The sequence below is a fragment of the Hippopotamus amphibius genome, chromosome 12, assembly GCF_030028045.1.
Source record: "Hippopotamus amphibius kiboko isolate mHipAmp2 chromosome 12, mHipAmp2.hap2, whole genome shotgun sequence".
Classification (NCBI taxonomy): domain Eukaryota; kingdom Metazoa; phylum Chordata; class Mammalia; order Artiodactyla; family Hippopotamidae; genus Hippopotamus; species Hippopotamus amphibius.
In genome coordinates, this window is record NC_080197.1 from 72,691,891 (window position 1) to 72,763,979 (window position 72,089).

The window sequence follows — 72,089 nt, forward strand, 5'->3', positions numbered from 1 at the left end:
GAAAAAATTCTTTTAATGAGAAGGAAGGTGTTTCCTGACTCCCCGCCCCCCCCCACATCCATCACTGTATCCATTACCTAATCCCATGTTTTTTCATAACATTTATCAGGTACTTAGATGCCCAGTTAATATTTTCCAAGTGACTAAAAGGCATCAGGAAATTCATTGTGTGTGTTTTTTTTTTTTTTTTAAATAGAATGTCCACCTGCTGCTTTAGTCTCTGGCCTTCACAAGTCACAGAAAGCTTGCTGGATGAAGCAGGAGCAGAGCTACTGAGGTTTCTGCAAAGCCATTTTGCTGTTAGAAGAAATTTCACAGCACAGACTTTGCAATCCAGGCTGCCAAAACAGGTGGAAGGAAATAGTACAAAACTGCATAAGAAGCATATGCACTTATTCACCAAATGTTTGGTCCAGTAGTGAACATCTCTACCTTTCCTTATTTCTCAAGACAACTGGAGATCTGGAGGGGAGCAAGCACCCCACAAGCTCAGTGCAGTAGGCTCTGGAGGTGAGATCAGTCAAGAGAATGTTGCCAGACAACAAACTCAACCCTAGACCATCTTCAGATCATTACACACTAGACACTGTTGAGTTGTTGCCTGGCAACCTTCTCTTGACCAATCTCACTCTAGCGACTGCTGTACCATGTTCTTGGTTACTGTGCTTCAAGGTAACTGGATTCCAAATTTCACAAAATATAACTATTAATATAGCTTTTTTTTACCTTTTCTGCTTTGTGTCTGAAACATTTAAATAGTCCTTCTGAAGTAATTCATCTCAAAACCCAATGCTAGAAAATGAGGAAATGGCAAAAATAGTATATGCATATTCAGTGATTTAAAGGCTTAAAGGTGCAGTAGGTACAAGGAATCACTGGAAATATCTCCTTATCAGTTAATGAAATCGTAGGAGAAAATTTCAACACAACCATGAGATTCAAAAAAACATTTTATTTATTTAAAAAATAATTGTATGACTGAAATATTTTTTAAGGTTCTGCCTCCCTTCCCTCCTACCTAGCAAGAACTGAGATCCCCAAGTTTATGGCCAAGGAAAAACCATTTACCCACAACCCTCAACCACATTCATAAAAATGGAGAGAATGCATAGACAGGGGTTAGAGGAATAGAGGTGAATCTGGTGTTTTGAAAGGACTGTAGTTTTGCATATGCACACAGAAATTAACCTTATTCTTTCATTACATTTAACTCACTCTGAGACTTTTACATCCCCATACCTGGATAGTTTGGGGTCAATCTCGTAGCTTTTATGGTTCCTTTCAGTAACAAGAACAGTCTCATTTCAGAAATTATTTTGCCCAGTATAATATCAAAACTTCAAATTCTTCTATCCAAACTTCAGCTTCAACTGAAAACCTCTTCCTTCCCCTGGTCTGTACTATTTCACACCTGGAGTCCTGTGAATGACGGGATGTGCTATTGGCCTACTCTTTTTTTTTTTTTTTACCCTAGCTTCCTCTGATAACTGCTGTTTCTGACCCCATGTTGAGTAGGGAAAACTGAAAGAAGAGAACAGATATATACTGTTGATGGCTGCCTTTTTGAGTAATTTGTGGGTTTTTCAGAAAGTACCTTATCTGACAGCTAGTTACTCCACATCAGAGATACTTCTCTTGAGCTGGTTCTTCCTCAGCTTTTGGAGTCCCATAGACTCTCACTGTTAGGGTTGAGTAATTTTGTGGGTTTTTCAGAAAGTACCTAATCTGACAGCTAGTTACTCCGCGTCAGAGATACTTCTCTTGAGCTGGTTCTCCTCAGCGTTTGGAGTCCCATAGACTCTCACTGTTAGGGTTTCATTGCTTAGAGTCCCCTTGGATACTTTTTTAAAAATGGTGGTAAAATATACATAATATAAAGTTTCCCATCTTAACCATTTTCAAGTGTATAGTTCAGTAATGTTAAGTACATTCACATTGTTAGGTAACCAATTCCCAGAAGTCTTTTTATGTTGTAAAAATGAAACTCTGTACCCATCAAACAAAAACTCCTCACTTACTTCTCCCCTCAACCACTTCCAACCACTATTCTACTTTCTGTCTCTATGAAGTTGACCATAAAGTGTTTCTTTTTATTGTTTGTTTGTTTTTTGGACTGGCTTATTTCACTTAGCATAATGTCCTCAAGGTCCCTCCATGTTGTAACATGTGTCAGAATTTTTTTTCCTTTGTAAGGCTGAATAATACTCCATTGCATGTGTATACACTCATCCATTAATGTCTACTTGGATTGCTTTCACTCCTTGGCTATTTTGAATAGCGCTATTTTAAATACATGTTTATAAATGTCTCTTTAAAACCATGCTTTCAATTATTTGAGGGTGTATCTCCACAAGTAGAATTGCTGGACCATATAATAATTCAATGTTCAATTTTTTGAGGAAACACTATAGTGTTTTCCATAGCAGTTGCACCATTTTACATTCTCACCAACTGTGCATAAGTGTTCCAATTTATCTCCATGTTCTTAGAACTTATTTTTTGTATTTTGAAAGTAGTCATCCCAATGGCTATCCTAATGGTATCTTACCTCATTGTGGTTTTGATTTGCATTTCACTAGTGATTACTGATGTTGAGTGAATCTTCGTGTACTTGTTGACCACTTGTATGTCTTCTTTGGAGAAATGTCTATTCAAGTCATTTGCTCATTTAAAGAAATTTTTTTACTGTTGAGATGTAGAGGTTTTTTTAAGATGTGCTGAATTTTAATTCCTTATAAGATATATGACTTGTAAATATTTTCTCCCATTCTGTTGGTTGCCTTTTCACTCTGTTGCCTATGTTCTTTGGTGCACAGAAAATTTTAGTTTTGATATAGTGCAACTTGACTATTTTTGCTTCCATTGCCTGTGATTTTGATGTCATATTAAAGAAATTATTGCCAAATCCAGTGTCATAAAGTATCTCTCTAAGTGTTTTAAATTTTAGCTCTTACATTGCAGTCTTTGATCTATTTTAAATTAATTTTTGTGTATGGTGTAAGATACAGGTTCAACTTCATTATTTGGCATGTAGACATCCAGCTTCCCCAGCCCCTTTAGTTGAAAAGATTCTCCTTTCCCTGGTGAATGGTCTTGGCACTCTTGTTGAAAAATCACTTGAGCACATAGGAGAGGATAAATATCTGGGCTCTCTATCCTATTCTATTGGCCTGTTTGTCTCTCTTGATGCCACTATCACACTGTTTTAATTACTGTAGCTTTGTAATAAATTTTGAAGCTGAGAAATGTGAGTGAGGCTGCCAACTTTGTTGTTCATTTTTCAAAATTGTTTTGGCATTAGTATTTCTTAAGTTTCCATAAGAATTTTAGGATGGATTTTTATATTTCTGCAGCAAATGCTGTTGGCATTTTGACAGAGATTACACTATATCTGTATTGGACACATTTTCTAATCACCCCGGGCCAGTTTCCCAATGTGAGATGCACAACTGCTTTCACTCTGTGATTGCTGGAAGTAGATTTCCTCCCTTGCTGTCCTTTATTTCCTTACTCTGCCAGCTTCAGGCCCTTCCATGATAATCTTTAGACTAATATGGTAGGGTCAGATAATGGTTTCTACTTCATTCAATCTCTGGGGGACACATTTGTGTCCATTGAGTTGTTTCCTTTGAAGCTATTCTCACCTGTTTGGAGATGAGTGAGAAACAGTTTCCCTCCCTCACTGTGGATCATTGAGGTGATGCACAGTATAAGGATAACTCTTTCCAAATGTATTTCTCCCTTGTATTTAAATACCTTTGTATTTATAAGGAAAATCATGGTTTAATGTAAGTCATCTTGACTTTACACACTCTCATAACTTCTGCATAAATGAGAGCACACCTGGCTTTAGGATACAGCGTACTTAGTACTTCTGAATTGTTTTTGACCTTTAATACCTCCACTGAAACTGAAGAGAATGAGTTTTCTCTCTATAAGACTTAGCAGTAGTGTGTGTGAGGAATTTTGGCACTACCTCTTTGTGTCTTTCAATCAGTAAATAATGCTCTCCCCTACACAGACTTTAAAAAAGGTTTTGGCAGTAACATTATATCAGACACTATTGGTTACATACCCTAATCCATTCCACATTTTAGGTAGACTCTGTTTGAGGGGTGAGGGATAAGTTTGGTATATATACCCCTGAGTTAGAGGCTGATTTTATCTATAATGATGTGATTGGATTTAATGTCAATTTAACTTCAATTACATACAAAAACTCTATACTTTTATTCCCCCCTCCCCCCACACACACTTTGTATTCTTATACAGAGTTTGCTTCTTTTTATATTGCGTATCCATTCACATAAAGACAGATACTGCATTATCTCATTTAATATGTGGAATCTAAAATTGTCAAACTCATAGAAACAGAAAGTAGAATTGTGCTTGCCAGGGGCTGGGAAAAGGAGGAAATGGGGAGATGTTGATCAAAGGAACCCTGGAGCAACTGGGTAGGACCTGGGGGAAGTCAGGGGGTCAGGGAAGGGGAAGCCAGACAGGACTCACGCCCCTGGGGTGTGGCAGGGTGAGGGGGGAGGTTCGCACCTGGAGGGACCGTTTGGGGCTGGGGAGATCAGGGAAACCGCAACTGTGTTTCTCCCACCCAGGAGGCCAGGAGGCCTGCTGAGCTCCCTGGCTTGGGGGCCTGCTGGGCTCCCCAGAGGGGACCTGCACCCTCCAAGGCCCCCTCCAGGCTGCCTGGGTCCTGGGGGTGTGGGAAGAAGGGAGGAGGGGTGAGGAGGTGGAGAGGCAGAGAGGAGGGGGTGGGGGCTTTGAGGTTGGGGTACAGGTAGACAAGAGGGTGTTTCACCTGCCCTGTTGGCCAGGGAGGCCGACTGGGCTCCCAGGCCTAGTCCTTCACTCTACGGGGCCCCTCCAGCTGCTTGGGACCTAGGAAAGTGGGGGACAGGGGAGAGGAAGAGAGGTAGATAAGAACCCTACAAGACTGGGAGATCTGGGGAAGTGCCACAGGCATTAACCTAGCCCAGTTGGCCCTGGGAAGCCTGTTGGGCATCAGAGTCTGATCTCCTGCCTTTCAGTGCCCCCTGCAGCTGTGAGGGTCCTAGGGGAATAGGAGAGAAGGGGTGAAAAAGAAGAGAACCCAAGGGGGAGGGACGCTCTGAGACTGGAGGACTAGGGGAGGTGCCTAGCATTTCTCCCAACAACTTGGGCCCAGGGAGCCCACTGGGTACCTTGACCCACTGGGTCCTTTGCTCCCAGGACCAGAGGAATTCCTGAGCACTTCTGCCTCATTGGGCCTAAACCCCATTCTCCACAACCCCCAGGGCCTTTTCTAAGTGTAGACCCTGCCCATTGCCTAGCTTCCCCCACCCAACCCCCTACTTCTGCCCTTGTCTAAGCCCCGTCCCCACAGCCAAGGCCTTTTCTGGCTTCTTTTTCTTTTTCTTTTTTTTTTTCTTCCTACCTCTTCACTTAGGCTATTGCAGTTGTTTTACCTTCTAGTTGTTGCTCCATCTTTTTTTTTTCTTTTTTAAAGTTTTTCTAACACATCTGTTAGTTTCCTATTATTGTATTTTTTATCTTGCTATTGTTCTGCTGTTTTCCTACTTTTTTAAAAAAATTTTATTTCATTTTCCTGGCTCCACATGGCTTGTGAGATCTTGATTCACAAGCCCAGTGTCAGGCCCAAGCTCCTGAGGTGGGACCCCTGAGTTTAAAACATTGGACTAACAGGGAAACCCAGTTCCCAGGGAATATTGTTCAGAGTGAGATCTCCCAGAGGTTCTCAGCTCAACACCAGGACCCGGCTATGCTCAACAACCTACAAACTCCAGTGCTTGAAACCTCAGGCCAAACACTCACTGGGACAGGAACACAATCCCACCCATCCAAAGTGGGGGGAAAATGAGATGACAAAAAAATATGACACAGATGAAGGAACAAGGTAAAAATACAGAAGACCAAATAAATGAAGAGAAAATAGGAAAACTGCCTGAAAAAGAATGCAGAGTAATGATAGTAAAGATGATCCAAAATCTCGATAACAAAATAGAGGAAATACAAGAAACAGTTAATAAGGACTCAGAAGCACTAAAGAGCAAACAAACAGTAACAGATAACAAAATAACCAAAATTAAAAATAATTTAGATGCTATAAGCAGCAGAATAACTGAGGCAGAAGAACGAATAAGTGAGATGGAAGATAGAATGGGGGAAATAAATGCCACAGAGCAGGAAAAAGAAAAAAGAATAAAAAGAATAGAAGACAGTCTCAGAGAGCTTGGTGACAACATTAAGCACACCAACATTCAAATCATAGGAATCCCAGAAGAAGAAGAAAAAAAGAAAGGGTCTGAGAAAATATTTCAAGAGGTTATAGTAGAAAAATTTCCCAACATAGAAAAGGAAATAATCAAGTTCAAGAAGCGCAGAGAGTCCCATACAGAATAAACCCAAGGAGAAATACACTGAGGCTCATATTAATCAAAATAACAACAATTAAACACAAAGAAAAAATTTAAAAGCAGCAAAAGAAAAGCAACAAATCACATATAAGGGAAAACCCATAAGGATAACAGCTGATCTTTCTACAGAAACTCTGCAGGCCAGAAGGGAGTGGCAGAATATACTAAAAGTCCTGAGAGAGAAAAACCTACAGCCAAGAGTACTCTACCCAGCAAGAATCTCATTCAGATTCGACAGACAAATCAAAAGCTTTACAGACAAGCAAAAGTTAAGAGAATTCAGCATCACCGAACCAGCCTTACAACAATTGATAAAGGAACTTTTCTAAGCAGGAAACACAAGAGAAAGAAAAGACTTACAAAAACAAACCCAAAACAATTAAGAAAATGCTGATAGGAACACAGATGTCAATAATCGGCTTAAATGTAAATGGATTAAATGCTCCAACCAAAAGACACAGACTGGCTGAATGGATACAAAAACAAGACCCTTCTGTATGCTGCCTACAAGAAACCCACTTCAGACCAAGGGATACATATAGACTGAAAGTAAAGGGATGGAAAAATATATTTCATGCAAATGGAAGTCAAAAGAAAGCTGGAGTAGCAATACTCATATCAGACAAATTAGACTTTAAAGTGAAGACTATTACAAGAGACAAGGAAGGTCACTACATAATGGTCAAGGGATCAATCCAAGAAGAACATATAACAATTGTAAATATCTATGCCCCCAACATAGGAGCACCTCAATACATAAGGCAAATGTGAACAGCCATAAAAGGGGAAATCGACAGTGACACCATAACAGTAGGAGACTTTAACACCCCACTTACACCAATGGACAGATCATCCAAACAGAAAATAAATAAGGACACACAAGCTTTAAATGACACATTAGACCATCTCGACCTAATTGATATTTATAGGACATTCCATCCAAAAACGACAGAATACAATTTCTTCTCAAGTACTCACGGAACATTCTCCAGGATAGATCACATCTTGGGTCACAAATCAAGTATCGCTAAATTCAAGATATTTGAAATCATATCAAACATTTTCTCTGATCACAATGCCATGAGACTAGATATCAATTATAAGAAAAAAACTGTAAAAAATACAACCACATGGAGACTAGACAATATGCTATTAAACAACCAAGAAATCACTGAAGGAATCAAAGAGGAAATCAAAAACTACCTAGAAACAAATGACAATGAAAACACAATGACCCAAAACTTACAGGATGCAGGAAAAGCAGTTCTAAGAGGGAAGTTTATAGCAATACAGTCCTACCTCAAGAAACAAGAAAAATCTTGAATAAACAACCAGACCTTACACTTAAAACAATTAGAGAAAGAAGAACAAAAAAACCCCAAAGTGAGCAGAAGGAAAGAAATCATAAAGATCAGGTCGGAAATAAAAAAGAAATAAAGGAAACAATAGCAAAGATAAATAAAACTAAAAGCTGGTTCTTTGAGAAGATAAACAAAATTGATAAACCATTCACCAAACTTATCAGGAAAAAAAGGGAGAAGATGCAAATCGACAGAATTAGAAATGAAAAGGAGAAGTAACAACTGACACCACAGAAATACAAAAGATCATGAGAGACTACTACAAGCAACTATGTGCCAATAAATTGGATAACCTGGAAGAAATGGATAAATTCTTAGAAAGGTACAATCTTCCAAGACTGAATCAGGAAGAACTAGAAAATATGAGCAGACCAATCACAAGCACTGAAATTGAGACTGTGATTAAAAATCTCCAAACACACAAAAGCCCAGGGCCAGATGGGTTCACAGGTGAATTCTATCAAACATTTAGAGAAGAGCTAACACCTATCTTTCTCAAACTCTTCCAAAATATAGCAGAAGGAGGAACACTCCCAAACTCATTCTATGAGGCCACAATCACCCTGATACCAAAACCAGGCAAAGATGTCACAAAAAAAGAAAATTACAGGCCAATGTCACTGATGAGTATAGATTCAAAAATCCTCAACAAAATACTAGCTAACAGAATCCAACAGCACATTAAAAAGATCATACACCATGATCAAGTAGGGTTTATCCCTGTAATGCAAGCATTCCTCAATATACGCAAATCAATCAGTGTGATACACCATATGAAAAAGTTGAAGGATAAAAACCATACGATCATCTCAATAGACACAGAAAAAGCTTTTGACAAAATTCAACATCCATTTATGATAAAAACTCTCCAGAAAATGGGCATAGAAGGAAATTACCTCAACATAATAAAAGCTGTATATGACAATGTAATACCCAACATCATTCTCAATGGTGAAAAACTGAAAACATTCCCTCTAAGGACAGGAACAAGACAAGAGTGCCCACTCTCACCCGTATTATTTGACTTAGTTTTGGAAGTTTTAGCCACAGCAATCAGAGAAGAAAATGAAATAAAAGGAATCCAAATTGGAAAAGAAGAAGTAAAATTGTCACTCTTTGCAGATGACATGATATTATACATAGAAAACCCTAAAGAAGCTACCAGAAAACTGCTAGCACTAATTGATGAATTTAGTAAAGTAGCAGGATACAAAATTAAGGCACAGAAATCTCTTGCATCTCTATACACTAACAACGAAAGAACAGAAAGAGAAATTAAGGAAACTCTCCCATTTACCGTTGCAACAAAAAGAATAAAATACCTAGGAATAAACCTGCTTAAGGAGGCAAAAGACCTGTATGCAGAAAAGTATAAGACACTGCTGAAAGAAATCAAAGACGATACAAACAGATGGAGGGACATACCATGTTCTCGGATCGGAAGAATCAATATTGTGAAAAAGACTATCTTACCCAAAGCAATTTACGGATTCAACGCAATCCCTACCAAATTACCAACAGCATTTTTCACATAACTGGAACAAGAAAGCTTACGATTTGTATGGAAACACAAAAGACCCCGAATAGCCAAAGCAATCTTGAGAAGGAAAGACGGAGTTGGTGGAATTAGGTTTCCTGACTTCAAACTATACTACAAGGACACAGTGATCAAGACAGTATGTTACTGGCACAAAAATAAAAAGAAAGATCAATTGAACAAAATAGTGAACTCAGAGGTAAACCCAAGCACATATGGGCACCTTATCTTTGACAAAGGAGGCAAGAATATACAATGGAAAGAAGACAGCCTCTTCAATAAGTTGTTCTGGGAAAATTGGACAGCAACATGTCAAAGAATGACATTAGAACACTTCCTAACACCATACACAAAAATAAACTCAAAATGGATTAAAGATCTAGATGTAAGGCCAGACACTATAAAACTCCTAGAGGAAAACATAGGCAGAACACTCTATGACATACATCAAAACAGGATCCTTATTGACCCACCTCCCAGAATAATGGAAATAAAATCAAGAATAAACAAATGGGACCTAATGAAACTTAAAAGCTTTTGCACAGTGAAAAAAACCATAAACAAGACAAGAAGACAACCCACAGAATGGGAGAAAATACTTGCCAACAAAGCAATGGACAAAGGATTAATCTCCAAAATATACAAGCAGCTCATGCAGCTTAATACCAAAAAAGCAAATAACCCAATCCAGAAATGGATGGAAGACCTAAATAGACATTTCTCCAAAGAAGACATGCAGATGGCTAACAAACACATGAAAAGATGCTCAACATCACTAATCATTAGAGAAATGCAAGTCAAAGCCACAAAGAGGTATCACCTCACACTGGTCAGAATGGCCATCTTCAAAACATCTAGAAACAATAAATGTTGGATAGGGTGTGGAGAAAAGGGAACCCTTCTGCACTGTTGGTGGGAATGTAAGCTGGTACAGCCACTATGGAAAACAGTTTGGGGATTCCTCAAAAAACTAAAAATAGAACTACCATATGACCCAGTAATCCCACTACTGGGCATACACCCAGAGAAAACCATAATCCAGAAAGAAACATGTACCATAAAGTTCATTGCAGCACTATTTACAATAGCCAGGACATGGAAGCAACCTAAATGCCCATCAATAGATGAATGGATAAAGATATGGCATATATATACAATGGAATATTAGCCATAAAAAGGAATGAAATGGAGCTATATGTAATGAGGTGGATAGGCCTAGAGACTGTCATACAGAGTGAAGTAAGCCAGAAAGAGAAAAACAAATACAGTATGCTAACTCATATATATGGAATCTGAAGAAATGGTACTGATGAACCCAGTGACAGGGCAAGAGTGGAGATACAGATGTAGAGAATGGACTTGAGGACACGGGACTGGGGTGGGGGGCGAAGGGGAAGTTGGGATGAAGTGAGAGAGTAGCATAGACATATTTACACTACCAACTGTAAAATAGATAGCCAGTGGGAAGTTGCTGTATAACAAAGGGAGATCAACTTGATGATGGGTGATGCCTTAGAGGGCCAGGACAGGGAGGTGGGGAAGGAGTTGCGGGAGGGAGGGGATATGGGGAAATATGTATAAATACAGCTGATTCACTTTGGTGTACCTCAAAAACTGGTATGAGAGTGTAAAGCAAATATATTCCAATAAAGAGCTTAAAAAAAACAGGACAGCAAAGAGAATCAAAATGATAATGCTAAAAGTGAAAATCAAATAGAAGGTAAATGGACTTAATAAAAGAGTGAGCTGTTAGTGGGGAATGTCGATACTTTCACTTTTGGGGAGATTCTAGATATGCAGCCAGAGGAATTTAGTGAAGGCAAACATCAACAAAAATAAGGCTGGAGGTGTCCCAGAAGCATTACATCCCCCCAAAATATTTACATTAAAGAAATTGTCAGAGATATTTCATAACATTCCAAATACCAATCAAATGTTGAAAGCTTATTCAAAGTTAGAAGTCTGAGAGTTTGAGATAGCATAGAAAAGATGTTTGCTCCATATTGTAAATTATACAACAAGAAGGCAAGTACTTTGTCCAAGTATTCTTGGACAAAGTACTTCTGATAGACTGTTTTTAATTTTAATTTTTAAAAGAAAATAAAATGAAGCACTTTAATTCTTGTGTTTTTAATGTTTTAAATTACAGTGTTCTAAAAAATGTATTTTATTCATTTATTTTTAATTCCCTGTACGTTTTTGAGGGAGAGCAAGAGAGATTTCAACGTTTCAACAACGATGTTTAAAGTAAGGAACAATCATAATGTTCCCCTTCGATTTTTAAAAGAACATGGCATGGTTTCAGCTTGGGGGAGAGGGTCATTTTTTTCATCCTGTTCTACTGTGCAAAGGAAGGACTGCCTGTATATGAAACAAACTTTCATTCCAATACTATGGAAACATGTAAAAACAAAGGCTTTATTTCCCCAAATTTCCAGAACTGTCCACAGGTAAAACTTAAAACTCAGAAGTTTAAAAAACAGAAAGAAAAAACAAAAAACAAACAAACGAACAAAAACAAAAAACAAACACTTAAAAAAAAAAAAAGAAAAGAAAAAAGTTGGGCAACACGGGGCTGGGCAGAACCACTTTGTGACGCTGGAGAGTATACCTTGTTTACAGGCCAACATCCCATTTATTGTAAAATTGTCACAGATTTGAGATTTTAGGGATTCCATATAAAGACGCCAAAATTGGAGGGTATGGGCCTCTACCAGTTCTGCTTTGAGTAGTTAGCTGGCTAGAGGTAAGGAGCCAATCAGATATCGAATTCTCAGAGTCGTCACTGTTTTTCAGCCAATCCCAGGCTGCTGAGCCGCTGCCTCTGTGGCGAGGGTATCGGTTGGTAATTGCTACAGCCGTTACTACCCAGGTTCATAACAACGTAAGAGAAAAGGACAAATGATGTGCACTGCCCAGTGGAGGTGTCTGGCCAAAATACTCGTGGGACTCAGAGGAGGATGCTAGATTGCTGCAGTATTTCCAGTTCAGTCTTGCTTTTGTCCGGCCCCTTGAGAAAACTTGTATCTTGCTCTCTTGCAGTGTGCATCAAATATAATTAGCAGTTCATCCGCAGGATTATTGCAGCAGCTGTGATGGTGAAAGAGCATTCTCCATGCGCTTCGGAGATGGAGGGTGAAAGGATTGGGAATAGAGCGGCTGTGAAGCAAAGGGCCAAAAGACCAGGTAAGGGGGAAGACAGAGGTTGCCCTTGGATACAGGAACCGGGCATCCTTTTCTGATTCCACCTTGCATCTTCTGCATTTTGGTTCACATTATACATAATCTGGCCCTTAAGTAAAAACAATCTTCATTATAAAACAAAGGCTGAAGAGAAATGTTGGATCCACCTGTCTCCACCAGATATCCCCACATCTCATGTTTTCTGTTTTTTTTTTTGTTTTTTTTAGAGTATATTTGCTTTACAATGTTGTGTTAGTTTCTGCAGTACAGCAAAGTGAATCACTTATATGTAAACATATATACACTCTTTTCTAGATTTCCTTCCCATTTAGGTCACCACAGGGCCTAGAGTAAACTTCCCTGTGCTATACAGTAGGTTCTCAGTTATCTATTTTATACATAGTAGTGTATATATGTCAGTCCCAATCTCTCAATTTGTCCTACCCCACCCCCCTTCTCCCCTTGGTAACGGTAAGTTTGTTCTCTACATCTGTGACTCTGTTTCTGCTTTGTGAATAAGTTCATCTGTAAGGCAGCTTTCCATTAAAAATCCTAGGAGGAAACTTGGTTTTCTATCTGGAAACAGGACAGAAGATTGAGTAACATAATTCTCAGAAATAGCACCAAAAAGTGGAGCCAAAGCACTTTTGAGACTGCTCCTGCTGAAAATGAGATCTTTGTGCCCTTCCTCATTTTCCTAACATGTTAATTACTGGGTTGTGAACAGTAGCACATAGAGAAGATAGAGGGGGAAAAAAAAACAAACAAAAAAAACATTCCTTGGGCCTTTTGTTTATTTGCTTGTTGTTTCTTTTTCTCTAGAGGATAAAAAATGACATATTTTCCACAGGTATAGTAACAAAGAAAATGCTAATCATATCAAGTATGATATGTGGAGGCATCGCCTTTCTTCTTTGGGCAGTGTTAGGATTTCCTCGAAAATGTGAGTGAACAACTTCTGCTAAAAATATGTTGACTGTATCAGTATTATTATTGATTCAGTCAAAGAAGTGACTAGCTTTTCCTTCCCCTTCACTGAACTCAGAAAGTATTCTCCCAACTGGAGCATCTAGTTGTTCTTCAAAATTAGTCACCCTGCTTTGCCTTCTAGAATGATCATCATTTTAATAAATATCTGTTGCACTTTAGGCATAGGATGATATCAAAATGAAAGAAAGTGGTGGATTGTCTAGCCTGGAAGGAAGTCATCTTTAGCTGAAGGAAAAAGCATGTAAACAAATAGTAACATGATAAAATAACTGCTAAAGTACGTTCAGTTTCGCAGCAGAAGAGAAGGAGATTATAAGTCTGCCTCTAGTAGTCAAGTGAGGCTTTATGAAGGGAGAAGTATTTGTAGTGAATCCTAAGGCATTTATCAGAGAGTGCCTTAGAGGAGAAAAAGAACATGAGTGTCAGAGAATCATACCAGGTGTAATTAGGACAGTTAAAAAGAAATGGGGAGCCTAGCAGTTATACTTCATCTCCCTAGCACATTAACTCTCTCACTTCCATATACGATTATTTTGTATTTTCTCTTCTCTCTTCAAACTTTTAATGAGTCTTTCCATATCTTCACTCTCAAGTCTGTATCTTTGCTTCCAATTTTACTTTGGAAATTATAATAATTAGTAGAAAACTCCAAATAACTCGTTATCACCACACTTATTACTCTATCTCTACCCATATACTCTATCCAGATTCTTGGTACTATATAGATGGAGTATTCATGTTCTACACTAGATCCTATAGCCTCTTACCTGATCAATATTACTCTAGTAATTTTCCTCTCTCCTCTACATCATCAGCCTTTTCATATTCAACTGAAACATCCTCATCAGCAATATAATATAGTGGTATCTCTCCTACGCTAAAAAAACCTCACTAAACTTTACTGCTCCTTGAGCTACCAATTTATTTGTTTTCTCTTCTGTATAGTAACTTCCTTGAAAAATTTTATTTGCTAGTTTTTTCTAGTGTCTGTCTTCTCATTTTCTGTTAAGTCTACACTGGTCAGGCTTCCACTTCCTCTTTTCCCACCAAATTTATCTTCCAAGTTCATTAATAACTTCCATTTCCATTTTTAATCTTCATCTTGATCTGTGCAGCATTTAGCACTCTCTCTTCTTGGAAATGATTTGTTCATTTGGCTTCCAAAGCACTATTCTCTCACTCTTCGCTTCCTACCTAATTTGTTGTTTCTTGCAGTTTTCTTTTGTTTGTTTCCTTTTTTCTCCCTGACCTCTAACCTTCACCCCAGGGGTCAATCCTTGAGCACGTCCCCTCTTCATCTACTTTTGTACCCTTGGTGACCTGAACCAGACTTAAAACTTTTACATCAATACTGATGATTTCCAGGTGCACATCTCCAGTCTGGGTCTTCTCTCTGAATTCCAAATTTTTAAATCCACCTACTAGACTCCAACAAATATCTCAAACCTGACATTGTCCAAGCTGAAATTTTAATCTCTCCTATAACCTCTTCTATCCGTGGTCTTCTTTATCTCAGGAAGTAGTAACTTTATCTTTCCAGCTTTCAAGCCAAAAACCATATAGTCATGTTTTGACTCTTTTCCCATTCTCAAACCCCAAATATAATTAGCAAATGCTGCCTGGTCTTTCAAAATATTACCAGAATCTGAGTACTTTTCAGATTTCTACTCCCCTGTTCCCAGCCAACATCTTCTCTCTCCTAAACGTTCTTCCCTCTTCCACCCTTGACCTCCTAGAGCAACACTGTCCAGTAAAAATATAATGGAGTCACCAATGTCATTTAAATTTTAAAAGCCACATTGAAAGTAAAAAGAAAAAAATGACAACAGTTTTAATTGTATTTTTATTTAACCCAATATAGTCAATATATTATCATTTCACCATGTAACAATGTAAATATTACTGAGATTTTTACATTAATTTTTTGTAGTAAGTTTTTGATGTTCAATGTTTATGTTGTACTTACAAGACATCTGGATTTGGACTGGCAATATTTTAAGTACACAATAGCCACGTGTAGCTAGTGGCTACCATACTGCGCCGGACAGTTCTAGAGTATATTTTTAACAATTTTTTAAAGACAAATCAGATCTGTACAAAATACTACAATGGTATTTTATTCAGCTGGAGTAATGCCAAAATCCTTCCAATGATCTATAAGGCTCTGTTGGACCCAGTCACTGAATTACCTGTGTGATCTCATCTCTTACTACTTGCCCCTTCACTCATTCTTCTCTAGTCCTCCAAGCATCCTCACTATTTTGTGAATAAGGCAGGCACATTCACCTTTGTCCTTTTTCTTAGCTCTTCTTTTTGTTTGGGAAGATCTTCCCCTATATGTGCATATGCCTTACTAGCTACCTCTTTCAAGTCTTTTTAAATATCAGCTTCTCATTGAACAGGACCCTGACTAGTGCATTAAAATTGCAACTCTTTCCACCAACAATCCCAATCACCTTCACTCTGATCTATTTTATGACAAACTAGTATAGATTACTAGACATGTAAATCCCATTAAGGAGAAGGAATTTTTTGTATGTTATATACACTGTTGTATGTCTAGAGCTACAAAAGTGTCTAGCACATGATGGAAGCTCAGATGGTAATTGTTAAATGAATGGATGAACAAATTAGTGAGTGAATGAGAAAACGACTTTCTGGTGACTCAAGTTCTGAACCACAGGCTTGATTTTTGAACAAGCTGTTTATTTGAACTTGACATTTTAAAATCATTTCGAAATTAATATTGGTGACCTGATTTTTCCACTTGGCTTTGTTACCAGGGCTCATATGTATAGTCCCACACTGATGGTTTATTGTCCAGTTTGAGGGTCTTGCCATTCGTAGTCTTGAATGTGAACCAGTCATTTCTTTCAGCTGTGGGTAAGAGGTGTCCTTTTTGTTAAACCTTGTTTCTCGCAAGGTTATTCACCTCAACAAGTAATTTCATCTATCTAGTGGCAGTTAGTTGGAGAGTAAAAAGTGAATGCTATAAAGCTAGTAATATTTCAAAATTTTTTCCCTCCATTGTTTTGTGTTTAAGGATAAAGGAACAATTTTAGCAAGAGATGCTATTCTTGAAAGACAATCTAGTCTCAGTTAAGTCAGTGCTAGGGAGCCAGCTCTCTGAGGTTAGCAATAGGGAGAAATACTTTATTTACAGTGAGATGTGTCCCAGTCACTATAGTAAATTATAGGGAAGAAAATGGATAAATAGAGAAAATATCAGTAGTATGAAAAAAAGGGTAGGAAAAATGGCTAGAGGAGATTGAGTTTCTGCAAGTTTGTTTATTATTACTATCTTAAATTATGCATAGATCTGCATTCTTCAGTGGTGATTCGTTTCGTGCTCTCTTCTTGATCTTTAATTTTTCTGAATTGATGTTTAAAGTTAAATTATTTGAATTGAATATGGAAGTAACATACATTTTCTCAGTCTGAAATATATGAGAATCTTTTACACTGAAGGTGAAACTTTTCCATTTTCTTACACTCTCTTCATTCTTTTTCTCTGTTACTATGTTAATTTTAGCTAGAAATCCAAATATCTTTGACAACAAAACATGCTCTGAGGATGCAACTGTATGTCCACAAGGCTGGAACCGAATCCATAATAATTGCTTCTTTCCATCTGAACATGAAAAAACTTGGCTAAATGGCCAGGCAAAGTGTACAGCCCACCACGGATCTCTGGCCATATTCAACTCCAAGAATGAAGTGGTTAGATATCTCCTTTGCAATGTCCATTTCCTTTAATTTATTGAGTAGCTACTGTATAACAGGTATACTTCGAGGGTGTGATAGATGAGTCAACAAAACAGTCAAAGATCTTTGCCTTTATGGAGGTTACATCCCAAGGGAAGGAACAGGAGTAAAAAATAATCATAATAAATATATAAATTATGTAGTATATTACAAGTTAGTAAATTTTATGCAAAAAAATTTTAATTTAAGGAGTATTATGTGTGTTTTGAGTGGGTAGACTGCAAGTAAGATAGTCATCTCAGTGATATGATAACACTTGTGCAAAAATGTAATGTAGATAAGGGAGTTAGTTGGTCAAGGGAATATCTGGGGGATAAACTTCCCAGAAAAGGAAACAGCTAGAGCATGGATATTAAGGTAGGTATTTGCCTGGAATATTTAAAGAACAGAAGAGAGGCAGCCAGTCAATGTACCTAAAATGAGGAAGTGGGTGAGGGGTGTGGATCATCTGGGTCTTGTAGGCTTTTGTAAAGACTTTGGTTTTTTTCTCCAAGTAAAACTAAGGAGATAGTACAGAAAATGAAAAAAAAACAAAAAAGTGTGACATGACCTGACCTAAGTTTTAAAACAATCATTTTCTTTTAAATGTGATGTGCCAGTGAATGACAAATATAAAAGCAAAGTGTATGTTATCAGGCTGTTGCAATGACTCTAGCAAGATAGTAATGGGCTCAAAGAAGGACCATAGCTTAGAGATAGTGAGAATGAGAAAACTAGGAGAGATCCACTCTACCACTCTGTATTTCATAAAAGGAATCTTTGATGCCCTATCTGGGACCCTCTTTATATTGGATTGGACTGAGGAAACACAATGCAAGCAAACTCTGGATATGGACAAATGGAGAAGCATTCAGTAATTGGTAAGCCTTAATAATATGTATGTTATTAAATGTGTTAAGGATGGTAAGGATTCTGAATCTATAATTGGCTACCTCCATAATTTCCTCCACATGGTCTCCCGAAAGGGCCCTCAACAATTAAATGCCAAAGAGAACCTTCAGATAAATATATGGTCTTTAGTGAGGGTCAGATACCAATATTTATTTCTGTATGTTGAGACTATACCACATGTGAACCACATTTCTTTTATTCTAGACTAAATGAAAGTCCAACTAGTTTGAGCCTTGCCTCATTCTACTTGGGGCTTTGTCTTTGGTTTGTTTGTTTGTTATTGCTTTGAATTCTTATTTGCACAGGAGTCTTAGAAAGTATGCTCAAGCCTACATTTACCACACCCACTGGTGGCCTGAAATGAAAGGAAATAAGAGAGAAAGGCAAAATGTTTGCTTTAGTTGACGTTTATTTAAGTCTAGAACTTCTCTGTGTTTCTAAGCTTGAAGAACTGATTGTACCTGTAGACTCCATTTTTGTTCTTAAAACACTTAAGATCTTCCCCAGCTTCAGGGAGGAGAAAAGAATTGGAAAGATACTGAGTTCCCCATAGAGGGGGCCACTAGCTACAATTTATTGATCACCTACTATAGATAGATACTGTCCTAGTTCTGTGGCATTCTGTGCTTGATATGATATAGGGTATATGACATGATAAAGAGAGTAATAGGAGTTTCTAGATTTAGAGAAACTTCTGTCGTCATTGTGTTTATATCCAATTTGGGGTGAAAATACACACACAATGATTTGAGCGCAATAATATAGCCAATAATTACATTTTCAACTCTGAAAAATGTATGAAAAAGTATGACATAAACTTTCTGACTACCAAACTTAACACTTATGGAATTTTCTTGAGAGAAAACATTGACAACTTTACATGAGATTACATATTACGAGAGTGAGTCAAAAATTATCCGCACTCCAGTTATTTTAAAACTTCTGTAAATTCTACAGCCAGAGTGCAGATAATTTTTGATTCACCCTCGTATATATAGTCCCACCTCAAAGAAAAATGAGGGAGAAGTAAAAGTAAGTTGGTTAAGGTTGCTGTCATAGCTTGCTAAGGCTACTGTAACAAGTACCGTAGAACTAGGTGGCTTAAACAATAATCTGGAGACTAGAAGTCCAGGTCAAGGCTTGGCAGGGTTGATTTCTTCTGAGGCCTCTCTCCTTGGCTTGTAGATGGCCGTCTTATCCTTCTGTGTCTTCACATGGTCTTCCCTCTGTGGACATACCTGTATGTGCCCAAATTTCTTCTTCTTGTAAGGAGACCAGTCATATTGGATTAGGACCCACTGTAAAGACCTCATTTTAACTTAACCAGCTCTTTAAACACTTCATCTCCTAATATGGTTACATTCTGAGCTACAAGGGCTTAGATCTTCAACATATGAATTTGGGGGGGGGGGTGTACATAATTCAGCCCATAACAATTATTGAGTCCCCAGTTGGCACTAGGGGATGCATAGGCACAGAAACACACATACATTTTGGAAACAGGAAGGATAAAAATTTGAAGGTACCCTAGAAGTTAGGAAGTGTACAGCAGTGCTACAAAGTCCCCTCCACAAAAAAATGCTGAAAGCATTTTAATTACCAGAAAGTATATACTGGCAATTCATCCTGATTCATTGTTCTGTTTTTCTTTTCCTATTTAGAACTTTCAAATTCTTCTCTTTGCATATGACCTAAAATAGGAATTTGGAAATTTTTTTCTAGATATTTTATATATGATTATTTATGTGTCTCATAATCTATCAAGTAAAGAATACCTACTTCACCATGACAATGGTTGTGAAGAGTGGCTAAATGAACATATATGTCAGCCTTAAGAGAGTCCAATTTTTTTAACATGTGAAGGGCGGTCAATGAAATGTCAGTTATACTCTCCCTCTATATAATCTTTAAATGGCTAAAGAAATTTATTAATTTTTATGCTAAAGTACAAAGGGAAGAATCCCATCATTCACAAAATGATTTACAGTGTTTACTACCCTCATATCCCTTTCTTCCCACCATCGCAGGTAAAAGTTGGAGGTAAATTTTGATAAGAGGAGAGAAGAAGCTCATTTCACTTCCTCTAGTCCTTCTACATTCCACATTTTGAAACATAGTCACCAGAGTTTACGCTACATATTTTAGTCTGTGCTTCGTTATTTTTCATGAAGTTCAGTCAATAAAGAAAAAATCTCTTTGTTTTGTTCCAGGTTCAATATTGAAGGAAGTGGAGAGTGTGCCTGCATGTTTAAGAAGGGCATAAGTAGTTGCAATTGTGATGATGCAAAAAGATATATATGCAGTCATAAAGGGCTTTGTCCTTAGATAAAGAGTTCTTCCCATTTGGGAAATAAAGTAATTAAAGAAAAACATCTTTTATGCATTATAAATTCATATAGATACATTTTCCTTTTCATCAAGCATGTGTTTTAAATTCACTGATGAAACTTTAAATGACTTTTATCTCATTTAAATACTTATTTGAGAAGCCAAGAAACTAAACCGAGCTTTTACATAGTGTTGCTGCACCACATAAGTTGGTGCACTAAGCCTATGCGTGTTGTGGTGGTCTTGGTCATAACTGATGGATCAGCATGTCTCGGTGGACCAGATTGGAGAGTAAAGGGAAGGGAGGGAAAGATACCTCTACTTATCTGAGACAAAACAGATGAAGCCTGAGGTGAGCATTGAGTGTCCACTCAAATTTGAGTGGTGTGTCACTCATTTCGAACCTGGAAAGAAGGCCCATGGGATAAATATTCAGAGATTAATGAGGGTTTTCTTACTTTGCATCACCATTAAAAATCAAATGCCCTGGAAATAAATTCATACTAAGCCAAGTACAGTTTACCATGATTCCCTAGATCTTCATTCAAGTTATTGAACTGAAGTGTTACCTACATTCAATGGGTTTGTTGTTGCTGTGGTTCCTGAAACCAGTGAAGGAGTCAGGCTTTGCAACACGAGTCATGGTGAGCAGAGCAGGAGCAGAGATGGAGCAGGACATGTGGAAAGAAGCCCCGGTGACTTGAAGAAAGCATGGAATTGCTCTGGGATTTAGATTCCAGATAATATTTAAACAGGTATCTGAGGGACAGAGAGTGAGGATCAACATCAAAGTTTTCATTAAAAATTTGTGCTCTGTTAAATAGTTAATATTTTATTTTAGCTGCCTTTATTTTCTTCATATTTACATTTACAGACACAGTCAGTAATCCTCCTTTGAGTATTGGTTTATATCATTAACTATGGAAGCGTTTCCAACTCCTCAATGGTGAACACTTTATAGCAATTTTTTCTTAAATGGACAAGTGAAAGCTTAAGATTATTTACCTAAAATTAAATTAAATGATGGAACTACATTTTCAACTCAGTTCTGTCTCATGCCCATTGTAAAGATTCAAATAATATGGAAAATAATATAGAAAAAAGTAGAAGTCATGTATAGCATCACGAGAAGCAAATTTCATCAACATCTTTCCTTTCTTCTGCACAAGGGCTAGGATTTAAACGTGTGTAAAACATGTTAGCAGGTTGAATACATGCTTTGTTAAATTATGATTTACATGCTGTGCAAGAACAAAAAAATTCCTAAATTTTTCAGGTTACTATGATACAAAAGATAACCAAATTGTCAGCAAAAGAAGGATGTGAAATGGGACTTCTGCATTTTCACTAAGGATCTCTGGAGTGGTGACTCACATTTCAATAGGGCCACCTTGCATCTTTTAATTATAGAATTGCCATCAGTTCATCCTGAGATCAAAATTATCCTGAAAAGGACCAGAATGTTCAATGATGGGAATTTGACAGATAAGGAAGGAGAGAGAAGGGCAAAGAAGGAGTAGGTAGTGAGCTTCAGGATCATAATGGACAGGGGTTTGAACAATTTTTAAAAGAATACTTTTTGAGGCTGGGAGAGCATGTCCCATTCCCTTCCAATTGACAGCACCCGTTTAAAATATGTGTCAGATAAAAACACCATTCTGGTTAAAGTAATTCACCAGCTTCCCGCTTTACTTAGGATGTTAGCCCAAGACCTTAGAATGGAAAAATCGAAATTAGCTTATTGTTATTTATCTGACCTCACTTTCCACTCTTCTCTCTCCTCAGGACACAAATTGCTTCCTTTTTCTGAAATGAGCCAGGCACACTTCTGCTTTAGGCTCTTCAACGGTTCTGCCAAGATGATGTTCCCTATATACCTACATGGCTATCTCGCTCTCCTCCAAGTTTCTGCAAATCTCCCCTTCTTGGTGATGCCTACTCTGATACCCTATTAAAATTGCAACTAACACTCTTAGTCCTCAACTTTTCTAATCAATTCCAACCTGGCCTATCTTTTTTTCCCTCCACATTACTTTTACTGAGTTACCATAGAATTTTTTCTTTTTAGTCTTTTAAATCTGTTTAATCTTCCTAGAAGAAGCCTGGGAAACAACACTTTCAAAACATACATAGGATGAGGGATTCATACCCGAAATATATAAAGACTTCTTACAACTCAGTAATAGATCAAATAAGTCGATTAAAAGTGGACAAAATAGGGCTTCCCCGGTAGCACAGTGGTTAAGAATCCACCTGCCAATGCAGGGGACACGGGTTCGAGCCCTGGTCCGGGAAGATCCCACATGCCGCAGGGCAACTAAGCCCATGCGCCACAACTACTGAGCCTGTGCTCTAGAGCCCACGAGCCACAACTAGTGAAGCCTGCACACCACAGCTACTGAAGCCCGTGCTCAGCAACAAGAGAAGGCATCGCAGTGAGAAGCCTGAGCACCACAACAAAGAGTAGCCCCCTCTCTCCACAACTACAGAAAGTCTGCGTGCAGCAAAAAAGACCCAACACAGCCAATAAATAAAAATTAATTAATTAATTAAAAGAAAAAAGTGAACAAAATGAACAAACTTGTCTTCCTTGGCAAATAAGTACATAAAAAGATTCTCAACAGGATTATTCATTAGAGGACTGTGAACTAAAGCTATATGAGAGATCAATATACCCGTATTGAAATAGTTAAAACTGAAAAAAGACTAACAATAACAAATGTTATTGAGTATATGTAACATCTAAAACTGTCAAACATTGCTATTGGAAATGGAAAATCATACACTTGTTTTAGAAAACAGGCAGTTTTTTAACAAGTAAACATATTACCATATGATAAGGCAATCTGAGAGAAATAAAGCATGCTCGTAAAAATACTTGTTATGAAATATTATGAAATGTACATAGCAACTTCATTCATAATAGTCAAACACTGGAAGCAAAACTCCCTCATCTGATGATCGGGAGATAATTTGTAAAATAAACACAAAATGGAAACACTACTCAGAAATAAAAAGGAATGAACTACTTCCACACACAATTTGGGTAACTCTCAAAAGCATTTTTATAAGTGAAATAAGCTAGATACAAATACTACATACTGTATGATTCCATTTATGTAAAATCCTAAGAAAGGCAAAATTATATTGAGATAAAGCAAATTAATGGTTAGCAAAGGCCAGGGTCAACAAGGATAGTGACTATAAAAGGAAACACGGAGACTTTGAAAGGAAACGGAAATATTCTAAATCATTGTGGTGGTGTTTGCAGGGTTGCATACATTTATCAAAACATCAAATTATACACTAAAAGTTGGTAAACGTTATATATAATTACATTTGATAAACATAATTTTTTAAGTATTTAAACATTAATTATTGGGAAAGTGTGACTTATGATGCTTTTTATGTTTAGAATTTCTTTCATGTGAATGCTACATATAGAGGAGGTGTGAGTTTGGGTCCATATCAGTTCTTAGTCCTTTGCATGTTGTAACCTGCATCTCTCCGTATGCATGCTGGTATTGCTCAAGAGTAAGAAAAAAGTAATGGAGATGGACTTTTCATCCGGGGGTCTGTGGTAACATTTAAATGGAGAATAGGAGAGAATATTAAACTAGCATTATAATCGCATCACTCAAATAGCATTTGTTCAATGTAAAATTTACATGTTGAAAGAAAAGGCCCATCTCAAACAGCATTCCTGGGGTTAAAATAGTGAAGAAAAGGTGAATTATACCAGAAGGCAAGCAGAGAGAGAGAGAGAGAATGAGAAAGAGGTACCAGAAGATATGGATTTCAGCCCCCAAATGTCTATATTTAGTTTGTCTAATGATCTTAGGCCAATCACTTGATTTTCCTGAATCTTAATTTTCTTATCAGTACATTTCAAATATTTGTTGCATAAATGTAATTTTGTGATGTAAATATATTAATACAAATAAAAGTGCTTTGTAAATAGTAGACCACCTGGTTAAATGTTTCTGGTTATTAGTCACCATTACCTTTGAAATCAGTAAGAACTGTCCTGGGAAAAGAAAACCCCCCACCCCAAAACACCCTTATAATAAAAGTTGTCCACCTACGGGGTTTTTTTATAAGCCACTGAACTCAAAGCAAAGTGGGATCAGCTTGTAACATACACTTGTGCCGCCTCCATACCATCCAGTCCAACATGCTAACGTGGATTCCCATGAAAAGTAATCAAAAATTAAAGTAGAAAAAACACGATTTTATTAAATGTTATCAGATGATGTCACATTTTTAGTGGGATATAGATAGGTATAATCTCTTTGGAAAGCAATTTAGCCAGACTCATCAAAATTTGCATGCATATAGTCTTTGACTCCACTTATGATTTAGTCCTCAGATATACTTGAATATGTGTGCAAAGATAAATGTGAATGGATTTGTGCTTAAAAGATTGAGAAACAACCATAATATCTACCAAAGGAGCAAGTTAGACTTGTTTTATCCGTAAAGAATAGCTTGCAGCTCTTAAAAATGAGTTATATGAAAATCTTTTTAGATACATTGTTAAAAAAAGGTGCAGAATAATGTGCATTATATGTTCACTTTCGTATAATAAAAAATATAGATACCCATATGTGAACATGCATATGATGTACCCAAATGCATCTGATTATGTGTATCTTCCTCTGACATGTATTGAGCTTGAGGCCAGAGAACAAATTGAGGCTCACATATCCTGTGTTTAAATATTCACATTTATAATTCAAGCTAACAGAATTTTCTATGTTCTCTCCTCCTACTTGGACAAATATAACTGCAGAACCACAAATTTGAAAAATATGTTGCCGAGACCAGCTCGGCGACTCGAGGCGAGTGACGGGTGCCGCAAGCTTGAAGAAGACACAGACACAGACTGAAGAGAAAAGTGGGACCGGGGGGCTCAAGACCTCTCGGATCAAGAGCCCTGCTGACTCATCCCAGGCTGCTTTTATTGAGTTCGTGGGCTAACATTCTCAGGTTACACTCATAAACAATCAAAGGCCTCACATGACTGAGGCAATTATCTTTGTTTACTTCCTGGGTCCGAGTTGAGCAGGTGTGGATTTGAGCTGGGCCTGGAGAGCAAAACAGCCCTGGGGGCAGGAGACCTCTCTCAAAAGGATTAAGGGTCTGTGCCCCACCCGTGTTGGCCCCTCTGCGACTGTGCCTGTCTTAGGTTGTTCCTCCCTTGAGGAATCTTACCCGTCTCTGGCTAACCAGTCATCCTCCAGGGCCAAACACGGTGATATAAGGAAGGTTCTATGCACCACCCCTGTTGGCCCCTCTGCGGCTGTGCCTGTCTTAGGTTGTTCCTCCTCTGAGGAATCTTACCCGTCTTTGGCTAACCAGCCATCCCTCAGGACCAAACAGGGTGATATTAGTCTCCATGCCCCGCACCCTCAGCTCCTCCACTGCTCAAGCAGGACATTCTGAATCCCATTGCTCGGCCCCCATACTTCAACATTTTCAAGGTTTCAGAAAGGTTCCCGAATGTCTTCCCACAATATGTAAAAAGAGCAAAGGAGTGATGGAGGTGTGTGATTTCTAACGTTTTCTTTGATTTAGCAGATCATTTTGTATATAAAGCTATATGATGTTTATAAAGTTCTACATCCTTACGTCCATCAATTAGATCACTGATGCACTTTCATTGTTAGAATTAGCATTTTTCTCTGGATTTGAATATATTTAAATAAATGCAATTGTGACAACCCAAAATCTTTGCATACCTCTTGCTCACTGGGTAGAGCCAGCACTCTGTTCATTTCTGTAGAATTGAGAAGCTTATATACAGGGGAAAGAAATCATCCTCTAAGTTTTGCTCAATCAGGCTAGAGACCTGGTCACTTTCAGTGTGGTTGGTCCATGTCCTGTGGATTTTGAAACGAGCCACTTTGGAATCAGACATGCTAACCTTGGATTTATAATTTGCTAATTTTTTGGACTTCTGGAAAGTTACATGAACTCTCTTCATTGGATATTCTTTCATTGCTTTTGTAGAAACACATGCCTTCCCCATTCTGTTTGGAAGGCTATTAAATGAGATGAGGTAAAAAAGTATACTGGGCTCAGAAAGGGCATATAGGCCTGCAGTGACCTTTAGGGACTTTCCTGCCCTCACATGCTCTCTCCCAATCTTGCTTACACATCTGTTAAAGCACCTCACATTTTTCATTGCAATTCCTGTCAGTTTTTTTCCTCAAACCTGACAGAGGTAGTAAAATAATCCTATGTATTGCTAGGATCTGGTAGCTTGTCAGAATACTTTTAATTACTTGGTCACATTTCAAAACTATGAGTATTCGATCCACTTTAATTTCTGGGGTAACATCAACTCCCTATTCGGCCTCCTGGGGAGTAGGGTGCCGGATGGTCCAGAAACAAAGATGTTCAGGCTATTTTCTACATCCCAGATTCTCAGTGAGCATTGATTTCATACGTATATCCAAACTAATTTTTTTTAAGGTTTATTTATTTATTTATTTATTTATTTATTTATTTATTTATTGCTACACTGGGTCTTTTTTGCTGCTCAGGGGCTTTCTCTCATTGTGGCGAGTGGGGGCTACTCTTCGTTGCAGTGCTCAGGCTTCTCATTGCATTGGCTTCTCTTGTTGTGGAGCACAGGCTCTAGGTGAGCAGGCTTCAGTAGTTGTGGCACTCAGGCTCAGTAGTTGTGGCTCACGGACTGAGTTGCTCCATGGCCTGTGGGATCTTCCCAGACCAGGGATTGAACCTGTGTCCTCTGCCTTGGTAGGCCGATTCTTAACCACTGTGCCACCAGGGAAGTCCCCCAACTTCTTTACAGCTACATTATTCTTCTTCAATAATTGGCATACTCCTTGCTCATGGATGAGTCTATTTCCTATTTTCTTTCCTAAACTAACAAATCTGTCTACCTTTGTATCTGATTTAAACCAGCAATGACAGTTTATTTGGACTGCAAGACCCTGTTTTGATTGTCAGTTGTTTCAATTCCACTCCTGTTAGTCATGCTCATTGTTTTCTATGAGTGGTGTATCTAAGGATCTTGGTTTCCTCCTACTGATCTGGATGAAGTACCACCTTTGCCATGATCATTCTGGAGTGATGTGATGGCAGGCATGACAGCTGGATACACAGGACAAGGACGTTGCATGGAGCAAGTGACAATAAAGGGAAGAGACATCCAAATCAAAATTCAAGACAGCCTAAAAATGCTGACTTCTTTACTAGAGGAGGAACACTACTAAAGTAAATGAGGGGGTGGGGGTCGGGGTGGGGGTGGAAGCACTGCTGCAAAGTAATGGAAGAGTTGGGAGAACGGGTAGAGTTTTATATCTGCAAGAGAGGGCATAAGCTTGTGTGTATGCAGATACTTGGGGTTGAATTTTTTGGCATGTATATTAGACTCCAATAAAAATGTCTTTTAAATGTACTTTTACAGAAAAGAAAGAAATGGCTTGCTACAGTTTTGCCCCATCCTGTAATCAAAATCGCTTTCCCTAATTTACCTCATACAGCCCAAGAATGGGTAGGAAAACAGCTATTGTCTGGCTACAGTGAATGAAGCTATTTCTGAATGACTGATCTGGAGTCTGGTTGACTTGGAGAATCATTAGGCATTTAGCATCTTCTGCTGTTTCCCCAACACCACCTTGGTATTATGGAAAATGGAAATAGAAGTAGAGAAAGTCTGGAGGATGGCTTAAGGATATGCAATGAGACTGAAAAGAGCTTTTAAAGTATAAGGACTGACTGAGCCTGACAATGCTGTTGAGGTTTAGTGCATGAAATACAAGCAAACTAACAAGTGACAATGAGATGCGTGCACACACACACACACACACAACCACCATTCACAATAATTCATGGGGTTTATATTAGACATAATGAATGAATTGTGTGCCAAATGACTGGAATGGGTAACCTATGAAACTTCAAGATAAAGATAGTAAAGGGAAGAAAGTAAAAGTTTGAAAAGTGTTACCGATACCAACTGAAACCACTGGTATGAATTCCAAAGGCAGCTACTCAATAATTCTCTTAGTAAATAAATCCATTCATCTTAAAAGTTAAAGAGACTTCAGTAGTCACTTGGTAAAAGTTCTCACCTAATGGCATTCCTAACTACAACATTTCTAGCAGCCTATACCAGAATATCTTCAATAATGATAATACTTCTGCCTTATAGGTCCATCCAACTCAATTTTGAGAAATTTTAGCTAGAAGTATCTTTCTTTAGTGAATATGTGTAATGCCACTTATGATTCATTTAAAAGTGGTTAAAATGCTGAATTTTATTTTGTATTTCGCCACAATAAAATAAGTCTTTCTCCCTAGCATGGCCTTTGAGTACCTGTAACAATCACACAAGAGGCCTGGCTGGTTTCTTCAGCACTAGAACATGGAATAATCGCCCAAAGGCCAGATGGAAGAAAGCAAGAGCAGAAATCAAAAACTGTCTTTTAATGTGTCTTCTTTTCTGTATCTTTACTCTGCTGTGTCTCTAAACCACAGGCCCTGAGCCTTACCGGTCACTTAACATTCATGCACACACACACACAGACACACACACACAGACACACACACACACAAGCCTTAGATCTCCAAAAGGGTTTCTAGCAGTTCCTCATGTTATATTCTCTAATCTATGTGCCTTTTTCCTCCTTCTGTTTTCTCCCCAGATTTTTTAAAAAGCAGAGGCAAAAATCTGTGCTGGACTGCTATTTTCTCATGACACGAAGGAACTTCTTCAAGGATGAATCATTAATAGAATGGATAATTTTTCATCTCGGCTAGAATTTGTATCCTTGTGCCACTGTGGAAATCTCCTTGATATTACTGAAAAATAACAAAGGGATAAACTGTTGTATTAAAACAGTGAAGAGATGTGAATTATAAAGGAGTCCCAAAAACAGTGAAGAGTAGGGGGTGGAGGGACCCTTAAAACTGACAGAAGAAAAATTATCATAACTGAAGAAAAATAAGCCCAACATTTGAAAAAGCATACACAATGCTGAGCAAGAAAAATTTAAAAGATTTCAAGATTTGATAACTTATACTACATGTCAGAATGTCAAGGATAAAGAGAAAATTCTGGAAGACTTCAAAGAGGAGGAACTGAAGAAAGTGAACTTGAAGAGAATGAAAATCATTCTCTGGAAGGTGTTTTACCAGCTACAGTAGCTGCATGAAGAGAACAGCATAACTTCAGAACTATACAGAAGAATTTAAGTTTTTTAATTTGTTTTTTTATTCAGTCTGTCATTCTGATGTTAGATAATTTTTAGGTGTAATAATTTAATATAATGACTACTCACAGACTCTCTCTAAACAAATTAATAGAAAATAAATTCAAACAAGAAGAGTAAAGCGTAAGTATGCACACCTATGCATTTTTGGTATGCATGTGGATAGACAGATGTATAGATAGATGGGTAGATAGATAGATAGATAGATGATAGATAGATGATAGATACAAACAGATTACAATAATAGGTACAAAGAAATTGAGGATCAAAAGCTTTATTGATATGTCTACATTCACATCATTAGTTAGAGGCTCCCTCTTCCCGCTGGTAACCACTAGTTTGTTCTCTATCTGTGAGTCTGCTTCTTTTTTGTGTGTCAGGGTCCAGAAGACTCTGAGATTGTTGCCTGCCCGCTAGTGGGTGAAGCCAGGTCCTGGGGTTAGTGCTGGACTACTGGCAGGCAGAGCCAGGCCCTAGAGTGTGGTTGCAGGGCCCAGGTATCCCAGAGCTGTGTCAGATTGCTGGTGGGGTGCTGGTTCCTGTTACAGTGGGGTACACGGTCTGGGGTGTCCCAAAGCTTGTGTTGGCCTGCTAATGGGCAGGGTCGGGGCCCAGCTGGTCCCAGGGAAGGATCTGGCCTGCTGTGGGCAGGCAGGGTCTACGGGCTGTGGGATTCTGGTTTTCTCACCTCTGATGTCTGCCTCCCTCCCTCCCCCCACTGGGTGAGGCTGGTTTAGGGTCTAGAGCAGGGTCCTAGGCAAGCAGGGTCAGGGCCCAGAAATTCTGGGACTGGTGCCTGCCCCCTGGTGAGTATAACAGGGTCCTGGGCCCTCCGGTGGGCAAGGCCAGTCATGGTCAGAGGCTGCTGTGGGCTCAGAAGGTCTTTTATGGCTTCTCTTCTGACGGATGGGGCTGTGTCCGCACCCAGTTAGGTGTTTGGCCTGAGGCATCCCAGCACTGTCCTCTACAGGCTGTTGGGTGGGGCCAGGTCTTGGTGCTAATGAGCTAGAGGGAGGATTCCATAATGACTCCCTCCATCACCAGTGTTCCCCGGTAGAGGAAGCTCCCAAGAATGGCTGCCACCAGTGTCCATGTCCCCCAGGTGAGCTGCAGCCTCTCCAGGAGACTCTCCAAGTCCAGCAGGTAGGTCTGGCCCAGGATCCTATCAAATTACTGCTTTTGCCCTGGGTCCTGAAGAATGTGAGATTTTGTGTGTGCTCTTTAAGAGTGAAGTCTCTATTTCCCCCAGACTTGTGGGACTCCTGAAATTAAACCCTCCTGGCCTTCAAAGCCAAATGGTCAGTGTGCCTGTCTTCCTGGTGAAGAAGCCCAATATGGGGCTGAGAACTCTCACTCCTGTGGGAGAACCACTGCGGTATAATTATTCTCCAGTTCGTGGGCTGCTCACCTGGGGGTATGGGATTTGACTATATTAAGAGTTTAACCTTCCTACCCGTCTCTCTATGGTTCTTTCTTTATGTCTTTAGTTGTAGAAGACATTTTCTGGTAGGTTCTGGTCTTTCTCACTGATGGTTGTTCAGCAAATAGCTGTGATTTTGGGAGAGGAGGTATACCCAGGATGTTTCTGCTCCATCATCTTGACAGATCTCTCTGTTATATGTTAAATTTACACAGCATTTTTATGGTGCTCAGTAATGAAATTTTAGAGATTTCTTTTAAGATCAAGAATAAAAAAAAAAAAGGTTCTCACTCCTTGGTGCTCTTCAACATAATGGAGCACTAGCTTTTGTAATCAGTGATACAAAAAATAAGGGAAATAAAAGTTGATTCTGTTAGTATTTCTTTCTATATAATCATAGTCTGAAAATACTGCAGATATATCTCTTCCATTAGAACGCTTTTCCTTTTTTATTGTGATCATGAAACTGAAGGAAACCAGATTGTTACCTTAAAATATGCCTTTTTGACATAAAAGATATTTTGAGTTGAAGACACGTAGAAAGTGGTAAATGGCAGGAAAGACTCATTCTACTTTCCCCTGATTCTGCCCGAAGACAGAATACAAAGTCTCCTCTCACTTACTCTATTAGTTTCCTCCCCAAAATTTGCCTTCCCACAGTTGGCCACGCTTGGAAGACTAAAACTGTTTTTTTTGTTTGTTTGTTTGTTTGCCCTCTCATTTCTCTACAAATGTGTTGTTCTTTGTAGAAGATGCTATATTAGATGGAGTTCTAAGCTATTGCTTTGAATTCCTCTTCGTGTAAGTTTCTTCCAAGTGGTATGCACTACAGGCATTAGGAAACTGCTTTTCTCTTATTAATCTATCTTTCTGTTAAAAAGCCCCAGCTGAAAACCCAAGGTGGGTAGAGTTAAAGTTTTGCCTCCCCTACAAAACCTAAAAACTTCTTAGTTTTCATTCACGAGGTCTGCTGTACAACTCTAAACAGAGACAGAAAGTGTATTTTCGTCCTTTTTTCCTTTTTCTTTTTTAAATTATTTTTTATTTTTTTTATTTATTAATTTTTTGGGGGTACACCAAGTTCAAACAACTGTTTTTATACACATATCCCCGTATTCCCTCCCTTCCTTGACTCACTCCCCCTCAAGTCCCCCCCACCCTCCCCGCCCCAGTCCTCTAAGGCATCTTCCATCCTCGAGTTGGACTCCCTTTGTTATACAACAATTTCCCACTGACTATCTATTTTACAGTTGGTAGTATATATATGTCTGTGCTACTCTCTCGCTTTGTCTCAGCTTCCCCTTCACCCCCCGCCCCCTCCCAAACCTCGAGTTCTCCAGTCCATTCTCTGTATCTGCTTCCTTGTTCTTGTCACTGAGTTCATCAGTACCATTTTTAGATTCCGTATATGTGAGTTAGCATACAATATTTGTCTTTCTCTTTCTGACTTACTTCACTCTGTATGACAGCCTGTAGTTCTATCCACCTCATTACATATAGCTCCATCTCATCCCTTTTTAGAGCTGAGTAATATTCCATTGTATATATATGCCACATCTTCTTTATCCATTCATCTGTTGATGGGCATTTAGGTTGCTTCCATGTCCTGGCTATTGTAAATAGTGCTGCAATAAACATTATGGTACAAGTTTCTTTCGGGATTATGGTTTTCTCTGGGTATATGCCCAGTAGTGGGATTACTGGATCATATGGTAGTTCTATTTGTAGTTTTTTAAGGAACCTCCAAATTGTTTTCCATAGTGGCTGTACCAACTTACATTCCCACCAACAGTGCAGGAGAGTTCCCTTTTCTCCACACCCTCTCCAGCATTTGTTGTTTCCAGATTTTGTGATGATGGCCATTCTGACTGGTGTGAGGTGATACCTCATTGTGGCTTTGACTTGCATTTCTCTGATGATCTTTTTTCCTTTTTGATTTTTTCCTTTTTCTTTAAATCTTTTTTTCCAATATTAAACATGTATGTATGTATGTGTGTACACAATCTTCCCAGATTGTTTCTACATCTGCTAATAATGTGTCAGACATGGGTATCTCATTCATTAATAGAATTATTACTGTTTGTTCCTAATATCCTAACATTTCAAGAGTGCTAAATCCCCTCTCCTTTTTAATTCATTCTGCTCCACAAATTACTGCTTTTATCTTGACATTCTCTTGCTCAAACATATTAAACTTCTTCCCTTTATTGCTTACTGAATAAAGAAAACAATGTATCTTACATTTCAATTCCTCTGTCATACAACCTTATGACTTTCTTTTCTTCCCTGTCTTTGATTTTATTAATTCATATATCTGTTACAGCCTTTTGTCTGACCATAGCCCTTTTGACGACACTGATGCTTTTTTTTTAAATTAATTAGTTTACTTGTTGGCTGCATTGGGTCTTCATTGCTGTGCGCAGGCTTTCTCTAGTTTCAGTGAGCGGGGGCTACTCTTCGTTGCCGGTGCATGGGCTTCTCAATGAGATGGCTTCCTTTGTTGCACAGTACAGACTCTAGGCTTCGGTAGTTGCAGTGTGTGGGCTTAATAGTTGTGGCTTGCAGGCTCTAGAGTGCAGGCTCAGTAGTTGTGGAGCACGAGTTTAGTTGCTCTGTGGCATGTGAGATCTTCCCAGCCTAGGGATCGAACCCATGTCCCCTTCACTGGCAGGCGGATTCTTAACCACTGCGACACCAGGGAATTCCCCATGCTTTCTTGACTACAATCCCCCATTCACACTATTTCCACCTTTGGGATAACTTTGCCTTTCTTTCCTTTCAAGTCTAAGTAATCTCCTCATCCCCCACTGCCCGTCTGAATAGCTATAGCAATCTTTGGCACTTAGCTTCCTTGTATACTTCATAAGGCCAATATATCCTTTTTTACCTTGGGATGTAGATGCTTTTAATGAGAATTTCTTGATTGATTATTATGGGAGAGGAATAAATGAATAATCAGTTCCTGGTCAGGGTTTCTCTGGAAATTTCAAAATAAATATATATTTTTTTAAAATTTTGCAGCTTGCAAGTTGAAAAAAAAACCTGGTATATGAAACTGCGCATGTGTCCTGAGTATTACAGTGGTCATTCTTATGACAGGTGAGTGGCCTTTCTATGGTTCTTTATGCAGCAGGCCCAAATATTTATGTCTCAGGCTTAATCCTAAATCTCTCAGCTCTGCAGTAATAAAAGGGCTTATAGAGGCTTGTCCTCAGATTCCTACCAGTTTTGTAGCTTTTACCATATTCCTTGCCTCTCTTAAAAATTCTCTCAGAATACAGTCATCTTCTTGACTTTATAGGAATGCTTGACCTTTGAATAAAATAATCATAAATTCTCAGATGACCCAAATAGCTCGTTGTTGCACAGGGGCTTTCTCTAGTTGCAGTGAGCAGGGGCTACCCTTCATTGCAGTGTGTGGGCTTCTCATTGTGGTGGCTTCTCTTGCTGTGGAGCATGGGATCTAGGTGGTTGGGCTTCAGCAGTTGTGGCATGTGGGCTCAGTAGTTGTGGCTCACAGACTTAGTTGCTCCAAGGTATGTGGGATCTTCCCAGACCAGGGATCAAACCATGCCCCCTGCACTGGCAGGCAGATTTTTAACCATTGTGCCACCAGGGAAGTCCCTATTTTTTTTTAATTGAGAGTATTTTCTATGAGTTAAAGAGCTAATGTTAAATACGCTATACTTTATTATTTATGTTTAATTCATATGACACAGGTATAGTTATGAAATCCATTTACAGTCAAAGAAATAGAGACCAGAGTGAATTGGTTGCTTCTTACAAAAAAATACATTCCAGAGCCAGAACTGAGACTCTTATCTGTCTGCTAAATTCCTAATTCTTTAATTTCTGATATTTTAATTACATGCCTCTATAATTGCAGTATTTCTTCACTCTAATTTCTTTTGGATCAAGAGTGAGTTATATTACTAATAGATGCTCTATGAGATATTTGTTTATTTCTATCATATTATGTTGAAAGAAAAAAAGAATGTCAGAAGTGATCTGTTGCAAGATTTTCTCTGTTGGGATAGATTTGTAAAAATGATGTTTTAATTTTCTTCTGGGTATTATGGGTTTATTTTGTGAAAAGTATCCAAAGGCGGATTTCAATTTCTGAGCCATGGCTTAATAGTCTTCAGAACTTGATTTTCCATTTGCCTGTTTTGCTTAATTTAGCTCTGAAGTTAAAGTAACACTTTACACTCTTGATTCTTGATTCTATTTTTTTTTTGTCATTCGCAGGAGTGCTGATATTCTTCCTGCTGACAGCCTCTTCTGCTGCTATAGTTCTGAGAGCTCAATACTACTGATATTTAAACACTAATTATTTAAACAAAATTAAGTATTTAGAGAGAAGGCTTTCTCTAAGAAGTATTTAAGTTCATTCATTAGCTGATTTACTAAAAAATAAAGCTGAAACACAATGTATTTTATTACCTGTTTGTGTCAGCCTGGGTCCGGTTCTGAGTATTACAGAAAAGATAAAGTGAGGAGAGGAGGCTTTGGAGTTGGCCCTACATTTAAACATTTACTTGACTTTTTACTCATTATGTTAACTTCAAACATTTGGAAGCCAGGGGCTTTATCTTATTCTGATTACTCAGCACCTAACTAAAACCCTGAAACAGTAAATTCTCAAAACAATGTACATAGAAATAAAGTCGTCATTATTTCAGTTTCTTTGGCACTAAATATTGGTGAAGTAGAACCAATGTTTCATTAACTCATATTTCAGTGATTTGTTGTCCTTATATAGTGAGTTTCACTTCCCTAGCTTGGATGTCCTCTTCTGTCTTTAACGTTTTCATTTCTTTGAGGTAAAAGTGAGCCTTTATTTCTTACCATGGTCCTTGAGCACTAATTTATATTTATGTCTCTAGGTCTCTTCCTTGATAGCTAAATCTTCTGCATTGTTTTTGGTAGGACGTCAATATAGACCATGAGAGGTTAGCAGTTCCATTTCTCAAAATAGAAGCCAGAAAAATAGAACAAAGGATAGACTTCTTGACCACTAAATGGTCTTCCTCATGGACAGAGGAATTGGATTCATCCATCATTCCATGACTGCAGCTAATTTTCAGGCCTCAAAACACTGGAGTAAAAAATAAAATTGATTCACCAGAATGAGTAGAAACACTTTTTTTTTTTCAGTATTATTTGCAAAACTTTCAAAATGTCCCAAAGCTATGGAATGTTCAGAGGAAGGGATTGGAGTAAGAAGGAAGTGTTTCTATTTTTCTGATGATACCGGAATTTGGGCAGCCAGTAAAAGTTTTTGCAGTTCACAGGGATCAGAACTCACGCAGACTGATACACCAGAGGATACGGTAAGAAAAGGGAAAAGCTTTCAATTACCTCAAAACTTAATTTTGTACAAAGAATAAAAATGGTAAAAGCTAATTCTCCATGATAATATCAGAGAGGAAAAAAAAAATCCTCTACCCTTCTAGGTTCTTCTGACTGATCTAAGAATTAAACTGACATGAAGCAGATTAACAGGAGAAAACCAAATTTAATTACGTACATATGAGGACTCCACAAGAAAATGACACCCGAGGACAAATTAGGCACTTGAAGCTTATATGTCATCTGAGAGAAAAAGAAGGGGGTAAGAGATTGGAACTTCAAAGAGAAAGAAGGCAATGCACATGGAGCCAGAAAGACAAACGTTTGCTAAGCAAATATTTGCTATGCCACACAGAGACAATGGGACACATAGAGGACTTCGGGCTCCTGCCCAGCAGAGTTCCCACCCTGCCACAAATAGCCTATATTCTTTGTAGATATCTCTGGTGAAAGTACCCTTCCTGGACCAGGCCCTTTATCTAAATTCTTTCAAACAGTTAAGGAGGAAGTAAAAAGAAAGACTTCCTGAGTCTTCTGTTTCCTAAAAATAGTCAGCTTAAAGTAATCCTCACAGGAAAGAGACACATTTTGGGGTCATGAATTTTGCTCCCCTACAATAATGCATATCACAGAGTGTTTTAAGCACAGTAACTGTAAAACCTCATATGCTCTTCAACCAATGTCTATGAAGCAGGTATTTAAATATCCTTACTTTAAAGGTGAGGAAAGTGAGGCACAGAGATGGATGCAATCCAGGCATTGCCACACAGCCAAAAATTGTTGAACTGAGATTTGAACTTTGGCGGGTTCGCTAGTGATGTTATGTCCATAATCACAACGCACATTGTTTATATAGCTACCTGTCATTGGTCAATGTTCTTAAATTATTAAATACTTTTTAATAAATGTACATGTGTATTCTGCCAAGAAGAGCCTGAAAAAAATGCAACACAAAAAAGATATGGCTCTGGGAATTTAGAGAGGAGGATATAAAGGAACTGTGTGCAGTTTGAAGAAAGTGAGACAATGAATGGAAAAAGTAAAAGAGGGCCAGGGAGAGGGACGTGGAATTCAGGGGTACAGGGTAAGTGGAGAGATTTGTTTACAAAGAAAAGCTGATTAATAGGTTTGTGGTCTAATAGCAGGAGTCAGCTGGGGAGAGACTACTGAGTGATAGCATTCAACATAGTTTATTAGAATAAATCATATTCACCCAAAAGTCAGATTTCTGATTATAGGAGAAAGTATACAATGGCAGTGCCATTCTTTTTCTTCTAGTTTTATTGAGATATAATTGTGTAGGTTTAAGATGTGCAGCATAATGACTTGACTTACACACATCATTAAATGATTATCACAGTAAGTTCAGTGAACATCCATCATCTCTTATAGATTAAAAAAACTAAAGAAATAGAAAACTTTTTTTTCTTGTGATGAGAACTCAGAATTTACTCTCTTAACTTCCATATATAACATACAGCAGTGTTAATTATATTTATCTTGTTGTGCAATACATCCCTAGCATTTACTTATCTTGTAACTGGAAGTTTGTACCTTTTGACCACCTTCACTCAATTCCCCCTCCTCCTACCCCCCACCTCTGGTAACCTTACAAATCTCATCTCTCTTTCTATGAGTTTACTTGTTTGTTTGTTTTTGAAGTATTGACCTGCAACATATGCTACTTCCTGTTACACAAAATAGTGATTTGGTATTTCTATACTTTCCAAAATGAGCACCAGAATAAGTCTAGTTATGATGTCACCTTACAATGATATTAAGTAGTTATTGATAATATCTCCCACTCTGTACATTTCATACCCATGACTCATTTATTTTGCAACCGGAAGTTCATACTTCCGTCAACTATTTCTTTTCTCTCCCCACCCCCCTCTCCTCTGGCAACCACTTGTTTTTTTTTCTCTAAGACTCTGTTTCTGTTTTGTTGTGTTTGATCACTTGTTTTGATTTTTAGATTCCACATGTAAGTGAAATCATACAGCAATGACATTCTTATTCTAGTGTCTACTCAAAGTAGTTTCTGAGTTTTCCTATTTTAACAGTAATTATACTTTCCATTAAACACCTTTACCCCTCTATGATTTGGGGGAGAGGATTTCTGCACAGAACAAGATGTAAGCGTCAGTTCTCTGCCACCCTTAAAGAATATGCTGTGTCAGTTCCCATAGAAACTGCTTAGCTGCTGATTTTGTCATCCAGAAACAACATTCTATCAGTTTAGAGTCTCTGTCCTTCACTCTGTGACTAAAACATACTGATGGTTTATGCAGTAGAATTGAAGGGAAGGAAGTCAAAGATGTTTTTCTCATCAGTTTGTCATTTGAGAGAGAGAAATTACCTTTAGTGATAATTCAAGATATAATAGCTCGGAGAGTTTTGATGACTTGATAGAAGTCACTCTACTACTTAGAGATGTTTAAGAAGTAAAAGAGCAAAGTGAAAGTTGTCCCGATAAAACTAACATAAACATCACTGTCTGTGTTGTTCGTTGCTATGGAAGCATTAGGGCATGCAAATTAGGATGTAAATCATAAAAGATGGGATGTTGGAGTGCGAAGCATGCTAGCAGTGGGCTCTAAAATATTAAGTAATGGAGAATTCCTGATTTGTGTGAAAGAAATTTTTGAAGAAGCACACAGGAACTTCTATGTACTGGATTGGATTGAGCAGAAAACTAGGAGAATCTTAGAAGTGGACAAATGACACTACATTCAATATTTGGTGAGTTTCAAATTTAGTACGAAAGGTTTTATTCTGGTGTTGTATAAAATAATTTAAATCATTGTGATTTGCATTATTGTAAATAAATCTCCCTACTTTCTATTTGTAATTACCTTTCTCAGTTTCCGCCCTGTGACATGTGTCTTGAAACATATCCTAGAACAACCCACCTTCCTTCTATGTTGTTATACGACACACACTGAAATTTTCCATTTTTATTTTTGTTTCCTATTTCATTTTATTTTTATTGTCAAGCTCTTGTTAATAAACCCTGTTTTTGCTAATTCAAATTCAACTAGTCTGCAAATTCAAAGCCAATGCTCATTGTACCTTGTAAATTTATGCAAGATCTCTTTTTTCTTTAAAGAGTTAGAGACCATAAGCAATATTACTTATTTATGTATCCATTTCTTGAGTGAATGTTGTTTCCTGACTTAAATACTATTTTACCTGAAAACAAGGGCTGTATGACTTTTCTTTTGTATCCATGTCTTCCTGCCTTAATAGTTCATTAAGTGCTGGATAAAAAAATGGGAACCAATTTAGAAATATGGAAGACAGGACAAATTATACTTATTACAAAAAATAAAAATAATTGGTCATCGATTGAGCAAATTAATAAAAAAACTATTTTAATTAGTCTCTTTGGTTTCCATCTCAGTATATTTCAAAAGTACCAAATGAATATAAACCTTGTTTTTTACCTTCAAAAAGGAACACTGGCTAAAAATATACCAGGTAATATGCCAGGGAGCTGCTTTAAAAAAGATTCCATAGATCTTTGGATTTAGAAGTACTCTCTCTCTCTAGATAGAAATAGAGATAGATAAATGTAGATAGATACAGACATATTTATATCTATGATTTCTCTATGTCTATTTTTATCTCTGTCTTTCTACCTATTGTTCAAAACAACATTACAGATTATGCTGATAATTATAATATTAAATACCTACATTCTGTCTTTAAATACTAAATGTCTACATTCCTTTAAATACCAGATATTTTGGGGGTAGAGTATGGTGATTGGTGAGTATGAGGCTCAGTGTTTTGTATAAAATGTTTTAAATTACTCTAAATTTTATTTCTGATTACAGCTGTAAGGGATTCCCAAATTGATTTCAATTGTTTCTTTTCAGGTCTGAAACTAGTGGGAATGGATCGTTTGCTTTTTTTGAATTCTGATGGAATCCAGAGTTCCAGGGGATTTATTGATATCAAGTGGATTGGCAGCAACCCAATATCTAACAGAGTAAACAAATTGGAAAACAAGTAAGAGCTGGAATAAAGAATTTTGCAAGTATTTTTTAATTTAAGTATAGTGGATTTATAATGTGTTAATTTCTGGCATACAGCAGAGTTTTGTAAGTATTAAATAAAGGAATTAAAAGTTGTTGAATGAATGAATGATTACAGGTAGAACGTCATGAATTCAAAACACATTAACTGCCCATTATGAGCACAAGTCAGGAAACTTCTGTTAAATAGGACCAAACAATTAGATGACCTTTACTGCATTGATGGTAATGATAAACAAATTAAAGGAATCTGTATTGATAGGTCAGCGAAGACCTACAGCTTAAAAGTTAGAGAAGTATATGTGCTTAATATGTGTAAATATTACAAAATACTAACCGTAGCAACCTTGGCTTAAAGAAATGTTATAAGAGAATCACCTACGAACAGACGTGTACTTCAGCAACATCCTAAAAAATAAGGGAAAACCACCAGGAAGGACCCTGACTCTACAAGTAATAATCACAGATAAGTTATCAGAATTCTACATTAAAGTTACAAAGCTTAGGTAATAGAATATAAACCAGAATAATAACATTAAAAGTGATCAAAAATAGATTATTAAAAAATATTTGTTTCCCAAGTAAGGGCAAGGAAATAGGATGGGCTTGTGATGTATCCCTGGATGTGTCATAAAATTCAAATTCTGCAGGGTATGGAAAATATTATATCAAGCCTGCCTTTGTTACATTAGCTTGAGTTTAATTTCCTGCCTAGATAACTGTAACCTCTCAGTGCAAGAAGGAATGAGTGTAGGGGAATACATAGACACTTAGTAGGGTAGAGAAGTGGGAGAAAAAGAGAGAAACTAAGTTACAAAGTAAACACACAGAAGCATACAAACCAGTCCTTCTCCCATATCTAATGGATGCTTACTTCCTAAATTAGTTGTAGATGAAACTTTCTGATCAATGGAAAAGGAGATTCTTGTGAGCCCTACTGGTAAATGTTACTAGTACTATATAGGAATGCAAATACTTGGCAAATATCAGGATGTAATCAAGCTTAGGCATATTATATCTGTTCATCATTTGTCACCAAGAAAACTTGAAAATATGAAATTTCAATGTCATTGTGTATTACAGATGGATGTATTAAATTTTGGCTCAGATTAAGTTGAAATGTTACTTGATTCATAAAGTAAGTTTTATTTTTATTGTTGGTTCATGGTTACAAATTAATTTTAATTGCTTAGCAATTTAGAGTAACTCACTCCTTGTTTTCCTCTGATTCACATCTACCAAGTCATACAATACATTTCCGATGGCTTAGAATGAACTACAGACATTTTTTTAAATTAATGAATTAATTAATTATTTATTGGCTGCATTGTGTCTTTGTTGCTGCACATGGACTTTCTCTAGTTGTGGAGAGCGGGGGCTACTCTTCATTGTGGTACACAGGCTCTTCGTTGTGGTGGCTTCTCTTGTTGTGGAACACAGGCTCTAGGCACGTGGGTTTCAGTAGTTGCAGCACATAGGCTCAATAGTTGTGGCTCATGGGCTCTAGAAAACAGGCTCAATAGTTGTGGCACACGGGCTTAGTTGCTCCACAGCATGTGGGATCTTCCTGGAACAGGGATCAAACCCGTGTCCCCTGCATTGGCAGGCAAATTCTTAACCACTGTGCCACCTAGGAAGTCAGACAACTTTTTGATGGAGTTAAATTACTACCTCACGGGACTTCTCTCAGTGTCCACAATTACTAAGCCCACATGCCACAACTACTGAAGACCATGTGCCTAGAGCCCACGCTCCAGAACAAGAGAAGCCACCACAATGAGAGGCCTACACACCGCAACAAAGAGTGGCCCCTGCTCACCACAACTAGAGAAAGATCCTGTGCAGCAACAAAGACCCAAAGCAGCCAAAACTAAAACAAATAAAAATAAATAAATGTATAGTTTTTAAAAAATTAAAAAAACTAAATAAATAAAAATGTCCTTACAAAAATATCCAGAACAATGTTTGACCAAATATATTTGGCTGAGCCAAGCTGACACAAAATTAACCATCACACTCCCAACACTTCTGGACCTTCTCACTTCAGCAGATACTAGAAAACATAAGCCAAATTCCCCACCATGAATCATAGCACTTTCTCTGGATCGAGAAGCAATGGAAGAAGAAAGAAGCTCCAGGCTGAGGCCTCAAGTGACAGACCTGTACAAGCATACACAGGACAGCTCAAGGAGAAGGCAGCTGGGTAAAGCCCACCATACACCGTCTTTTTTACCTTGTGTGGCAATATTTGAGGACCAAGTTGTTAATTAGTAAACAATAACTACAACAAACTTTCATCTGACAGGATTATAATCCTAGAAATCCGAATAAAATAAAAACACTGAACTGCAAGCAAAGTAATTACACTAGAGAAAGATTGAAAACAGTGTCTTTGCTTAAAAACATTATCAGAAACATGATTATCTTTACTTCATTTGTCTGTGTATATGAGAAGGGAAATAAATTGGAGGTAGCAATTTACCATGTATCCACAAATGTGCATCTGAAAATCAGTTGAGGTTTTGCCTCCATATTTGGGTATATGTGTCTGGTTTTGAACAAATCCACTTCCGCTCTGAGTAATGCCTAGCACTACTGGCCCCTTTGTCATTCAAATAGGCACATTCTCCTCCTCCTTTAATAGGAAAACTGCAATGGAAAAAGCAGAATCAATCTGTTGGTCACTGGACATTTCTTCAAGAGCATAGAGAATAAAGACGGGAAAATAAGCAAACATTAATTCAGCCTATGAATATAAGACACATTATACATATCATCTCTTTCATATCAAAAACTACCTTGTAAGATAAGTATTAGTATCTCTTTTTATAAACAGAAAAACCCCCTAAATTCCTATAATATCATAACTGGTAAAACTAGAATTCACACCAAAATAGATGAAACTGCAGAGCCTAGGCTGTTTCCAACTTCTTCACTTTGGAAAAGAGAAGAGTGAAGAAATGCTGCTATGTTACAGGTAACTTTCTTTGTTCATAGTTCCAGATTTTCTCCTGGCTTATGTATTGATCACTAACTAGTCAATGGGCTTTGATTAGCTAGAGATACAATAAATCAACTATAGGGACAGTGAATCAAATCAAATCTATCTTATGTCTATAAGCATAGTGTTCTTTCAACTACTAATATATCCAAAGTCTCACTTGGCTTGTGGGAAATATCTTCAGACACCTGCTTTCTCTCCACAGTTTCAGCAGTATTCTACTTCCTTAAATAACTGAAGACCTCAACGGCTTTCTCTTGTCCATGTTTCACTATTATTTTCTATGCTCCAGTACTGAAAATACAGTGCTATTCAGCTGAGTTTCAATGGCCTGACACAGACATTTGGATCAGCATTTAGATTATAAGTTTCTCCTCTTTACTGGTTAAAATTGTGGTAGTCTGATATGGCTTGCCAATTGTTGAGATATGCTAGGTCTTAACAAATGTTTTTCATTTCTATAGTGATGTTCTGTTTTCAACAACAGGATAGTTAATGTATTTGATTCTTAAAACACTTTGGGAATGAGTAAATATTACTATTTCAATATCATAAAGGAAGAAATAAAGGTTAATTTTATGTATTTATCAAGCATCTACAATGTGTTAGGCACTGTAGATACTACTGTGTATAAATATAAGTTCTAATTCCTAAAACTTACCATCTGTCCAAGGTCAGGAAGCTAATGAGTAAGAACTAGTTTTCAAATCTACCAATGTCCAGTCCAGGGCCCTTACCACTAAATAAAGTTACATTTCCGATGTTGACTATTTTTATCATGATAAAGCAACTTTTCAAAACGTCCTCATCTCAGAAAAAGCAAGCATTCAGTGAAATTGTCTGAATTCAAGTCTTCCAACATTATCCAAAATGTTTTCAGTAATATAAAGATCATATAAATATACAGTTGAGATAAAATTTGATGATGCCAAACTTTACCTATCCTAAACATTGTAACTATAATCTTCTAAATATTAGGCATTATTACTATCTCTCAGAATCCCTTGGTAAAAAGCTGAAGACTGATGCAATGGTGGCTTTACTTAATAATTTAACTTACACTTATATGCCGAAGTCCAGCTCCGGTGGGTCCAGAAGTACCCAAGGGATGAGTGGCGTCGGCGCAAGGAAGAGATGGAGAGGCCTGTGTCAGCTATGCAGGATCTCTCTTTATTGTCACAGCTTTGTGTGTTTATATAGTAAACATATCTCAGAAAAAATCTTTTATGGCAGAGCATATCTTCCCTCAGCATCTACCAGTTTCTTTCTTTCGTCAGGTTTGGCTTGCAAACCCTGTGACTCTGAAGTAAACACATGTAAATAACTTCTTAATCTTACATCTAAGCAAACTATAGCCCTTAGCACCCATACCTATGCCTAATATCTATGTCTATACTTATGCCTTGCTGCAATCATAAGCATTACAAAAAGAGCCACCCCTCCCTTTTCTCCAGCATTTAGTAGCCTGAGGTGCCCACCTTTTCCACCAAGGAGTGGTGGGAGGGGACCTGGTGGGGCAGACACGGAGAAAGAATGTGTCAAACCCTGGTTCTTTCCTGCAGACATAGACACAGGGAGGGGAAGTGGGTGGTAAGCATAGTATTACAAAGAAACAAAGAACAGAATGTAAAATGGGTGGAGATGGTCTGGGGCCTGTTCTTGCAGAGCAGTCACCTTGCGATCCTCCTGCTCCGAAATGCCATTCCAAGGAGTTCTCGCCTTGCGGTCCTCCTTGGAGCCTGGTGACCTTGTCATAGCATTGGCTTGTCCAGATGGCTCCCGACACTTATATAATATTTTAAAGTTAAAATGTACAGTCATATACATCAAAATCTCTGATTCTCACAACACTGAGATCAGTAGGACAAGTACAACTGAAAGACTTGGTAAATGACACACAAGGCTGGAACCAAGTGTGTAGGTTTTCTACCATGCCACCTATGATAGGCTTTAGATTGATTCAAGGAGGTTGCAAAACCTTGGAACATACAAACTGGCACTTTCTTCCTTTATGACTAATCTTAATATAAAAATTTTTAGGGTATATAACAGAACACTTCGTTTCATGCAAAGTGAATTCAAACACAAATATTGCTGCCACATTTTTCAGAGCTTACCATCTGGTCCATTCAGTACCATTTGTCCATTTCCAAGTTTGTCCTTGTTCTCTGCTCAGCCCAATCCAGTGGTCAGAGGGGCTTTTATACCTTAATAGGAAATACTTCCAGAAAACACAGAGATGATATTCATTAACCTGTTATTACCCAGCTTCTCCCAGAAGGAAGAGGAATTCTCTATTTTTTAACTGTGCTTATAATTTTCTTCTTTTTAATTTTGTTTTGTTTAAGTAGTTGCATTTTACTTAATTTTATTTATTTATTTATTTAATTTAATTTTTTTTTTTGTGGAAAGAGACCATAATTTTTATTATATTCTCTAGCATGACCCATAACCAACAAGTTGTGACAATGACTCTAAAGGGTGAAGAAAAAAGCTAAAGAATCATAAAGAGAATCAATCTCCTTTCTATCAAGATTTTTCACTAATCTTTAAGAATTCTATTTTATAGCATGTACCCTAAACTTACCCTATACTATAAAAGCACTTTTGATTTGACTGAGAAAATTAATAAATAAGTTAAATTATTGTTGGTCCCAGATATGACCTTCATACATTTAGGCATGACTAAGCAGTGATAACTCCTTAAAATCAAAGTTGAACTGATTTTCTTTTAGTTTATTTTTTCCTCTTTTTTCTCCTAACCTTCTTGTCCCCCTCCTCTTCCTCCTCCTTCCCCTCCTCATTAGTATTATTACTATTTATGTTTATTTTTATTTTAAAATAGCCAAGTTCATTATTAAATTGCAATGCTATGTTTTGATGAAATTATGAAGGTTCTGCAGTCAAGTAAAATTTTTTATATTTGACTCATTTCTTATTTTGTTTGAAATAATTTTGCAGTTATGTTAGAAAAGCCTCCAAAATATAATGATCTTTTTAATTTTGTATTGTTTAATAATACATAGAGAATACATTTACAGCTATAAATTTTCCTCTCAGTACTGCTTCCACTGCACAGCATAAGTTTGGGTTATATTGTGTTTTCATCTCATTTGTCTCAATGTATTTTCTAATTTCCCTTCTGATTTATATTTTGATCATTGGATATTTGAGTGGGTTGTTTAATTTTCACATTTGTGAATCTTCCATGTTTTCTTCTGTTACTGATTTCTAGTTTCATTCCATTATGATGGCAAAAGGAACTTTGTATGAGTTCAAAATTTTCAGATTTATTGACTTGTTTTGTGGCCTATCATGTCTATTCTGGATATTGTTCCATTTGCACTTGAAAAGAATGTGTATTCAGTTATTGGTGGCGTGTTCTGCATATGTCTGTTATGTCTAATTGGTTTATAGTACTACTCAAGACCTCTATTTCCTTGTTCTTCTATCAGGTTGTTCTGTACATCACTGAATGTGGAATATTGAAGTCTCCAACTATTACTGTAGGACTTATTTCAAGTCTGTCAATTGTTCTTTCATATATTTGGAGGCTGTGTTATCAAGTATGACAAGAGAATCCACCACACGAAGTGGTTGAGAGTCTGCCTGCCAATGCAGGGGACACAGGTTTCGATCCCTGAGCTGGGAGGATCCCACATACCACAGAGCCACGACTACTGAGCCTGTGGTCTAGAGCCCATGTGCCACAACTATTGAGCCCACATGCCACAGCTACTGAAGCCTGCACACCTAGAACCTGTGCTCCACAACAAGAGAAAAGCCACTGCAATGAGAAGCCTGCACACCCCAACAAAGAGTAGCCCCTGCTTGGCACAATTAGAGAAAGCATGTGTGCAGCAGCAAAGACCCAATGCAGCCAATAAATAAATAGATAAAATTAAAAAGAAAAAAAAAAAGAGAAGCCACCATAATGAGAAGCCTGCTCGCCACAACTAGAGAAAAGCTTGCGCACAGCAACAAAGACCCAAATCAGCCAAATATATGTATATATACATATACACAAATAAATAAATAAATAAATAAATAAATAAATAAATTACTACCTCACTTATATAGTGGACACAAGCTATTGCATTTACTTTGACATATGAGTGTGGTTTGGATAAATGAGAGAAAAAGAAGATAATTTGTACAGAATTTCAGTTAGCAAACTAAGGGAGTGAGAAAATTCCCAGCAATAACAATGTTAAATATAAATTTGATGAAAGGGAAACGAATTGTGGAATCACATTAAATTCAAGACTGTATATTACTTAAAATAGATGTCTCATGCTTACAATGACCAAGTACTTTATTACCAGTTGAAAGTTTGATTTCTTTTTGATAAAAACTGAAAGTAATTAACTTAAGGAAAAAGGCCATCATGAAGAAAAAAAAAACTTGTGTAACCAAATCTATGTACTGGTCTATTATTTCACCAAATGCACAGGAAGAGTTAGGACCCCAGGAATAGGGAATAGGCAGGTTTAGAAGATTAAATTTAGTTATTTTTAGACACTGAAGCAATAGGGAATTATGTTTCCTCATTTAAAAATTATTATATTTTCTTATTTTGAAGTATTATGTCTGCATAGAATACTTGAAATTTTTAAATTTATATTAAAAAATAAATTCATATTCCACCAAAAAAAGGAATAGGCACTGTTAACACCCATACATATTCTTCCAGTTCTTTAAATGAACAGATTTGCTTTTGTTGTTCAGACGGCATCTCTCTGGCAAATGCCAATAAATTTGGAGTGACAGTATTTAAAATACAGCTGGTTTCTTGTTATGACAGCACAGCTCATGTTATCAACTGGTCCAATCATTGAAAAACTAGGAGCTAGATAAGGCACACTTTAGAGCATTTATCTTAAAATAATGGTTGTATTTCTTAAAGTTCCCCCCAGCCAAACTTGTGCAGGTATTTTTCTTCAGCAGTAAGAATATTGCAGAGGTTTTAGAATGTACCCTAGTTTTCTTGCCAGTGATTGTATTTGGGCATTCTTGATTTGTTTGTCTTCCATGTCCTCCCCTCTGGGATGTCTCTTATCTGAGTATCATTGCCATGGGAGCTCAAGTCTGAGGACTAGGAGCATCCTTGACCCTTCCTTCCCTCTCAACCATTGAATTATGTGTATCAGCAAGTCCTGGGTATTCCATCTCCAGATTAGTGCTTGTATCCATTCACTTCTCACTCAGGCTACTATTACCTCTTTTTATCTTTTGTCATAGCCTTGTTTTGAATTTAAGTTTCAATTTCTCTTCTCATTTATTCATTTTCCACATAACAGCATAAATAATTTCCTTTAAAGGTAATTAGATGTGAAAATGAAAGTTTTTGCTAAAGACTGCATGGTGACAGATATTCATGTGGGAGTTGTGAAGCAGTAAACTAGGGATTTTTTTTTGAGTTAAAGTAGAAACTGTTTAGTTAACTGTTAAATTCCTCAGTTAACTTCAGTTGTATGATAGGGTTAGGAAAATGTGTGAACAGGATATTTTTGGAGAGAGCTATTTCCTTAATTATTCTTTCAAGTCATTGATTATTGTTTAAAAAAATAAAAATGAAACACTATTATAATCAGCTGGGTGAGAGATAACAGATGTCTGATGCTTCATTTCCAGAGAATGGAGTGAAGTTTGCAGACGTGACCAAAGTCTCGTACCAGAAAGTAATGGGCAAAAGTTCGCACCAAAAGTAACAGAACAAAGGGAGATGTGGTAACAGTCACGTCCTCATGAGGGAAGTCTAAGCCTTCCAATCAAATACTAACAAAGTACATATTGTAACCTCATTGGTAGGCGACATTCGGGGAAAGCGTGTGAACCCTGTAGTACTCAGCCAGTGAGGAACCAGGGGAGGGATTTGCGGACTAGGAAATAAAAGGATTGTCCTAATCATTTTGTGTGTGCCTGTCCGTCCAGCAGACACCCATTCTTGCAAGAACGTTATTAAAGTCTTGCTTCGCTGTACTCTGGGCTTCCAAGTACATTCTTTGGTAATCAGAAAAGTGGGCTTTATTTCTCAAAAACTGCATATCATTTTTCCTTAAATAATTAAATGAAAGCTTTTTTAAAAAAAGATATGTTTCCCTAACAATATGTTGGTTTCCAAGTAAAAGAAAGAAAGAAAGAAAAAAAAAAGAGCCTAGGTATTTCTTACTATTTTTTTGTCAAAGATTGCAATCAAAGCAGGTCCAAAGAGTGAATACTGCTTCATACTTTAGTTTTATGTTCATGAAAGATGATTATTAATGGAGAACAGAAATCTCTAGGAGTGGATAAACATCCAGACTGAAATGAGCTATCACTTCATGTTCTTAGCTCCAAATTTGCAAAATCTCAGGTACTCTAACAGGGTAATATGCAAAGAAAATGAAAGCACAGAGAACATGTAAATATTCTTAAGTATTCTAGCCTTCTTACATGTGTTACCTTATGGTGTTCACACAAGAACATTTTTCTTTTCATACAATTGAAAAAATTGATATCAATGTATTTAAAAGAATTTTCTAAGGGCAAAATTTCAAATTCATTTTCCGATTTCAGCTCAAGAGATGTTTTTATATATTTCAGGTGCTTTGATTTAAAAGTGAATTTTATCTTTGTATTTTGTATATAAAATATTTGCTTAATATTATTTAAATGAGATTTAAATCAGCTTAATTTTAAGATAATTACCATTTTTTGACAATTAATAATTTCCAGGGTCCATAATGAAAACTTTCTATTCCTATTAGTGAATGTTAAAAGAAGGAGAGGAAACAAAGAAGAAAGGGAGAAAAGAAAGAAGAAAAAGACATAGAAAAGAAAAAAAAGAAAAAATTTTCAAAAGGAATGAAAGGAGGAAAGGAGGAAGAAAGATAAAAGACTAGAAAATGAAAAAGAAGCTTAAATAAAAATACCTTTCTATAAATAAAACATCAGTACTGCCACCATCCCTCTCCCTCAAATAAGTACCTACCTTTTATGTTCCACAAAAAGGTATTCATTTATCCACATCAATTGTTTTCCTAGGGATGTAATATATAGTCTGATTCAACCAGGTTGTCCAGATTTTAAACTCTTCTGTATAAACTCCTATAGGATAAATAGTGTATTTATTTATTTATTTATTTATTTATTTATTTTTGGCTATGTTGGGTCTTCATGCTGTGCACAGGCTTTCTCTAGTTGCAGAGAGCAGGAGCTACTCTTCATTGTGGTGCAGGGGCTTCTCAGTGTGTTGGCTTCTCTTGTTGCTGAGCATGGGCTCTAGGCTCACAGGCTTTAGTAGTTGCAGCGTGTCAGCTCAGTAGCTGTGGCTCTCGGGCTCTAGAGTGTAGGCTCGGTAGTTGTGGTGCATGGGCTTAGTTGCTTCGAGGCATGTAGGATCTTCCTGGATCAGGGATCAAACCCCAGTCCCCTGCATTGGCAGGCAGATTCTTAACCACTGTGCCACCAGGGAAATCCCTATTTTAAAAAATTTTGATGCCTTCTATACAGTAAGGCACTGAGCCAGGCATTAATGAAATGGTAAATATTTCTTTCAGAATAATAAGGTTTTTAAAAATAAACAATAGTAATCGTATTATGGTTAAGGACTGTTCAAAAGCACTGACTATAAACCACCTACATGATTCACCCTTGGGCACTTAGATCCTGTTTTTGATTCCTCACCAGCTCTTTTGAATTTTGAATCACCGGCAAATGTGCCTATAGATTTGCACAATCATGTTGACTTTCATTCCAAGTTTTAGAAGTTGAAAACCTGTAACATTTCCCTTGGTTCAACAGCCAGTCATTTTGGCACACATAATTATTTCCTGAAGGAAAAAGTAGGAAAAAAATCAATTAAACTACAGTCAATAGAGAAAGCATGAATAGTATCAAGTATGATTGACTGGAAAATAGATTTTTGCCCACCCACTTTTGGGGATTAAAAGGCAATTCTATTAGCAGAATGAGAATGAAATTAATTCATAATTTGTGTATTTCCTGGAATGCAGGCAAGGTTTTGAGCTATGAGTTGCAGAGAACAAAGCTTATGAATACTGCCCCCTCATAATTAGGGGAGACAAATATATAATATTTTTAAGTGTTTATAACTAATTGAAAAATTAAAAGCCTGTTGTTTGAATCTCTTCACTATCTGGTTCTAATTCCTTTTCTTTGAGGTTGTCCTTACAACCTGCACTTCATTTCTGTGAGATTACTTACCATCACCATGTCTTACTTTATTATGTTGTTACTTTTATCCTCCTGTGCTTTTCATTCACAGTGTTGCCTTAGCCTTGAATAACATTCCCTTCCTTCTTCATCCTCTAAATTTTACGTATCTTTTAATGATCAATCATATTTCTACCGCAAAAACAAAGCTTTTAACCAGTCATAATTTCTGCCACCTCTAAGACTCATAACACTCAGGTGCCACTTAGCAAAGAATGAACTGTCCATGTCCTAGTCACGTGTGAACAGCCCCATATCTTTTATGTGCCTGGAAGCTTCTTAAGGTGGCTGTGATATTCATTGTTGAATCTCCTGTCATATAGCACTTTAGTTACAGTTGAATGATTGGACTAAATACCCATAAGGTAGAGCATGTCATACTTTTCATTGCTAATTTTTTAGCCTGCCATCTATGAGCCTAAAATTAAGTAAAAATTTGTTTTAGGAAACTGAATAATATGTCCAGCTAAGATGGGAAAACAAAGTCACATCAGCAGGCATGATTTGAAAAAGACTTATCATGGACTAATTTCAATATATAAAACATCATATTATATATATCTTTAATTCATTACTATACTTTGTTCCAGAGCAAGAGTTGCCAATCCTGAATAATTATAATCTGGCAAGAATATTTGATGACTCAGGATAATTGGATTCTAATCTCAGCTGTACAAGTATATAGTCATGTGCTAAAAGGTATAAAATGACATCAAATATACATCCCAATTTATGATTGGAGAGGGGATATTTACTCACTATTATTGGTAAGAAGGAGTCATTTGGACAAAGTAATTCCATTACATGGATACTGATAGACTGGTCGGTAAAGTACCATTCTAGAGCTGCAAAACACACTGAAAATACTCCAAAAGATCAATTTAATATGTTAAAACCAAAAAAGGATGCAAAATGTGGACACATTGTCCAGAGGAGTTATTATAGTTAATTCAGCTTCAAGTACCATGTTCTACAATAAGAAGAAATATCATGGGGATGAGAATTGAGAAAAACACTTACTGAGCAACACTATCAATTCCTGTCTCAGATGCTTTGCATGATAGTAACAACTAACACATTATTGTGGGCCAAGCAGGTTCTAAGCACCTAGCATATATTTATTTTTTAAAACAACTTTATAAAATAAAAATAATATGTTAAAAGACATAATAGAGATATAAACGGAAAAACCCAGAATATGAGAAATTACAATCAGGAGCCATTTTTCCCTATTAAATAAATGTCTAAGAAAAAAAACGAAAGGAAGTAAAGAAAATGTACAGATTAAGAGGTTCAAGAGACACTTCAAGCAATGCAATTGTGGTTTTTGTTTTGATTCTAACAAATCAAATGGAAAAAAAAACATTTTAATGCTGATGGGATAAATGATATTAAGAGGTTATTGCCACCAGGACATGGAAGCAACCTAAATGCCCATCAACAGATGAATGGATAAAGAACATGTGACACATATATACAATGTAATACTACTCAGCCATAAAAAAGAATGAAATTGAGTTATTTGTAGTGAGGTGGATGGACCTAGAGTCTGTCATACTGAGTGAGTAAACCAGAAAGAGAGAAACAAATACCATATGCTAACAGATATATGTGGAATCTAAAAAATGGTATGATGAACCCAATGGCAGGGCAAGAATAAAGATGCAGATGTAGAGAACTGACTTGAGGACACGGGGGTGGGGGGAGCTGGGACGACGTGAGAGAGTATCATTGACGTATATACACTACCAAATGTAAAACAGATAGCTAGTGGGAAGCTGCTGCATAACATAGGGAAATCAACACGATGATTGGTGATGATCCAGAGGGGTGGGATAGGGAGGGTGGGAGGGAGGTTCAAGAGGGAGGGGATGTGGGGATTTATGTATACATACAGTTGATTCACTTTGTTGTACAGCAGAAACTGGCACAAGAGTGTAAAGAAATAATACTCCAATAAAAAACAAAAACAAAAAACAAAGGGAAATAAAAGAGGATGACTTCTAAGGTATTGTGCAGGGTAACGAGTACATGATTGTAGTAACAATAATAGGCTTCCTTGTGAAATAAAATTTATGACAACAACAGCAAAAAGAGGTTATTGCCAATTTTGTTTTAGCAACTGTGGTAGATAGAATTCTAAAATGGTCCCAAGAGACACTCTTGGTGGGAATGTAAAATGGTGCAGCTGCTTTGAAAAACAGTGACAGTTTCTCTAAATATTAAACAAAGAATTGCCATGTGACTCAGCAATTCTACTCCTAGGTATATATGAAATGAAAACATATACTGTACCCACACTCACCGCAAAAAAAGAAATGATACTTATGTGACATGATGGAGGTGGAAATCATTTTGCAATATATGTGTATTAAATCAACCCATTGTACACCTTAAACTTATGCAATGTCATATGTCAGTTGTATCTCAATAAAGATGGAAAAAAATAAAAAATAAAATGGCCCAAAGATTGCTGTCCTGTGTAATTTGCTCTCCTTCAGTGTGATTTGAACCTGTAAATATGATGGGATATCATTCCCATGAGCAAGTTATATTATATGATAAGATGAAGGGATTTTGAAGACTAAAGAAAAACCTGCAATCAGTTGATTTTGAATTAATGAAAAGAGAGATTATCCCAGGTAGCTCTGACTTAATCAGATATGAAAACTTAAGAAGGGGACTGAGCTTTTTCTGAAGAGAGAGATAACCCCTATTGTCTTTGAAGAACTAAGCTTCCATATCTTGAGAGGATGTACAAGAGTGAATCATGAGCAAGGAAATGCAGGGGCCCTGTAGGAGCTTAGAGCAGCCCTACATAAGAGGAAGTAAGAAAGATGTGACCTCAGACCTATACCCGCAACTAACTGAATTGAAGACCTTCAGATCCAAAAAGTTGCACAGTCTGGCCAACAGCTAAACTGTAACCTGTGAGATCCTGAATAGAAGACTGAGTTAAGCTGTGCCTAGACTTCCAACTCACAGAAACTCTGAGGCCATAAATTGTGATTTTAAACTACTAGTTGTGTGACAATTTGTTACATATTAAGAGAAAATGAGCACAGGATTTATAGTGACATTGTGATTGTGTTAAGCCCTTAATCACATACTAAAATATTTAAATATTAAATGGTGTGAGAGCTGGTACTTGCTTTAATATAATCTAGTTTGGGAAAATGATGATGGTGGAGACATATTAACTTTTAATAAAATGATGTCAATGTTTTACTGGAGGTTTTTCATAGGAAGACATGGAATAAATGCTAATTTTATATTTGAGTGTTTCTTAAATTAAAAATAATTTTATAATATGACATATATGACTGGTCAGTTTAATTTACTGATGTTGAGCTACAGTGTGGAACTTATCTTGATATTAAAAGGAATTAAAGATCAACTTTTTTCTGGAAGTGAAAATAATAAATAAAAACTCCATATTCACCCCGAAAGTTCAGGTCAATCACTGTCATCATGAAAGTAAGGATCCCAGTGAATCCAAATGCTAGCATAAGACAATAACATTCTGTTACATGGCGAATTCAGGGCAAATTCTGAAACATAGAACTGTTTTTTCAGGAATTTTAGAACTCTGTGATTATTCACTTTATAAACATTTGTATATTTTATTTTTATTACAGAGAAAATTCTATGTCCATTTTACCATTAGAATTTTTGATTAATTTATGTATAATCTTTTCCTTTTAATATATTTTAAATTTAATCTTTATTTTATAATTTTAGTTTATAACCTACTTTATGACTAAAATTTATGATTAATTGAAAATAAAAAATATTTACAGTACAAAACCAAAGAATTGCTACTGTTATTGAATGTGTTGGATTATATTGTAATTGTCTTGGTTTGCTAATTATTTGGTGATTTTTTGATAACTTAAAATGATTTATTAAAGTTTCTATATATTATATATAAATAAATATAATATACAGAATATATTATTTATATATATATTTTATATTTTATAAATATATGAATAATATATAATGTATATATAATTAGTAATATATTAAAAGTATTATGTATTAGTGTATAAAATATATAATTTATATTTTATATACAGAATAATATATACAAAAGTGAATGAAAAATTATCCGCACTCTGGCTGTAGAATTTATTTTAATTAACTTTTAGAAAAGACAAATATATCATTTTTCAACATAATCTCCTTGCTTTTCAGTACACTTTGTCCATCTGTCAACAAACTTTTGTATTCCCTCATTAAAAAATGTTTTAGGCTGAGCTGTGAGCCACAAATGCACTGCTGTCTTCACGTCTTCATCAGAAGTGAATCTTCGTCCACATAGGGCTGCTTTCAGGGGACCAAACAGGTGAAAGTCCGATGGAGAAAGATAAGGACTCTAGGGAGGATGCTTTAACATCTCAAAATGAAGTTTTTGCAGAGTGTCGACAGTGTGGGCAGAAGTGTGCGGACGTGCATTGTCATGCAAGATCACAACACCCTTGGATAGCAGTCCTCTGCATTTAATCCATGGATGTGGATGGGCGTCCAGTTCCTTCTTAATGGCTAACACTTGTGCAACCGTCCTTGAATTTCTCCATCCATTCATAGACACTTCTTCATGACAAAACCCTTTCTCCATACTGTGCACAGTCTTTGATAAATAACGGCACCACGTACACCCTCAGACCACAGAAAATGAATCACTGCACGCTGCCTTCTTTCATGCAAATCACAAATGGGGCATCCATTTTTGCTCGCACCACAGTTACAAATGAACTGATGTAACACATTCACACCTGCACAGCAATGACTAGGGAGAGGGTAGCCTTGAACAGAAAGCGCTGATAAGACAGTGCGGCCAACAGAAGTTTTAATATAACTGGAGTGCGGATAATTTTTGACTTACCCTCATATATCAGGTATTGTCACATATATTATTCATTTTAATGACTCACTAAAACAAATAAAAGAACATTTATAGAAGTTTGATTATATACCAGTCACGGTACTGGGAATATCGCCTTGTTATTCCACTTTTACATATGCTATATTGTATTTTCCTGGCTTTGATATTTTGGACAGGAATCAGCATCAGTTTAACAGCATAGATCTCTGATTAATGATGCGTATCTAGAATTTATGCCATAACACTCCCTTGGGTCAGAGTTTGCAGGAACGATCTCTTTATAGAGGAGTAAAGAGGGAACTTCCAGATACGAGGATGAGTCAGCAAAGATGGCCCTGAAGACCACTGGGAGATCATCAGGGCTACCACTTCCCACCATACGCCCAGAGCATAGAGAAACCGGCAGTGTTGGGCAACGGCGAATAAGGCTGTTTCCTCCTTGATTTCTGAGTGTGGCACTACCTCCTCAGCTTCAGCAGGCCAGGCTGCCCACCCCCCGAGCCTCAGAGACAAGGCTGTCACTCAGAGCAGAGGAGGCAGGGCCTCCACCTAAGGCCCTGGGGATGACATCGCTGCCCCAGTGGGCTCAGAGGGCAGAGCATCCAGTCAAAGAGGATTATTCTCAAGCCTTAAGAGCTAATGGAATTTGCCTCACTAGGATTTGGATGGCATGGGACCCATCACCCCTGTATTCTTTCTGATTTTTCCATTTTGGAATGGGATGTCTATCTTGAGCCTGTCCCATCCATGTATTACAGAGGCACATAACTTGGATGGTTTCAGTTTCACAGCTACAGAGAAATTTTTGCCTTGGGATGAATCACACCTAGAGTCTCACCATACCTGATTTTGATAAGATTTTAGACTTAGAATTGATGATAGATGCGTTGAGACTCTTGAGGCTGTTGCAACGGGATGGATGTATTTAACAGTGAGAAGGACATGACATTTGGGAGGCAGAGGATAGGAAATTATGGACTAAATTTTGTACCCACCAAATTCACATATTGAAGCCCTAACTTCAAATGTGACTGTATTTGGAAATAGGGGCTTTATCAAGATAATTAAGTTTAAGTGAGGGCATTGAGTTGGGCCCTAATCTTATAGGACTAGTGTCCTTTAGAAAAGGACAAGACAGAGAGCACTCTCTCTTTTCCCGCACACAGAAAAAAAGTAATATGAGGACACAGTGAAAAGGCAGCCATCTGTAAGCCAGCAAGAGAGATCTCAGCAGACATCTACCCTCTGACACCTTGATCTTGGATTTCCAAGAACTGTGAGAATATAAATGTCTCTTGTTTAAGCCATGAGGTATTTTGTTATGGCAGCCTGGGAAGACTAATACAACTTGCTTTGGGGATGAACTGGGGGAATCATTATGGTCTATACTAGTCATAGAATTGAAGAGGTCTTACTTCTGAGGACCTGACTTCTCTTTCAATAATTGAAGTCCAATCATTAAACATAGTCAGAAGTAAAAATTACATTATCTGAACTTAGAAAAATCATATTAGAAGCAAAGATAATAAAAGCATAGAACATCAATTTCTGATTATTTTTACTATTATCTATGCATGAAGTTATTTCCCTCTATTGTATCTATGTAATAGAAATACTGTGTAGTGGTGTACTACTACACGTCTTTTTAATTCTGGCATTCAGTGATGTGACATTGGTAGCTTGAAATCAGCCACAATAGACATATTTGCATCATAGAAACCACTCAATATTACAAATCTACCTGAACGATTACAATTAAAAAGTCTGACCATATCAGATTTTGCCATTCATGTGGAGTAACTGTAACTGTTCTACATTAATGGTGGGTATAGTACAACTTCTTTGGAAAATGTTACATTTTATTGAAGTTAAACATATTTTCATTTAAAAAAAACCAGCTTGAGGTAGAATTTATAACCAAAAAACTTGTATTTAATGCATGCAATCTTATGAGTTTGGACATATGTAAACACCCATGATACCATCACCACATCCAAGGTGATAGACATACCCTTCAGCTTCCAGATCACACGTTAAGTGTTCTTACCACAGAAAAGAGGATGAGACACAAATACATATTTTCTATATGACCTAGCAATTCTACTAGGCATTTCCTCAACATATTAGAAAATAAAAGTCCACAGAAAGACTTTAACAGAAATATTGATGCCAGTTTTATTTATAGTAGCAAAATATATGAAACAACTCAATGGTCTAATGATAAACAAACTTTTATATATCCACACAATGAAATACCAATGAAGGCCAGCGCTTGTGATTCAGTGCAGAGCCCGGGGTCCTGCAGCCCTGCTGGTGGTTCCCTTTGTACACAGGTCTGCAGAGCCTTCCCCACCCTCCTTACCTCCACTGCCCACTCTCCAGCTGGGCTAGGGCTGAAAGGGCCTTGTGAGGAGTCTCAGGAGTTGCCCTCATGCCTGGCAATGCAGGGATGTGAACCTGGGGGTCGGAAGTCTGAAGCGTCTCATCTACTTCTTAAGGCCACTGCAAGTGAAAGATGTAAAATGTAATAACATTTTCTGGCCATGAGATATGACTTTTGTTAAACAATAAGACGGTATGGGTGGGTGGAGGTTCACATTGAAAGAGAGTCAATATTCTATATAATGAATGTAGCAATGCATCCAGGATTTGGGTTTTTGTTTACTGATGGCCTGGTGGATTGTTTAGAAAACATAGTTTAAGAGAAATGGGCTAGCAGCTGTTGGATTTTCACTCAGAAGCATGTTCATTTATATAGATGCCACTTTATACTTGATCAAAATTAAGTGTGAGATTTCTTCTATGAAAAAAAAAAAAAACCACCATGCAGCAATAAAAAAAAAAATGGACTGCCAGTCTATGCAACCATATGGATGAAACTCAAAAATGTTATGCTGAACAAAAGACATCAGACTCACAAAGAATGCATGCCATGTGTTTCCATTTATATAAAATTCTAAAGCCAGCAAAACTCATCTGCAGTGATAGGAGTTTGGTGGCGGCCTGATTCCATGGAGTAGATTAGGGAACATTTTGAGGAAATGGAAATGTTTTTTATTTCAAGTCATATTTTATATCTTGACCTTCCTAAGGAACAAAAGTAAATGTCACTTAACTATGATAGTGCAATCCCTATCTCACACAAATTTTTTGGTTTCCCTGTGCATATAAGTGTTATGTTTCTACTATATTGTAGTCTACTAAGTTTGCAATAGTTATGTCTAAAAAATGTACATATCTTAATTTAAAAATATTGTTTGCTGAAAAATGCTCACCATCTTCTTGTAGCAGGAATCGGCAGCAGCAGACAGGACACCAAGGCTATAAGCAGGAAACAATGTTTATTGTACCAGCACAGGCTCAGCGGATTCATAACTAAAGGCTGAGCCCCGAACACAGCAGGGCACCCCCTTATATACTTTCGTTAAATTCCTATATATTGGGATTTTTTGGCTCCTCAGTAAGTTAACAAGCAAAGGAACATATAACCTGATTGGGTACTTCCCCATTTATGGCCTCTGGGCCGTTGCTAAGTTACAGATTTAGGCAGGAGTTACATAGCAACAGATTTATACAGGAACCATGCCAGAGGGGCTTCAGAGTTAACGGGCACATAAAGATAACTGGCAGGATCCAACTGCATTCCTTTCTAGTTGAGTTATGGCCTCTAGGCCCTAGTGTTACTTTTTTCTGGGGGATCTCCCAGCACATTCTGACAACACAGGGTTGGCACAAACCTTCAATTTGTAAAAAAAAAAAATGCAGTCTCTGCAAAGCACAATAGAATGAGGTATGCCTGTACTCTCCTATATATGCATTCCTAATAGTCCTTTGGATAGAATGTTTTGGTGACGACTTAAGTAGAATATATTCATTTCCCCCCCAAACTTGTTTTTTATAAATTTATTTATTATTTATTTGTTTTATTGGCTGTGTTGGGTCTTTTTTGCTGTGTGCGGGCTTTCTTTAGTTGCAGTGAGTGGGGGCTACTCTTCGTTGTGGTGTGCAGGTTCCTCATTGCCATGGCCTCTCTTGTTGTGGAGCATGGGTTCTAGGTGCGTGGGCTTCAGTAGTTGCAGCACATGGGCTCAATAGTTGTGGCACACAGGCTTAGTTGCTCCATGGCATGTGGGATCTTCCTGGAGCAGGGATCAAACCCATGTCCCCTGCATTGGCAGGCAAATTCTTAACCACTGTGCCACCTAGGAAGCCCCCCCCCCCAACTTTTTGTCTTCTTTCTGTCCCTAAATGGAAACAATTTTATCTGTCCTTCCTTCCTCATTTTGCCTTGCATAATTTCACTTCGAGTGATGACAGAAGTGACCAGAGCTAGACATTTGAGGCCACCCAGAAGAGTTTAATCCTTTACTTCTCATTCTCTTCAGGTTTTCTTTCTTTTCATTCCTTTGTACTCTGCTTTCCTCTCTGTTCTTATTTCCTTTTCCCCCTCTCAGTGTGCCTGTCAGACAAATGTAGTTTTGATCGTGAGGCAGCCTGTGGGACACCAGCTGCTTTTCTTTCATTTTCTTCTTGATATACATACATTCCACCCTCTGCATCCGCAGATTCCACACCAGGGATTCAACCAGCTGTGGTTGGGAATCTGTGAATGGGGAACTCAGGGTACCCAGGGCAGGCGGGAGAACGGATGGTAAGGAACTTGAGCATTCCGGGATTTTGGTATCCACGGCAGGGAGGGAAAGATCTGGACCGAATTGCACATAGATTTCAAGGGCCGACTATGTACTGAGGGGAAATAGGAAATCATTTCAAAATTCTAATGAGGACATATTTGAAAAGGAAACAGTGTCCTGATAACACCAGCATAGTAGCATTATCATCTTGAATAGTGATGATTGCATTCTGAGTACTTTTAAACTTCTTTTTCCTTTTTCTCTTCTTGTGTGTATGTGTGTGTGTGGGGGGGGGGATGCGCGTGTGTGTTTGTGGGTGTGTGCTGCACATATGTCTGAGTTTGAGACAGGACGTGTTTTCATTTTGGTTTCAGAAGCCACTTTAAAGCGTAGCTTTCTTCTCTTTAATTTCATCACTTTTGAGATGATGTTTCCTAACATGTGATAATAAAACCATAACGTTCTAAAGCTTGCCTTTTAATTAGTATCCTTATCTGCGTGGCTTTGGGAGGACACTAGTTACATGTCACTCTGAGGAGAATTAAAATGCCACTTGAAGGTTTTTTGCTTTATGGTTCAGATGAGAATCATCTGTTAAGGAAGTAAGACTATATAAGTTTTTTTTTCTTCAGTTTACTGAAACTTCTTTCATTTCCAGTAATTATTTTGCTCTGTGTTTTTTTCACAGGGGGCGAACTTTCTATGACTCAGTCTTCATCACATGATTACTTTTCTTTTGAGAGATCACTTTAAAAGTGTTTTACTTCAACACACACTAGCTTCGAGCATAACTCTAGTTTGGAGCTGTGTTGTAAAAACATTTTTTCCATTAAAGCTAAAACTTTGAAGAGAGATGTCAGACGGTGTGTCACAAAACATCCAGTCAGCTGCCACTGATGCAGTGGGGCGGCAAACTGATGACAGCAGACAAGAAGCGGATGAAAGAAGGAGAGGTAAGAACATTTTCAATTGTTCAGAATGAAGGTTATTTATTGAAATCATGAAGCATAATGTTAAACAAAATTTTGAAGACCTGAGTTAGGTTTTATAGTTTCTTCCATCAGGAAAAAAAAATCCCTTTTCAGTTAACTTCACCATAAATAAAAATGTGTAATTGACCGTTTTGTCCTTTTAGTTCATTCACTTTATTGTATCTTAATTGATAGTGGGGAAGATTATCCATAATGTAAAACCATTCAAGATTTTGTTTCATTTTTATTAAGTATTCAATGAAACCTGTACTGCGGGAGATGCTAAATATGAACCATGTCATTCCATGCCTAGAATGCATACAACATATGAAATAATTAGCAAATATTTGTAATATTTTAAGAGATTGTTTATGGGCCATGAGTGGAGTCAAGATAAACTACTCTTTAAAGGTACTTAATAACAGAATGATTATTTCCCTCGTCTATTCTTATCTAAACAATTACTGGTACCCTAATATTCTTAAGAAGTTTCTGGCAATTTTTAAATGGAGAAGGAGAGAAAATGTACTAAAATAAAACAAAACAAAACAAAACCTTAGAAAACAATTTGGTAGCATTGGATGTATTAAGTAGCAAGTTCAGAGTAGGTAAGATGCAAATTCTAAATCAAACAGGATAATCTTTCATAGTTATTCAACAGAGCTCCTTAAATCAGGTGAAGAGGGCAGGAAATGAAGCTAAAATGCATTTAAAAAACAATCCGTGATTTAGTAACTATGGTGAGTTTTTAAAATTTGCTGTTTAACTTTGTTTGTCTACCAGTGTAAGCAACAGTCAAAAATATTGTTGCAGTTCATATTAGTATACATAAATACTTTACTCCTCATTTTTTGACAATTTAATAATTCTCAGGTTAGATCAAAGAGGGTTAGGGACAATGGGATCAAATATTAGATAATTACATGAAAATATCTAAACCAGAAGTTTTAAGAATACTTTCTATCCACTCATAAAACCAATGTTAATTTTTACCCTATATACCAATCAACAATATGAATTTATATATTTTATGTATAAATTACATAAAATATGTCATTTAATATTATATAGTATGTATAATACTATCTATATTATATATAGATATATAATTTGAAATTATAAATATATACTTTACTTATTATATAGTATGTATAATACTATATATTATATATAGATATATAATTTGAAATTATAAATACCATTGAAATAGTAGTAACAGTGTGTGATATAATTCATTTTTAAATTTTTTTTGTATTTAAAATTTTTTTTTCTTTTATTCTTTCTTCATATTGGTATTTTTTGATTTTTTTCTATAGCTGTGAACTAAGAAAAAAGGGGATTTTATTTGGCTTTAAATTCAGTGATCACCCTGGATCTTTTCTCTCTCTATGGAGAACATCAGAGTCAGAAAATGAGAGAAATTAGTTATCAGTGAAGTTTCTCATGAGAAAAATAATTGGAATATTTAGCTGTTATATTATAACAGGGATTGATGTAGAACTATTTTAGTTACATTGTTAATTAAATAAGTTTTTATTGAGCTGCCCTGGGATGTCATCTGTTTTTTTACATTCCTTAGTTGAACACATTATGAACAACTTCCTTGAAATTCATCTTTCAGTACTAAATTCATGCTGAAGACCAACATTTTCTGTTGTTTTTGTTTCTTGGATATTTGTGCAGTGTACAGGTATTGAGGACTGAATAAAAGAGTAGAAAGAAGGAACTTTAAAAATTAAAGTTGTTTATACTTTATACCCTGAAAACTAGATTTTAGGGCTCAGAAGTGGACAGATTAAATAAACATATAGCAGGTTTAAATGTGCACCTGTATATTTAGAAGTGAAATAAATTTCCAATTCTTTAGAGCCTTAAATCAAACTACATGTCACTCCAAGTCTCCATCTCACTGAGCTGACAGGATATTTAATCTTGGTGGTTTGGTGGTACTGAAATGAATGGAGAGTTTTCTCCAGGGTTATGTGGACTTTCGCAGGTTTTGTAGGCATCAAAGCTTCAAGAGGGCTCTTAGTTATCACTTTTCACTGATTACTCATGAGACAATATATCCCAACATTAATAACAGCTTTGGTTCTCGTTCTGCTCTTTCTGTGCCAAACTTATAGCGAAAGCCACTCTGCACATTCAGGCACACATGCATCTTTGTTAAGGCTGGTTTGTTTGCAGGCAGGATATCTCCATATGTTCCACAAAGCTGAATGATCTAGTATCTTGTCATCTTTGAGACAGGAAGGACTCATCACCTGTACATGAAAATGAGCATTTCTCGTATCGTCAGGATGGGCACCTCCTTCTTTCTTCTTGTGGCTTAGAAGTATTTCCTCTGATTTAAAGCCCTTTATGATTCTCAAAATAGTCCCTTTAATAAGCTAGGATTTTGTTTGTTTGTTTGTTTTAATGAAAGGGTCACTGATTTCACCAGTCATTCTGGAGGAAAGGATACCAGAAGAGCCAAAGACCTACTTGAAACAATAAATAGGAAAACGCATTTAAAAAATAATTCTGCTTGATACAGCAGCAAATAATCTTCACCTCCTGCACACACAGTTATCAAAATATGGAAAGATGGGAGAGCTAACACAAGAGAAACGTTAATAAAAGCTTTCTTTTATTTAATTCCTGTTATAAACCAGACTTGAAAACATAGCACATAACATCCTTTAGTTAAAAAAAAGAGATAGTGTTATTTAATGGTCAAGGTCTTTTAATGTCTGGTTTCTGAAGTCCCAGAGTGTCACTTCTACCACATTCCATTGGTCAAAGCAAGACACAAGACCAGTTCATATACAGCATACCTCTTGGTGGGAGAAGTAGCAAGATCGTGTGTCAAAGAGGTGGTGGACACAGAAAGTCCTGATTCTTTGGGGGCCACTTTTAACAGTTAGCCACAGATGGGTAAAACAACAAAGTGTCAAAAGAAAATATTAGAATATAAAACAATGGGCACATGATGACTGTACTCATTTAGAATTGTGTGTATGTGGGAGGGAGGTTATATGTGTGAAAATGGATTAAAGAGATTTAAGGGTGGGAGGATGTTAGTTAACCCAAATGATAATGCTGGCTATCTCTAAGCAGTGTAAATTGAGATTTACTTTAAATTTCATTTCTTTTATACACCCACTAAGGAAAAATTTATTCAATGAAAAAATAACTAGTTCTTCAACAGGTGAAAAAGGGAGAATCAATGTTCTCAATAAGTTTATAGTCTATCTTAAAGTATCTTCTATAATATTTTACATTTCATGAAATTTTACATTAAGGAGAAATACTTTATAATCATATGAAATTTAAAAAATTGTTTCATTTCAGAAAACTTACATACCATATTTTTTTTTCCTAAATGGACATTAATAAAAGAAAAACAATTCCTCGCCAGAGGTGTATTCTGTTCTATTGAATTTGCAGAGAGGGGATACAGAACCAGAAAACAACAACAACAACAACGACAAAAGATACCATGACTTGTCCAAGTTCCCTTTGCTTGCTTGTGGCAAAAAATCTCAATTCTAAATTTTTTGATTGAGTATTCTATGACCTTTCAAATATACCATGCTGTCTGTCCTTTAAAATAAACTTTTCATTAATTATAAAGTAGATTTTCTTAGAAATATTCAAAGAATGCTAGGATGTGCTAGTATTTCACCATAGAAGGGTTTTGAAGGCCTGAGGGTGGCTTCAGGCCTGAGGAAATTCTACCCGAAAAAGCTGTATATATTTGATTCCTTGGACTGTGGCAGTAAAATCCATAGTAATGTCTGGATTGGATATAAGGATGCCCTGAGAAATTTCAGCCAAAAGGAAAACCCAGGTTTTTTTCCATATGACAAACAGAAAAAGTACATTTTGTGTCATTTCCTTGTGAAATATCAGAATAAATTGGCTAAAGAAGTTTGTTAGGTACAGTTTTGAATGTAAATTTAGTTTTTCTATTATCTGTTTCTTAATCTAAATGTTTTTTGTTTTATTTTGTTTCAGAGGTTAAAAGCAAGCTCTTGGTGTTCCTTATTTTTCTTTTAGCAGCATCCGTCATTACTAATATTATTTTGATTGCTATCGTAGGTGAGTAAATTACATCCTTTATTTCTTCACTTATATTTTTCATTTCCAGAGCTTCCTATTGTATGATCCTTTTCCTTTCTGCTTCAATCATAATCTTTTCTCACTATTCTCTCTACTTTCCCACTATTCATGATATATTTAATGAGTATCAGTGAATGGATTTTTATGAATTACATGACCTACGTAAGGCATGGGGAGATGTAAAAACGATTACATGATTATGACAAAATCATTCACCCTGATAATCTCACATTCCATTCAACATTCCCATGCCAGTGTTAATCACTATTTTAACTTCTGTTGCCAAAAGTTAGTTTTGTCCATTTAAAAATTTTTATGTAAATAAAATGGTAGTTTTCACGTATCCTTTGCCTCTTGCTTCTTTTGTTCCACATTATGCTTGTGTGATTCTTCCAAGTCATAATATGTAGAATAGGGTTGGGAAATTTTTTATGTAAAGGGAGATAGTAATAATTTAGGCTTTGCTAGTTATATGATCTCTCTTGCTGCTACTCATCTCTGTATTGGTAGTGCAAAAACAGCCACAGAAAATACATGAACAATTAAGCATGCCCGTGTTTCAGTAGAATTGAACACAAAAATTTGAATATTACATCATTTTTGTGTGTCACAATATATTTCTCTTTTGATTATTTTTATTTTTAAATTGCTTTTTAAAGTTATTTTGATTATTTTAAAATGTAAAAACATTTCTAGCTCCAAATTTGGCCTCAGGTTGTGGTGCATAGATCCTTGCTGTAGAGTATTTCATGTTTTTTATTAATTTATTAATCATTCTACTTTTGATGGACATTTGGATTGTGCCACATTTTAACTACTTGCTAATTGTGTTGCTTTGAACATCCTGATATTTTTAGTCTTCTAGTGAACATTGGATATTATTTGGGATATATTTATGAGAAGGATTATTCAGCCATAGAGTATGCATAGGTCAGTTTTTGTAGATAATACCATAGATAGTATATAATCAAACCAAATTTTATGCAAATGCCAGTTGCTCGAGATACTTGTCAACACTGTTGTCAGTTTTACCCATTTTAGCCATTCTGATGAGTGTGTATTGGTACCTCTGTTGGTACCTGTTGTGACTTTGCTATTTTCTTAATGATCAATACTGTTAAGCTCCTTTTCACACTTACCGCTCAGTTAATCACAATATTTTGTGAAGGGTTATCCTTGCCTTGTACCTGACTCTAGAAGGAAAATCTCCAGTTTCTCACCATTCAGTAAGAAATTAGCTCTAATTTTTTTGTAAATAGGCTTTATCAAGCTGCGATAGTTCCCCTCTATTCCTAGTTTGCTAAGAATTTTTGCCATGAATGAGTGTTAGATTTTTCAGATGCTTATATTGATATGATGATGTGATTTTTCTTTTTTAGCCTGTTGATGTAATGGATAACATTAATTAATTTTCAAATGTTGAACCAGCCTTGCAGACCTGGGATAAATCCCACCTTTTCATGCTGTATAATTCTTTTTGTACACTTTTGGATTCAACTTACTAATATTTTGTTAAGAATTTTTGCATCTATGTCCATGAGAGATACTAGTCTGTAGATTTTTTTTTTTCTTATAATATCTTTGGTTTTGTTGTTAAGATAATGCTAGCTTCATGAAATGAGTTAAGAATTATTCCTGATTTTAGTCTCTAAAAGAGATTGTAGAGAATTGGTATAATTTCTTCCTTAATTGTTTGGTAGGATTCCCCAGTGAACACATTTGGGCCCGCTGCTTTCTGTTTTTTAGGGCATTACTGGTTATAAAATCAATTTCTTTAATAGATATGAGCCTATTCACATTATTTCTTCTTTTGTGAGTTTTGAAAGATTGTATCTTTCAAGGAATTGGTCCATTTCATATGTTATTAAACTTGAGGGCATTAACTTGTTCTTAGTATTCCTTTACTATCTTCCGAGGCATCTGTAGTGATGTCCTTTCTTCCATTTCTGGTATTAATTTGTGTCACTAGAGGCCTACTGATTTTATTGTTCTCTGCAAAGAACTGGCTTTTGATTTTGTTGACTTTCTCTATTCATTTCCTATTTTCAATTTAATTGCTTTTTGCTCTGATTCTTATTATTTCTTTTCTGTTTTCCTTGGGTTTAATTTTCTCTTCTTTTACTAGTTTTCTAAGGAGGGAACGTAGATTACGTATTTTAGACCTTTCTTCTTTTCTAATGTATGAACTCAATGCTATATATTTTTCTCTGAGGACTGCTTTTGCTGCATCCCACAAATTTTGATAAGCTGTATTTTCCTGTTCATTGAGTTCAAATTCCTTTTAAATTTCTCTATCTCCTTCTTTGACCCATGTGTTATTTAGAAATGTGTTGTTTCATCTTTACATATTTTGCAATTTTCTAGTTATCATTCTGTTATTTATTTCTATTTTAATTTCACTGTAATCTGAATACAGAATTAATATCATTCTTCTTTTGATTTTGTGTTTTATATTAACTATTAATTTTAATATTTTATTTTCATTTTCATTTGTATGTTTATGTAAACATTCAGATTATCTGCAAGTAACAGTTGTTTTATTTATTAGGTTGAAATCTTTATATCTGTTTATATATTTGTATTGCTTTATTTTGAACTTGCATCCTTATAGCATTCTTAATATACATGAGAAAGTTTTAAATATTTCTCTTCTAAGAATGATTATTTATGGATATTTTTAATCAGATTAAGGGAGTTTCCTTTAATTCCTAGAGAGCTAAAAGGTTTTATTCTGAAAGGGCATAGAATGTTATGAAGTGCTATTGAGATATACTTAGTCTCTTTTTTCTATTAATGTGTTGAATTACACAGACTTTTTAAAAATGTTAACCTAAACCTTCTTGTCTGAAATAACCTCAGTTTGATCATAAAAGATTAACCTTTTTAGCACTCTTGTATTAAACTGACTAATATTTTGTTTAAGATAATATGCACATATGTTCATACAAGGCCGCACTATAATTTCCTGTTTTTTAAATAGTATTGTCAGGTATTGATATTTAGATTATGCTGGCCTCTAAAATTGAGCTGTAAAGGATTCTCTCCTACTTTATTTTCTGAAAAGGGTTGTGTAATATTGTTGTTATGTCTTACCTAAATAATTAGAAGTATTCACAACTGAAGCCACCTGGACTGGGAGATTTCTTTGTGTGGAATTTTTTTAAATTAAAGGATTAATTTCTTTACTAGATAGAATATTTATTCACATTTACCTTTCATTTGTCAGTTGTGCTAAGTTGTGTTGCTCAGAAATTTCTTTTCTTTTTTATTCCTGGTATTGGTAATTCATTTATTTCTCTTTAAAAATATTTTTTTCTTTTATCAATTTCCCTAGTGTTCTATTCTAGATGATTTAAAAAGTCAACAGTGATTTTTTTTAACATTTATTTATTTATTGGCTGTGTTGGGTCTTCATTGCTGTGTGCAGGCTTTCTCTAGCTGTGGAGAGCGGACAGTGGGGGCTACTCTTCATTGCAGTGTGCAGACTTCTCATTGCAGTCGCTTCTTTTGCTGTGGAGCACCGGCTCTAGGCATGCAGGCTTCCATAGTTGTGACACATAGGCTCAATAGTTGTGGCTCGTGGGCTCTAGAGCACAGGCTCTGTAGTTGTGGTGCATGGGCTTAGTAGTTCAGAGATGTGGGATATCCTTGGAGCAGGAATCTAACCTGTGTCCCCTGCATTGGCAGGCAGATTCTTAACTACTGTGCCACCAGAGAAGCTCAACAATGAGTTTCTTGACTTTTTTTTGTTTTACATTAATTTATATTCAACTGATTTCTTGTCTTATTTCTTTAATGGAGTCTTTCTACTTTGGTTTTAATTCATCAACCAAAATATATGTTATTAACTTTCAGTTCAAAATATATTTTATTTTCCAAGATTTCTGGTTTTGTTTTTGTTTTTGTTTTTTCTTTTTGATTCATGAGCTATTTAGCGTTGCATTTCTTAATTTACAGACTTTGGTGATTATTTTGTTCTATTTTTTTAATGATATATGGCCCAAGTCTACTGCAGTCAGGTGGCACACTATAAATGTTTTCAAGCTTTAAAATTTGTTGTTACAACTTTTTAACATTTTAGTAACTATTTAATGATACATTTTACATTGCAATCCTGTCTTTCTTCAGTGATCTCAAAACACTGTGGCATATTATTTCATCTGATTCTTAAAATATGTATTTTTTTTTATCTCATTTACAGGTAAAAAAGACCAGGTTGCTCAGTATTTTTGTCCAGATAATTGGGTTGGTTTCCAAGATAAATGCTATTATTTTTCTAAAGAAGAAGGAGATTGGAATTCAAGTAGAAACGACTGTTTGTCTCAAAATGCTGACCTAGTTACAATTGATACTACAGAAGAAAAGGTAAGTAATTCAATATGCATTCCTTACCAATTATATTGAGTAGGAATATTGGAACTATTCAAATTCCATCATGGTCTTTAAAAGTTTTCACACATGCCTGTCTACATATGCAAAATATTGCAGATGTTCAGGACATGCCGTAGGAGATTCAGTTGAAAAACTTAGTGAATACTTAGTTTGGATAGTGTAAGACTCACATCAATTAGTAAATTTGATAGCTAACTTTTACATTGTAAGCAATATAAGTAGAAGAGCTTGATACTATTTGGAAACCTTTTAAAAGCCACAAAGAGAAAGTTGGAATTCTCCATTTCAGTCCCTTTGTGGAAACTTCTGACCTCGCAGTGCCGCTTTGCTATGTTTCCCTGAGGTCTCATGGCAGCCTCTGTCAAAGCATTCACTACCAGTAATGCAATAAATGTAACTGAAAGTTTCCCCATAGGCTGAAGTATGAGTTTCTAGTGAGCAGACACCATATTTTATTTGAAATTGTATCCATTGCTATAGCATAAAGGCAGGTACAAATTAAAAGCTTAATGGATCTTTATTCAATAAGTACTGATTTATGGAAAAATTCTATAAGTCAAGAGACTTTCCAAGAACTTTAACAAATGTGAGACTCTGTACCTCTGCGCTTGTGAAATCTGTTCTTTCCCTGGGTGACTTATGTGGCAAACATATGTTTTTACTTTTGTTTCATCTCTTTAAAAGTAAAGGATCAATTTAAGAGGCAGTTAGCTTAATTAAAATCCATGTGTATGTGAAAAAAATGTGTGTGTATGTGCAATTAAACTGTGTTTAAATGTAAAGCAGCACAGCACAACAGTCAATATTGTTAAAAGAGAATTACGTATTACTTTTAGAGTGAACAAAGCATAGTTATGCAATCTGCCTGAAGATTGGTTCAAATTTAAATAGATACAAACTAGGCAGGGGCAATTTATAGATCAGTATAAGGAAACTGAACTGTTTTGGAAGCAAGGAAAGACATAGAAACCTGAATAAAATGTGAAAAACTAGATACGTTAAGAGTAGATACACCAAATCAGAAAGTAAGATGCAGGTTTAATTTAATACAAAGAAACTTCTGAAGTGAATAATTTCACTGCTGAATTTTGCAGGACTCTTAAAATGAACGTTCTGAGAAACCCTTAAACAGCCATTACAGTTCCTCTTGGGGAAAAGGCTAAATTAGCCACAAGGTGAAAAAAATAATGAGTGACAAACAGAACAAGGTCTTTACTGTGTATGGTATCTGTGAAGGAGTGATAAAAGTAATGTATAAAAGAATTTTAAAGGACTGTTTATTTTAAATAGTTTAATTAAAATTTATGTTTATTTAAATTGTGAACTATTTTTCTTAGTTAAA

The 72,089-nt window shown here is 36.6% G+C and overlaps 3 protein-coding genes across 3 annotated transcripts in view; 2 read left to right on the forward strand and 1 right to left on the reverse strand.

Moving 5' to 3' along the window:
- Positions 1-12,454: 12,454 nt before the first annotated feature.
- CLEC2A (C-type lectin domain family 2 member A) lies at positions 12,455-40,518 on the forward strand. Its single transcript, XM_057704135.1, is given in 5 exon segments — positions 12,455-12,512; positions 36,306-36,481; positions 39,139-39,242; positions 40,382-40,412; positions 40,414-40,518. Coding segments are annotated over 5 exon segments (474 nt in total).
- Positions 40,519-48,265: 7,747 nt separating this feature from the next.
- Positions 48,266-59,079, reverse strand: KLRF2 (killer cell lectin like receptor F2). Its single transcript, XM_057704136.1, is given in 6 exon segments — positions 48,266-48,404; positions 50,515-50,630; positions 51,210-51,355; positions 55,201-55,281; positions 57,490-57,548; positions 59,009-59,079. Coding segments are annotated over 6 exon segments (612 nt in total).
- Positions 59,080-62,133: 3,054 nt separating this feature from the next.
- Positions 62,134-72,089, forward strand: part of CLEC2B (C-type lectin domain family 2 member B) — a 12,728-nt gene continuing 2,772 nt past the window's right edge. The window contains exons 1-3 of the mRNA XM_057704137.1: positions 62,134-62,233; positions 66,251-66,334; positions 70,557-70,720. Coding sequence (XP_057560120.1) covers positions 62,134-62,233; positions 66,251-66,334; positions 70,557-70,720 — 348 coding nt within the window. The remainder of the gene's footprint in view (positions 62,234-66,250; positions 66,335-70,556; positions 70,721-72,089) is intronic.